This window comes from Macaca fascicularis, chromosome 20 (genome assembly GCF_037993035.2).
Source record: "Macaca fascicularis isolate 582-1 chromosome 20, T2T-MFA8v1.1".
Lineage (NCBI taxonomy): Eukaryota > Metazoa > Chordata > Mammalia > Primates > Cercopithecidae > Macaca > Macaca fascicularis.
This window is the reverse complement of record NC_088394.1, coordinates 10,113,092-10,185,180: the sequence shown is the minus strand read 5'-3', so window position 1 is coordinate 10,185,180 and position 72,089 is coordinate 10,113,092. Positions and strand designations below refer to the sequence as shown.

General features: G+C 43.9%; 2 long non-coding RNA genes across 5 annotated transcripts in view; both read right to left on the bottom strand.

Moving 5' to 3' along the window:
- The window catches only part of LOC123570539 (uncharacterized), an 18,223-nt gene extending 9,565 nt beyond the window's left edge, over window positions 1-8,658 (bottom strand). Inside the window, exon 1 of the long non-coding RNA XR_006694804.3 lies at window positions 8,577-8,658. This is a non-coding gene — a long non-coding RNA (uncharacterized lncRNA). The remainder of the gene's footprint in view (window positions 1-8,576) is intronic.
- A 42,591-nt stretch (window positions 8,659-51,249) lies between these two features.
- Window positions 51,250-71,085, bottom strand: LOC123570524 (uncharacterized). 4 transcript variants are annotated; one of them, XR_010583708.1, is made up of 4 exons: window positions 70,306-70,402; window positions 69,446-69,561; window positions 66,183-66,354; window positions 61,241-62,129 (listed from the first exon to the last, which is right to left on the bottom strand). It is a non-coding gene; the product is annotated as an uncharacterized lncRNA (long non-coding RNA). The 4 variants fall into 4 exon arrangements; XR_010583710.1 differs by having other exon boundaries at window positions 69,446-69,567; window positions 70,306-70,396; XR_012429218.1 differs by lacking the exon at window positions 61,241-62,129 and adding an exon at window positions 51,250-54,951 and having other exon boundaries at window positions 69,446-71,085.
- Window positions 71,086-72,089: the final 1,004 nt, after the last annotated feature.

The window sequence follows — 72,089 nt, the reverse complement described above, 5'->3', positions numbered from 1 at the left end:
CTTCCCCAGGAGATTTGCACCTCTCTGCCTTCCCACAGTACTCTGCAAACACCTTAGCACTAAATATTGGCATGAATTTTGCACTGTCACTTTCTGCACATGGCAAGAGTCATGTCTTCAGCATCTTAGCATTTCTGCTGGCACATAGTAGGCTCTCAGAAAGCATACAAAGGCTAAAGATGTCAGTTACCATTTGCTCAGCTCCTGTTATGGGCCAGCACAGATTATCTTCACTCCACCAACCTATTGAGGCAAGAACTTTGCAGATGAGAAAACCGAGGCTCAGAGAGGCTAGCCCTTTGCCCAGGATCTCAGAGCTGCCTAGCGATGCATCCAGGATTAAAACCCAGAGAAAAACAAAATGAATTTTCCCAAAATATTTTTAGAGCTTTTGTCTGATTTATCCCTCCCACCACTTTATAGGTAGCTGGTGATCAAATGAGAGAAATGTATGCAGAAAACATTTGCAATAATAAGTCTCGGCAAATGCAATGGGTGACCATTGCCCTTAACAACCCGAGCCTCCTTCCTACAGACCCAGAAGCCAGAATCCAAATTCCCCAGGCCTTTTTCTTTTTAAATGTCTTCAAGCCCTGCCAGGTTCTATGCTTGCCCCTTATAACAAGGTGCTTTGACATTTCAGCAGCCACTCCTTCCTCTCTTCCCCCACGCCACCTGCAGACAGGCAAAGGGAACCAGAGGGAGGCATCTCTCAGGATGGGTGCTGTTTGTCTAACACTTTAATTTATTGTCCTGCTACTGCCGCTTCATTTGGTATTCAATGTGATCACATCCATCCAGATAATGAATTTTCTGGTAATAACGTGGATGCCACATGCACTTACACTCAGCATTGTGCAGGGTTTTGCCAGCAGAGCTGCAACATGGCTAGCTCAGGAACTCTGCCAATTTTAAAACTTTCTTCTTTTTTTTTTTTTAGACAGGTTCTTGCTCTGTCATCCAGGCTGGAGCACAGTGGGGCAATCTCGGCTCACTGCAACCTCCACCTCCTAGGCTCAAGTGATCCTCCCATCTCAGCCTCCTGAGTATCTAGGACTACAGGCACCTACCTCCATGCTCGGCTAAATTTTTGTATTTTTGGTAGAGACGGGGTTTCGCCATGTTCGCCAGGCTTCTGCCAACTTTAAAAGAAGGTTTTCCTTTCCCCACCCCCACCTTTTTCAGATGGTTCAGGTATTTCTGCTGAATGGCACCTCTTTTGCCTCTCTGACTCATAACTATTTTTATGTTTGTCTTTGAACAAGGTCTCAATGCCCACCTGTTGGTTCACAAAGAAGGTTTTTTTGATGCCTCCTTCTGAAACAGGGCCTTCCAGTAGAACTGTCAGTGGTGACGGAAAGTTCTACAGCTGCAAGGTGCAAGATGGTAGCCACGTACAGTTATTGAGCACTTAAAATATGGCTAATGTGACTAAGGAACTTTTACGACATATTTTATTCTCATTAGTTTGAATTTAAATAGCCACATGTGGCTATCATAGGGGACAGCATAGTTTTAAAAACTAAAACTAGACTAGATCAGAGCTTCTCGAACTTAATGTTTATGCTCATTACCAAGGGATCTTGTTAAAATGCAGATTCCCACTTAGAGGTGGAGTGGAGCCTGGGATTCCACATTTCTAACAAGCTCCTGAGTGATGCTGCTAGTCCTTGGACCACCCTTTGAGAAGTAAATGATCAGGGTGGTGGTTACATTATCATTTGCATAATTCATTAAATTGAACACAGAAGGTTCTGGGACTTTCCTATTTTATGTAGTACCTCAGTCTCTTGGAGGTTGCAGTATAATCTTCGAATCCTAAGTTTGGTGGTTCTCACCATTGGTTGCACATAGACTTAACAGAAAAATCTCAGTGTTAAGGCCGAGTGCAGTCGCCCACGCCTGTAATCCCAGCACTTTGGCAGTCCAAGGCGGGCAGATCACAAGGTCAGGAGATCGAGACCATCCTGGCTAACACGGTGAAACCCCGTCTCTACTAAAAAAAAATACAAAAAATTAGCCGGTCATGGTGGCGGTGCCTGTAGTCCCAGCTGCTAGGCAGGCTGAGGCAGGAGAATGGCGTGAACCCAGGAGTCAGAGCTTGCAGTGAGCCAAGATCACACCACTATACTCCAGCCTGGGTGACAGAGCGAGACTCCATCTCAAAAAAAAAAAAAAAAAAAAAAATCTGTTTTTTTGTTAACGTGTTAACGAAAAATGTTAACATGTCCCAGGCATTTTTTACTGTAACCTCACAAATTATAGTTGTATATATTTATGCAAGTGCCAAGTGAGTTATGATTTCTGAATACAATGTGGAATAATTAAATCAAGCTAATTAACATATCTATCACTTCAAATGTTTATTATTTTCTGCAGTGAGGACATTTGAAATTTATTTTCTTAGCGATTTTAACATGCACTATACACTATTTTTAACTATATCCACCATGCTGCACAAAAGATCTCAAAAAAAGAAAACCCACAAACTTATTGCTGCTTTCTAGATAAGGCTTTTTCCAGAGGATGGAGGGTGAGGAGAATGGAAAGATGATGTTCCAGACATTTCATATGGCGTACTTCTACTCCAACATTATTTGTTGTTTATTTGGAATGCAAATTTAACTGGGCTTGTTGTAGCTGTTGCTATTTTGCTAAGTTGACCAACCTTAGTTGCACATTAAGAGCACCTGAGAAGTTTCTTTTTTGACTGTCAATGCCCAAGCCTCATTCTGTCTTAAAAATCCTAATTGTCCTGGGCATACCCATGTTGCATGCTTTGAAAGCTCTCCAGGTGACTGTAATTTGCCTCCAGGGCTGTGAAGCACCAGGCTAAGTCTGTGGACCTTAAACTTCAGCAAGCATTAGTCTCCCCTAGAGGGGTTGTTAAAACACAGATTGTAGGACCCCCACCCCAAGAGTTTCTGAATCAACTGACTTTCTTACAAGTTCCCAGGTGGTGTTGATGCTGAAAGTCCAGGCACCACTCTCTGAGAACATCTGGGTTCCTAGTCAGCAAGTCTTGAGCATGAAAAATTGCATTTTTAACGAATTCCCAGGTGACGTTGATGCTGGTGGTCCAGGCAGCACATTTGGGGAACCCCTGGGTTACTTTATGCTGACCCAGAGGTGAAATTAACCCAAACTAGAAGCAAGCCAGTGTCTAAGGCCTGGTTCGTTAGCAGGTGCACAAACAAAAATCCAATGAAATCTGAACTGCCTGCAAGTCAAGGGTGCGTTCCCCCCAAGGAGCTCACTCTGTTTCCTCTCTCTTGGTGGCGAGGGATGATGGGAAGCTTTTTTAGCATCAGTTGGACCTGGTCCCCACACTTACTAAACAGTGGACCTTGAGAAATGTGCACCCATCTCAGAGCCTCATTTGTAAAATGAGCACCCACTACTCTTATTTCACGAGAAGGTAAAACGAAACAGGTATGCCATGTGATCGAGTAGGCACTCAATGTGTGCTGTCACCAAGAGGAAAATGCAACACTTGGGCAACTCTGGCCAGAATACTGTGGACCACAGAATACTGTGGACCACAGAATACTGTGCACCATCCATCCTCATAAATCTACAACTGAAAGATAACAAGCTTGGCTAGACCTGAATTTTAATCGAGGCCAATAATGTGCCACCCTGGCAGCTATTAGCATCATCTGGGAAGACTTTTGCAAGGACCAGGGCCAGGCCCCACACGCAGGGATGCTGTGCCAGGTGTTCTGAGGCAAGGCACGGTCGTCAGGGTTTCCGAAGCTTCTCAGATGTTTCTTGTGGACAGAAAAAGCTGAAAATTGTTTGTGTGGGGCTGGCTTTAATCCCAGGCTTCTGGCAAACTGTGTGACCTCTCTGTGTCTTGGTTTCATCCCTGTTTCCACAGCATACAGACAAACCTTCTCTCTCTCACCAGACGATGAGAGATAATGTGCTGAGAGATCAGAAGGAGGCCTGGAGATCACCCAGTCCAGCCTCCCTTATTTCACAGGTGGTGAAGCTGAGACTCAGGGAGAATGAGCAATTGGTCCAAGCTCACTCAGCTAGGTGTGTAATTCACATGCCACAACTTGACCCAGCTGTGGTTCAAAATCTATCTACTTTTATTGAACAAACACTTCTCAGCTTAGTATGTTCCAGATACTGTTTGGTTTTAAATGCTTTACAAATACTAGATACCTAATCCTCATAATACTTCTAAGAGGTCGGTGGTATTGGTGTTCATATTCCCATTTTACAGACTAAGCAACTGAGGCCCAGAAAAATTAAGCAACTTGCCTGAGGCAATGGTGTATGGGAAGCACTGTGGTAACTCAGTCAGCAGAGCACTAAGGGAAGGGGTTATTTTGTAACCCAAATTTACCAGGACATATACCTTCTCATCCTTGCTGCCAAAGGACAGAGATTTTAGAAGACAATAATATTTTATCCCTTTCCCTTTCTCCATCAATAAAACAAACTATAAAGTGACTGAAAAACGCCCCTTAACTTTTATAAGAGATGCCACATCTCAGTAAACCAGCCTTCTCAACTCAGAGGCACTAAATGCTTTTTTAAGAAAAACCATGAACACTTTTTTGGTGCCAAGAAGGCTTTGCCAGTTAAGGAAATAAAAATTCATCAGCAGTGGCTGCTCAGTCGGTCAGTGTGATTAGGCAAAGCTCAGACCCCGGTCAAAATCTGCCCCAACCTTCTTTCTTCATCAGCCTCGGACTCTAGAAACCTGAAGGTCTCCTTGGCAAGTTTGGTTCCTGCTGAAAAGAGGAGAGGAGAGCTTGGTCCGAAGTTTTGTATCTTTTCTGAGACCCTAACTTGCTACTTGGAATTGAGAACTTTGATCCAAGGCACCATTATTCCCCCTAGGAATTCATCTTTGTAAAACTCAAATCTGTTCACATCACGTCTGCACTTAAAATTCCTCAGTGTCTCCCTCTTACCTTATTGACAATGGCAAATCTCTCAGCGGGGTCTGATCAGAGTCATTACTTTATCTACCCCCTGCTCAACCCATCTCCCAGGCTCCTTTTGTAACTGCCCAACGGATTCACTTTGCACACTGCCTAGACAGAACCCACTTACCAAGACAGGGGAATTGCAATAGAGAAAGAGTAATTCACACAGAGCCAGCTGTGCGGGAGACTGGAGTTTAATTATCATTACTCAAATCAGTCTCCCCAAGCATTCGGGGATCAGAGTTTTAAAGATAATTTGGCGGGTATGGGCTTGGGAAGTGAGGAGTGCTGATTGGTCAGGTTGGAGATGGAGTCATAGGGGGTTGAAGTGAGGTTTTCTTGCTGTTCCTGGGTGAGACGGCAGAACTGGTTGAGGCAGATTAGTGGTCTGCATGGTGTCAGCTGATCCATGGAGTGCAGCGTCTGCAAAACATCTCAAGCACTGATCTCAGGTTTTGCAATAGTGATGTTATCCCCAGGAGTAATTTGAGGAGGTTCAGACTCTTGGAGCCAGAGGCTGCATGACCCCTAAACTGTAATTTCTAATCTTGTAGCTAATTTGTTAGTCCTGCAAAGGCAGACTGGTCCCTGGGCAAGAAGAGGGTCTTTTGGGGAAAGGGTTATTATCAATTTTGATTCAGAGTCAAGCCATGAACTGAATTCCTTCCCAAAGTTAGTTAGGCCTATGCCCAGGAATGAACACTGTATTCAGTGGACAGCTGATCAAGGACTCAGAAGAATGCAACCTTTTGTCTCTTGTCTATCCGTGACCTGGAAGCCCCCTCCCCACCTGGAGTTGTTCCACCTTGGACTGAACCAATGTACATCTTACACATATGGATTCATATCTCATGTGTCCCTAAAATGTATAAAACCAAGCTGTGCCCTGACCACCTGGGGCACATGTCATCAGGGCCTCCCTGGGCTGTGTCCCGGCCACGTCCTTAACCTTGGCAAAATAAACGTTTCTAAATTGACTGAGATCTGTCTCAGATATTTTGAGTTCTCAGTCTTAGGCATGTGTCTTTAAACTTACTGGAACTCATTGTCTCCGTCTGTAAAATGGAAATAATAATTAAAAAATATATATTCCTCCAATGGTTGTGAGGATTCAATGAGGAAATGCGTGGGAACTGAATAGCTCATACCATGCACTCAGAAAAAGGGAGTTGCTATTATTGTTATGAGAATGATGACAATGATGACGAGATTCACAGGGAGTCTCTGACATTCACACCTTCAAGTTTTGAACAAGCTGCATTTTCATACATTGCGCGTTGATGCCCCTAAATCCAATGCATATGCTCAACTTTAATTTTTTCACGAGTTACCATTTTACGGTAGCTCTGTTTGCTCAGTGAGGAAGCTCCAGCACCTTCACTATCTCTGTTGATAAGATTTATTTAGCTATTTGATTATCTTCCACTCTTACACTATTTTATAAAAGGTAACTGAAAACAGAAAAGGAAAAAGCACTAATGTAATAATAAGGGATCAAATCTCAGCCGAGATTGAATTGAGTAAGCACGCCACAAATGGCCCACCTTTAAGTTCATTGAATTTAGGCCAGTTAATTGCGCCTTCAATTGTAAAAGGAAGAGGACAAAATGAGACCATAGACTGGTGCTGGAAATACTGCTTCCGAGTGTGTCTAATGGATAAACTGCAAAAAACATTATGCTAAGTGAAAGAAACCAGGCACAAAAACCCACATATGGCATGATTTCATTACATAAAATGTGCAGAAAAGGAAAATCCATGGAGACAGAAAATAGATTAGTAGTTGCCTCAGGCTGGGGTTAGGAAGGAGAGTGACTTCAAATGGGCACGAGGCTTCTTTCTGGGGAGGTGGAAATTACTTGAAATAAGATTGCAGTTATGGTTGCACAACTCTGTAAATATATTAATTATCACTGAGTTCTACACTTGAAATGGGTGCAGTCTGTGGTATGTGAATGATACTTCAGTAAAGGTTAAAAAAATGAGGGGGGGACAAAAAAAGCAAGGAGTAACTAAAATCTTAGCATATTTGTCGTTCTTCAGGCAGTGACCTACACGCGTGCACACACGCACATATGCACACACACGCACAGTCTGATCACATGTAAATCCACCGTCTGAATTTCCACACAATTACTATTTGCAAGTGTGGTATAGAAAAGTGTTTACATTATGTTGGGCTGTAAATTTCTGGAGGGCAAGAGTCTCCTTCTTCCTCTCTATCCCCTTAGCCCATTGCCAGCACTTAGTAAATGTTGCTGAACTGAAGAGAAATACAGTCCTTTCCTACTGAGAACTGCTGACAGAGAGGCTTCTACAAACCAAAGAATGGACCCTCGCCTCTGTAGAACTGCTGGTCCAATAAGTGGTGTGCCCAAATGTGGCTCTCTCATCCCATTTCAGATGGTTTGCTAAAAAAATTATAAATAAACAAATACAATAAAAAGCCAGCCTGTAGCAAGCAAATAAATTCTCAACAGCTCTCTTCAATCTGGCCTTTGCAGCTTGCTAGGCTGTTTCATGTCATGACCAAAGATACTGCCCTCCAGGTCTTTCCATCAATGGTGAGTTTGCCAACACGGGTTCCCGAGCCCGCCATCGAGTGTCTACGTGTTTGTTGTCCATGGCTCCTGTAACTGCCATGGGCTTCTGGGAGCCTATATAGTGCTAGGTTTGTCTTAGCACTGAGCACACAAGTTCCTCCTTACCAAGCCGAGCATCGCAAACCTTCTTGATGACCCTAACAAAAGCGTCCACAACCATTCAGTCTCCATTAAATGGTGACTGATAAGGAAGGGACCCGGCTTAATTCTCTGCACTGTGCATCATGAATTACAATCAGAACATGCTGCAAAGGGGCATATTTGCGTGCTAACAGGGGGCTTCCGGGCATGATTTTGCAGGAATTGCTCTCCCGGTGCTGCTGGAGTATTGTCTTTAAAAGATTTACTTGGAGGAGAACAGATTGGTATCAAGGAGCAGGCAGAATTTATAGGAAGGATTTACAGGCTTGAGCTGAATGTGAGGAATAAACCTTTAAACAAACAGATCTGCTCAGAGACAGAAGAATGCAGCGCAAGGACCCAGTGATATGTGTTCTGAAGGTAGTAACTGCACCCCTCACCAGCCAGGTGAGTGGGGCAGGTCAGTGCACAGGAGTGAGTCCCAGTCAGTACCCTCCTCTTTAGGATGGAAGCGACGTCACAGCCATCGCAGGCAGCTGTTATATTGACGCTTGGGTATCTCTTCGTTTCTTTGTTCAAAGTGGGGCAATGTGTTTAGCAACAAATGTCTACTCCTTTCCGAGGATCAGCAGGGGATTAAGAGCCCAGAGATTTATAAATGTCACGGCTCGCTATGCCTGGCAGCAAAAAGCCTGGAGCTGAGACGCTGAGTCCACAGACACAGCGGGAGTCTATCCCACACACGTGTGCAAGCAAGCACTCCCAGGGAAGACACTGGACTCAAACTCAGAATCCCTCCAGACTGAAAATTTCGCAATTAAGTAGCTTATTTGAAGTAAATAAAGATAATAAAGGCTAACATCAATTATGATTCTCAGCCCTGAGCACCTACTAAGCATTATATGGTTTATCTCATGCATTCAACAAATATTTTTAAAAGGCTTACCGTGTGCCAGGCACTGTCTAGGGGATACAGCAGCAAAACCAGCAGGTCAATATCCTTGCCTGCTTGAAGATTACATTCTACTGGTATATTACAGGGAGGGAGGAAAGAGGTGAAGGGAGCAGAGAAATAAATTACATAACTGTGCTTTAATATAAAGTACATAGAGTATAAGCATGTAAAATATGTCAGGTTGCTACAAACACTCAGAGAAAATATATCAAGAGAGAGGCATGGACAGCAAGGAGTGGGTAATTAAATAGGGTGGTCCAGAAAAGCCTTATTATACATACGCAAGTGAAGATCTATGGTGGGGGCAGATACCTTGGGGAAAAGGTTCCAGGCAGAGGGATTGTATATTTTCAGTTGTGCAACCGTAACCACATTAATTTTAGAACGTTTTCATCGCCCCAAAAGGAAACCTCATGCCCCCTGGCACTTCTCATTTCTCCCCCTCTCTCCTTCCACCACCTCTGGCTATCACTAATCTGTTTTCTGTCTTTCTGGTTGACTTTTGTATTTAAAGGATGATGCATACAGAAGAGATTACAGAAAGCGTGAGGTAAAACAAGGTGACCACTTACAAGGCTGTTGTCATGAATCAGGCAATCCTCAGTGAAATTTTATGAGAATTCTATTATTATGCCCACTTTACAGATGAGGAAACTGAGGCTCTGAAATGTTGACTTGCCTAAAGTCTCATGGCTAGAGAGGAGCAGTGCCAGGAATTGAGACCCTGTCTGTCAACCTTGGGCAGAAAACCATTACTCATCCTGCCTTGAGGGATTTGTGTTCCTGGCTCCCCTCCCTCTCCCTAATAGGATTATACATTTCCCTCCTCAGTCATTGCTCTGCAGTACTCCCTGGTAAAGCAGGTGGAGGACTTTCTCTGCCTATTGAAGTGAGTTTGGACCTGTGGCTGACTTTGGCCTATAGGATGTTAGGCTTTAACAGTGTTCACATGGTTAGCATGCCCTCTTACGCTTCTGCTAGCACCATGAAATTCAAATCCCAGGTAGCACTGGCCCCAAAAGAAGAAGGTGACATGTACGGAAGACTTGGATCCAACCCTGGTCCGGGAAGCAGGTCCAGCTAATTCCAGCCTACATCCGCCAAACTCCAACCCACCTACAGACTCATGAATGAGAAAAATAACGTTTAAGGTATTAAGCCACCAAGATTTGGGCGTGGTTGTTACACATTGTTATTTTAGTAGACACTGACTAATCTACAAACAAACTACAAACAAACCTCAAATCTTTGCAGCCTCTTTTGGATAATAAAACAGGAAGCTAACTAGTGGTATTTTGGTTTCCAAAGCTGTTTTGGATCCACGTTCTCGTTGAGCCCGCACAGCAAACCTATAAACTGAATGGTTTCATTTTCCTTTTTATAGAGTGGAATCCTGAGGTTCAGAGATGCAAAGCCTCTCGCTTCAATTTGTAAAGGTCGAATGCACAATCCAGGTCTCTGCAAATCTTTCAACCTCAAGTCCAGCCCTCTACTATCTTTCAGCCTCCATCCTCTCTCCTGAAGTGTTCATTATTAGTATTTTATAATTGATTAACAAATGCACCGAAAGGAATCCAGCAGAAATATCTGATGGCTCAGAATTTAAATAGCTCCCACTAAGCTTGAACATTCAGTGTAAGAACCGTTCCCTCCCAGCCCCCACCGCTCCACAAGGGTTTTTCAGCACAGCTTTTATCAAGCTGCAGTTTGATTGCTGAGCTTCCACATCCATCTTCCCCACTGGACTAAGCTTTCAAAGAAAAAGGGCCAACCACTTTTCCTCTCCAGCACCCAGTGCTTTGCGCACGGTCTGGCCCAGGACAAGTATGATTTTTCAGCAGATTCATTTAAAGGTAGCAATTCGTTTTCCAATATTCAGTTCAACTCAATGTGCATTTGATCAAGCACTGGTTGTAAAATGGAGACACTGATACTCCAAAGAGGAGTGTTGGTAAGCACGCCATTTGATCCTGCAGTTTTTATCCTACTGACTTTGCACCAGAAGACATTTCACGCTACCCTGCCTTGGTTTAGCCATCAATATGCCAGCAGACTGTGTATGTACGTGTGTGTGCATATGTACATGAGTGTTTGTATGTGTTTATATCTGAATCTGTATGAATATATGCCGATGTATGGGCATATGTGTGCATACATTTGCATATGTGTGTATATATATATGGCTGTGTGGGTGCATATGTATCTCTGTGTGCATGCTGTCTATGTATGCATATTTATGGGTGTTTGTGTATATGTGTATGTGTGTGGCTGTGTGCATGTGTGTACATGTGCATAAGTGTCATCATGTGCATGTCTATGTGTGTGTATATGGGTGTATATGTGTAACTCCACGTGTATATGCATATGCATGGGTATGTCTGTGTGTTCGTGTGCATGTCTGTGTGTGCATATATGTGTGTGTATATGTGCAACTCTGCATGTATACGTATATCCATGCTTATGTCTGTGTGTTCATGTGCACGTCTATGTGTGCATATATGTGTGGTTTTTTCTTTTATTTTTAGTTGACACATAATAGTTATACATATTTATGGGATACAGAGTGATATTTCAATACATTTATACAATGGGTAATGATCAAATCAGAGTAGCATATCCATCACCTCAAACAGTTATCATTTCTTTGTGTTGTGAACATTCAAGATCCTCTCTTCTGGCTTTTTGAAAATATACACTAAGTTATTGTTAACCATATTCATCCTACAGTAATACAGAACCGTAGAAATTATTCCTCTCATTCAGCTGTAACTTTGTATCCACCAACCAGCCTCTCCCTATATCTTCTCTTCCTCTGCTCTTCCCAGCCTCTAACAACTACAATTCTACTCTCTATTTGGTGAGCACAAATACATTAACTCCTGCGTATGAATGTGACCCCATATATAGGGGTTTGCACCTGCAGGTGTATCTGTGACTATGCGTATGTTAGTGCATGTGCATATATGCCTCTGTGTATGTGCATGCTTGTGTGTATATGTGTGTGGCTGTGTGCATGCGTGTGTTTGTGTATACATGTGTGCCTGTGTGCATGCATGTGTGTTTGTGTATATCTGTGTGGCTGTGTGCATGCATGTGTGTTTGTGTATAAGTGTGTGGTTGTGTGCATGCATGTGTGTCTGTGTGTATGTGTGTGGCTGTGTGCATGCATGTGTGTGTATATGTGTGTGACTGTGTGCATGCATGTGTGTGTATATGTGTGTGTCTGTGTGCATGCACTTGTGTTTGTGTAGATGTGTGTGACTGCATGCATGTTTGTTTATGTATGTGTGTGTGGCTGTGTGCATGCATGTGTGTTTGTGTATATGTGTGTGGCTGTGTGCACACATGTGCAATGTGTGTCTCCATGTGCAAGTCTATGTGCATGTGTATGTGCTGTCTCCATCTTCTCTCTTCTCCTCCACTTTCTCTCCTGTCTCCATCAATCTGTTTCTCACAGTCTTCTTTTCAAATAGATAAACCATCAGTCTTTGATTAAATCATAAGTGAATATCATTCTTTCCACCTACAAATATTTGTGGAGTACTTTCTTTCTCTCTTTTTTTAACGGAGTTTCACTCTGTCACCCAGGCTGGAGTGCAGTGGTGTGACTTCACCTCACCGCAACCTCCGCCTCCTGGGTTCAAGTGATTCTCCTGCCTCAGCCTCTTGAGGAGCTGGGACTACAGGTGCCCACCACCATGCCCAGCTAATTTTTTGTATTTTTAGTAGAGACGGGATTTCACCATGTTGGCCAGGCTGGTCTCAAACTCCTGACCTCAAGTGATCCACCTGCCTCGACCTCCCAAAGTGCAAGGATTACAGGCGTGAGCCACCGTGCTTGGCCATATGGAGCACTTTCTATGTGCCATGCACTAAGTCTCAAGTATAAGGCAACAACAACAAAAAAAAGGACAGAAATCCTGCCTTTGCAGAGTTTTCATTCTGATGATTATTTCTACCACGTATTACTGGTATGGTAAAAGCGATTAGCAACTAACAAAACTAGTAGGGTTAAAATGACTAGAATGTGTAATGAGCTGAAATTGACAGGAAAAAAAAAAACAGGTATTGCTAATAACAAAATTTAAATCTACAAAATTTGATTCAGATGATTTTCACTTACTGGAAAGAATGGCCACAAAAGGATCAAACACACGAACAAGAAAACCTCTCCCAATAGCAGAAGTTAGAATCAGCAAAAAGTTGTTCTATAAAAAGAGACTGATGAGTCAAATGCCTGTTGTAGATTTAAACAGAAAATAATTGATCCCATGAAAATAATGTTACTACAAATAGTCTAATGGAAAAAAATGGAAATGATTTAGTCGAGCTGTATAAAAAATTAAACTCCGGATTAAAATGGCTTAATGAACTTCGCTCGGCAAAACAGGTTGTTCCAGAAAATTAATGTCACAAGAATTCTCGCATTGATGTTTGCATTAAAGATGTACATGAGGCTGAAACAATGGGGTAAAAGTTGAGGAAGGTACACAATAGTCTTCATCTGTGTCGTATAATGCATTGATAGACACAGCCCTCGGCTAGTCAGCGAGAATGTGAGAGCTTTTTGGAGCACTAGCAGCATCAGACTGGAGTGTGATGAGAGGCTGCTGGCTTACCCTCTCTGCCCCATGCTTTTTAAGCATTACTGTGTATCTAAGATACAATCTTGTTAAAATGCAGATTTTGATGCAGCAGGTCTGGTTCTCTCAGAAGATTCTTCATTTCTAACAAGCTCCCAGGTGATGCAGACGCTGCTGGTCTGCAGACCACACGTTGAGGTCGCTTCTGACACTTTGTGCTGGGACGACAGCTGCTCGGGGGCTGGAGCGCTCCTCACCACTCCCAGCCCTGGGCTCACCTGCCTGCTTTGCATGGTCTCTCCCTGGAAAGGTGGCTGGCGTGGTCTTGCATAATTTCAAAGATCTGCAATGCAACTCGATCACCAGGTCCCGAGCCCTTAATGAGCCAGCCCTTGGTGTGAGTGTCAATCCTGCCATTTACCTTGGTTTGATCCTCATTCTCCAATCAGAGAATGTTCAGGGATTTACTAAAATAATCCTCTTCGTGATTCCACAGGAAGAGAGCAAGCCTTAATCCAAGGGAAGGAATCACTAGGAGTAGAAGCAGTCCGGTGAGGTGAAACAAGTCTAGACTCTGAAAGCTGTGAGTTCTCCATTCAAATGCTGACTCTTCCACTTACAGGTCTTCGGAAAACCAGGTGTCCCTTTGGGCCTTAGTTTTCTCATCTGTGTAATGGAAATATAAAGGTGGAATGAGAAATTTCATATAAAACACACAGCAACTAACAGGTGTGATGTTCAGTACATATTGGTTTCCATCCGCACCAAAGATGAATTCAGGCCCCTGCAGCCTGTGAGGGTGAGTTGCTCCAGAGGTTTGGGTTTTCCTGGCACCCTCTACATTGCATTCATAGGCAGATGCCAATGACTGAATCACTAGTCTAGCTGGGATGGGTGTCCAGAGGTTGACACCGCAGAAACATGGAGCACAGGAACAGAACATTTTTTAAAATGGGACTCACTTCCTTCTTGCAAAAGGAAAACAATGCCAGCTTCGGCAGACATTAGAAGTCAGTTCCTGTCTCCAGATTAGAACTGACTGGTCCAGGGGCCTTGGGCTCACTACCAAATGGACCTTGGGGTCACTTTAAGAAAAGAAAAATAAGAGAGCAAGTCAACTGTTCCCGTTTTTCTGCTGCCAACAAATCTCAAATGAATTTCAAAGTACTTACAATTCAGAAGGGTGGGAGCCTTCAAGCTCCTGGCCATGGTCCTGAATCTGCAATTTTGGAACATCAGTTCCCAGGGGTGGACACAGACCACAGGTGCAGAAAAAAGACAGTGCTCACCTGTAACACCCTTGGTGAGAGGGTCTTCCATCACCCAGAGAAGGGAAAACCCATGGCACAAACTGGAACCCACTGGGTTCTGATGGGGATACGTGATTGTAGACAGGACAGTGGAGTCAGAACAATGCCTTTGAAGTTATACTGACCAGGGCCCAAACTCAACCCTGACACTTCCTGGCAGTGTGTCATTGCCTGAGCTGAGTCACTTTGCCTCTCTGAGTCTCTATTTCCACGTCCGTAAAATGGAGATAATAGCACCTACCACATAGGGTGTTGTGAGGATTGAATGAGTTATTATGCATAAAATGCTTTGCATAGGATCTAGTCTAGAGAAGAGTTGCCTTAGCCAGGTCTCCCACCATGGAATGTAATCCCTGAGGCAAGAGTTTGGGGCAGGCAGTTTGCTTGGGGAAGTGATCCCAGGGGACAGGAATGCAGGACAAGGACTGGTGGAACAGAGAAGAGAAATACATAAAGGATATGTCCTCGGTTGGTCACCACCATGAGCAGATAGGGTTCCATATCACCAGGATTTTCAGAGGTGCTATCTGCCCCAGAGCCATAAGAAGGGATCATTGATCCATTCCCACGGTAGAGGGCACTCTCCCACATGTTCGGACTTTCTCTACCTTAGTGTCAGGAGGATCATCACGGGCATCCTACAAGGCAGCCTCATAGAAGCCCTGGGGCAGAAAGCAAGAGGAGAGGTACTCTAAGGTTACACACGAACAAAGCAGAATGCTGCAGCAATGGCTGGAGAAGTTAATGAGCCAAAGAGGTAAGATGGAGAACATGTATTCAATACAGAATTCAAAAATGTTAGTGGACCAATGGAGGTGATGCTGATGATGATGGTGATGATTGAGGTGATAATGATGATGAGGATAGCGATGATGATGATGATGGAGATTATAATGACATGGCGATGGAGGTGATGATGATGATGAAGGTGATGATGGTGATGGAGGTAATGATGTTGATGAAGGTGGTAACAATAAAGGTGATGATGATGAAGATGGTGATGATGGAGGTTATGATGGTGGAGGTGATGATGGTGATGGAGGTGATGATGATGATGATGGAGGTGATTATGAGGATGGTGATGGAGGTGATGATGATGATGGTATGTCAAAGAGACCCCCTTATCTTCTTGTATTCCCTCTTATTCAACTGATCACCTGGTGAGGTTAGAAAATACCTTAGGATTCTAAAGGCCTGTGATATAATTACTCTCCTACTTACTTTGTGACCTAAGCCAACTCATCTCACTCTGTGGCTCCCTGGCATACCACAAAGCCCTGATGTTGTTCCTGTGTCTCTCTCCTTCCTTCCTTTTCATCCCCCAGTCTTGGTATCTGTAGGCCAGGACAGCCCACTGGTTGCCAGAAGCCAATTAAATCCCCATCCATGGATGCAATTTCCAGTTACCGGACTAGATACTATAGCTTCACTTATACACTTGATCTCACTATCTACTAACCTCCAGAAACTGCCCCATTTCCAAAACATATAAAGAGAAAAAGATTAATATGTATTCAGCTATGACCATATCCTATCTGTTTGATGCATTGAGCAAAACCATATTGGCAAATAGTAACAGATACGTTTTTAATCCTCTCCCTAATTTCCTATTGATCCTTCTGCCAGCCTGGGATGCCAGGACTTTCTTTGTTCTCTGCTTCAGGGAGAGAATGTTACATAAGAAATTCAGAAAGAGGAGGAGAATCAGTTCCACAATTTTGAGTTTCAAGACAAGCTTTTGAGACTTGCTTCTGTGTGGCAGAAACAGGAGTTTGAGAGAACAGTTTTCTGCATTTTGAAATCCTAGGTTTTGACCATCAGAAATCAAGACCCTATAAGACTCTAGGCATAGAAATTGTGCCATTAATAATAGATTCGGAAGAATTTATCATCAATCTGAGTGTATTTTTCTGCCTTCAAGGAGTCAGAGATTGCAAGGATTGAGTTCAGTTAGGGAGAAGAGCAAGGAAGATTATATGTTGCTATATCCCTGAGAAGAGATTTTGAACCCTGCCCTATTATTCTCCCAGGTCAAATCTCAGGAGAACACAACCGAAGGAAAGAGAATATGCTTGGGAAACTGAGAGCAGAGACCTGTTTCTTGTTCTCCAGCTGAAGGTTCAGGGGGAACGAGTCCTAAAATGACCCCCAACAATTCTTACCTCCTGAAGTTCACACCCTGTGTAAACCACTCTCCTGGTAGATGGGTTCATGGGTTGGAATTATTGACTTGTTTTTCATGAATAGAGTATGGCAGAAGCAGTGGGATTCACTTCCAAGATCAGATTACAAAAAGACCATTGCTTCTGTCTTGGGTCATCTCTCTTTTCTCTCTCTCTCTCTCTCTCTCTGTCTGTCTGTCTCTGTCTCTCTGCCCACCCCCCACCCCAGGAAAGCAAGCTGCCAGCTGCCCTATGGAGTGGTCATTGTTGCAGGGAATTGATGTCTTGACCTCTGCAGCAGGGATTTCTGCAACCCCAGCTGATGTCTTGATTACAGCTTCTTAGGAGTCCCTGAGCCAGAGACACTCAGCTAAGCTGCATGCAGATTCCTGACCTGTAGAAACTGGGATAATAAACGTTTGGGTTTTTTTTAAGTTGATCAGTCCAGGCAATATTTTATGCAGCAATAGATAACCAATGCAGAATGGAAGGTGTCCAGTATGGGCCCTGGGGTAGCCTTTGAGCCCCCATCCATCACAGGTTGGCTCTGGAAATGTCCATATCATTTCTTTTGGGATGAAATCAGCATACACATGTCAATGAGAACCAGAAAAGTGGAGAGGCTCAGCTGTCAATGTAAGAGTATGTGAAAGAGACTAAATTAAGATACAGAAAGGAAAAAGGGACCACTTATTGCATGGCCAATTTGTGATCTCAGATTTATTCTTGCCAAAAATCTCCTTCAAGACCCACGACAGCTCCATGAGCTCAGTTTTACCATCTCACCTCTTTTACTCTTAACTCTGCTCAGAGAGTTAAAGCACCTTCTCTCAGATAATGCAGCTAGAAAGTCGGGGAGCTGTGATTCCAACTGAGGTCACTTGGCTCTGAACTTGAGCTTGGAGCCATCCTTAAGGAAGAAGCTCACATCTGGCTTCCCCGGTTCTGATCCTCAGGGTTATCTGTGGATTCATTTTGGACCCACAATGTGTGGTACCAGCTTAGATGTAGCACTGAGACTCCAATCCTAGATCTTGTTTTCTGGGATCCTCAAATATTGTCCAGCTGACTTATTCATTTGTTATCCAAATGATCCTCTTTGTTCATAAAGAAGAAATAACCAACTCCCCAGACACCTAGAGATAAAGCAGTTGCCTGCTTAAAATGGTAATGGTCTATGAACTTATTAACAAGAGACAAGCCAAAATCATTTGGTCTCTCCCTCTCAGTTCTTTTATCACCCCCTTATCAGAAGCTGTCTTTTCTAATTTTAGCAGTTCACTAATGGTAAGTGGGACTAGGTTGCTAAGGAATTTTAGAGCTGCTTTCACTGCAGCATGAAAGAGCTTAGGGATTTTGAGTCCAATGGACAAGTGCCAATAGACAGCCACATGCCTCAGTCAGTCAGGATGAGCCAGGTTTTAGTCCAGTAACAAACAGCCCTCAAATCTCCGTAGTTTAACATAGGAAAATTTTATTTCTCAATTATACTACATGAGCCACTAGGTCAGCAGGGCATTCTGCTCCACATAGTCACTCAGACCTCCAGGCTGTAGGAGGCCCTACCAGCTTGTAGATCTGGATATGTGACCCCCTTATCTGCTACAGCTAGGAAAGAAAGAGAAAAGCATGCTCCATCTCTAAAGCACTTCAGCCCAGATGCAATATACATCATTTCAAGCCTAAATGAGTAGCATGGTTCCACTTAACTTCAAAGGATCTGGTAAACATGGCCTTCCACATGTACAGGAAAGAAAGGAGAACAGGTACTTGTGAGAGGTAGCAATGTCTACCACAGTGAGACCACCATTCCCACCAGAAATGAAACCCTCTCTCTTAAGATGGACATGGACATGCACAGGGAAGCATTGATAAAATCTGACATTGGCCTGAAGGACTTTCTTTTTCTTTTTTTCTCCATCAAGGAACAAAATAGCTCCAAGCCTCACGGAGCCCTGGAACACCTCCTCCATTAGTTCTAGGATAGAACCGTTCTTAGTTGTAATTGGCACTTTGTGAAGTCAAACACTGTTACACCTTAGAAGGACCCTCAGGATTATCAAGTCGGGTATTATTTGGGGCAATTGAGGATATGGAGATCCAGAGAGGAATGGGAAGTATCCAGAATTATACTTGCATTCATTTTCTTAAGAAACATTTTGGAGCACCTGTTACATTCCAGAGACCCAAATTTTAAAATAGGAACAGAGAAATAAAGAAGATAATGGCATTGTCCTCAAAAGGTCCAAGGAAACCCATTAGGGAGACTGACATGAAGGCAAATAAATAGGCAAATAAATGAAGAGCTGTGTGTGTGTGTGTGTGTGTGTGTGTGTGTCTGTGTGTCTGTCTGTGTGTGTGTGTGTGTGTGTGTGTGTGTCAGAGAGAGAAAGAGAGAGAGAGAGAGAGAAAGGTAAAACAGAAAGATTGATTCAATGTCCCATGAGGGAATAGAGAAACAGGAAGGAAGATGGCAAATCTGCCATCCCATCCAAATAAAGTTTAGAGGGGAGGTGATGCCAAGAGAATTTTTTCTCCTTCTAACTTTTAGTTTAGATTTGGGGGGTACATATCCATGCTTGTTACATGGGTAAATTGCCTATTGCTGGGCTTTGGTGCACAAATTATTTCTTTTCCCATGTAATAAGCATAGTACCCAATATATAATTTTTTTATCCTTACCCTCCTCCAACCTTCCACCCTCATGCAGGCTCTGGCACCTGTTGTTCCCTTCTTTGTATCCACATGTACTCAATATTTAGCTCCCACTTATTTTTTTTTTTATTATTATTATTATACTTTAAGTTCTAGGGTACATGTGCATAACGTGCAGGTTTGTTACATATGTATACTTGTGCCATGTTGCTGTGCTGCACCCATCAACTCGTCAGCACCCATCAACTCGTCATTTACATCAGGTATAACTCCCAGTGCAATCCCTCCTCCCTCCCCTCTCCCCATGATAGGCCCCGGTGTGTGATGTTCCCCTTCCCGAGTCCAAGTGATCTCATTGTTCAGTTCCCACCTATGAGTGAAAACATGCGGTGTTTGGTTTTCTGTTCTTGTGATAGTTTTTAGCTCCCACTTATAAATGAGAACATGTAGTATTTGTTCTTCTGTTCCTGCGTTAATTTGCTTAGGATAATGGCCTTCAGCTGCATCCATGTTGTGGCAAAGGACATGATTTTGTTCTTTTTTATGGCTGTGTAGTATTCCATTGTGTGTATATACCACATTTGCTTTGTCCAATCCAACACTGATGGGTGTCTAGGTTGATTCCATGTCTTTGCTATTGGGAATGGTGCCGTGATGAACATATGTGTGCATCTGTCTTTATGGTAGAACCATTTATATTCCTTTGGGTATATACCCAATAATGGGATCACTGTGTCAAATGGTAGTTCTGTTTTAAGTTCTTTGAGAAATCTCCAAACTGCTTTCAACACTGGGTGAACTAATTTACATTCTCACCAATAGTATATAAGCATAGCTTTTTGTCTGCAATCTCACCAGAATCTGTTTCTTTTTGACTTTTTAGTAATAGCCATTCATACTGGTGGGAGGTGGTATCTCATTATACTTTTGATTTGCATTTCTGTAATGATTAGTAATGCTGAGCATTTTTTCATATGCTTCTTGGCCACTTGTGTGTCTTCTTTGAGAAGTAGCTATTCATGTCCTTTGCCCATTTTTAATGGAGTTGTTAGTTTTTTGTTTGTTGATTTGTTTAAGTTTCTTATAGATTCTGGATATTATACCATTTTCAGATGCATAGTTTGTAAATATTTTCCCCATTCTGTAGGTTGTCTGTTTATTCTGTTGGTAGTTTCCTTTGCTGTGCAGAAGCTCTTTAGTTTAATTAAGTCCCAGCAAAGTGAAATTTTGAAGCAAGTAGGAGTTCACGAGGTTTGGGTGTAACAGGCATTCCAGGTCTGGGGGATAGCACGAGCAAAGGCAATTTTCAGATTCAGTTATTGCATCCAGGTCTCTGATATCAGATTTCACATTCCCTTCCCTACATCCCAGGACCTAACACAGTATCTGGCATATAATAGGTGTTCAACCAATGCATGCTGATCTGAGCAAATGTGTCTCCCTATGTCTCAAGGTTATCCAGAAGACACTGTTGACTGAAGCTTGTGTGATAGCCACATAAAGCGTCGACCCAGGGCTTCTTTATACTGCAAGGTGCTTCCTCAGGTGTTCCTGGCAGGTGGGGCCCAGAAGAAGGCAGGGGACACAAAGTGCTGGTATGGGTACTTCACAGCATTCCAGGGCCTCACCGCTGGAAAACTCCGCATTTCTAAACTTAGCACAGAGCACTGATGCATTTGCCTCCTGCATGAGAGATGATTAATCTACCCTCACCTCTGCTTATGTGTTAAGCCTTTTGTATCGGTGTTTGCTGAGTTAAACACAGAGTGTGTTGTGTAAATAGTACTGTAATGATGGCATAGACAGAGGGAAAATTCTAAATTCAATCACATTTAGTCTGGTTGGCCAGAAAAAGTGTCTCAGCTGCTGAAATTAAGGGAAAGGGAAATAGTGTTCATCACTGGTTTTTAAAACGTTTTTTTTTTTAATGATCCTTATTGGGGAAAAAACAGTAATGTTCTTGCTGCCAGGAGTATTCTAGAAAGCCTGCTTCACATTCCTCTTGACAGCAGAGAAAAGGCAGCAAGCACATCCTCTGGTTATTTAAAAGAAAAAGCAGTTCCCCTCCTGAGCCAAAGAGACCCAGCAAATGTGCTTACCTAAGCCTTCAGATGGAGACTAATCTCTGTTAAAGCAGGTATCAATTAACAGCAAATAATAAATGCTTATAACAAGGGGAAAGGTCGTTTATTGTTTAGAAGGAAAAGAAAACCCTTGTCCTTGCCGCTTAGTAAATTAGGATGTGTCTTAGGAGTTGAGTCCCATCTCTCCCTCTCCCATTGCAAGAACCCCTGGGAGGGATCCCTACAGCGATCTCCATGGCCCCTTTTGAATAGAGTCTGCCTATCTCTAATAGATAAATCAACACCAGAACTCACCCTGGTGTTCTACAGCACTGCGGGGCGAAAATGGTTAACTATAATTTATTGTATATTTTAGAAAGCAAGAAGAGAGGATTTTGAATGTTCACAACACAAAGAAATGGTTCATATTGGAGGTGGCAGATAGGCTAATTACCCTGATTTGTATCCTTATACATCGAATACACCTACGGAAATATCACTCTGTATCTGATGGATATGTACAATTATTAGGTGCCAACTAAAAATAAAAGGAAAAAATTACAAAGTAAAGACAATAAATACATTTTAAAAAATTGAAAATGAACAAAAATAAATCAGTTAAGGAAGTGTCTCTCTCATGCATCTCTCCACCTGTCCTCATCCTTGTGTCTCTGCCTTTGTAATTTCTAGACCAGGTCCTTTACTCAGAATACCTAATAGAGGTGAAGAGATGTTATTGCTTTAAAATAAAAAGATGGAGAGGAAGAAAGGGAAGGAGGAAGAGAGGGAAGTAGGAAGAGAGGGAAGCAGGAAGGGAAGGAAGCAGGAAGGGAGGGAAGAAGGGAAGAAGAAAGGGAGAAAGGGAGGAAGGAAGGGAGGGAGAGAGGAAGGGAGGGAAAGAGGAAGGGAGGGAAAGAGGAAGGGAAGGAGACAGAAAGGGAGGGAGGTAGCAAAGGAGCAAGGCAGGAAGGGAGGGAGAGTAGAAGGCAGGGAGGGAGGAAGTCAGGGTGGAAGGGAGGGAAGCAGGAAGGGAGGGAAGCAGGAAGAGAGGGAAGCAGGAAGGGAGGGAGGAAAAGAGGAAGGGAAGAAGAATGGGAGACAGGGAGGAAGTGAGGGAGGGAGTAAGAGAGAGAAGAAGGGAAGGAAGCAGGAAGGGAGGGAGGGAGAGAGGGAGGAAAGCAGGAAGGGAGGGAGGGAGAGAGGGAGGGAAGCAAGAAGGGAGGGAGGGAGAGAGGGAGGGAAACAGAAAGGGAGGAAAGGTGGAAGAAGGGAGGGAAGCAGGAAGGGAGGAAGAGAGGAAGGAGAGGGAGGGAGGGAAGAAGCGGGGTGGGGAAGGCAGACAGGAAGGGGGGGGAAGGGAGACAGGAAGAGGGAGGGAAGGAGAGGGGAGAGAAGGGCATGCTGTTTAACAGGCGTATATGCAGAGACTGTGCACACTGCTCTAATAAAAGAAGTGAATACATTAAGCATGAAGCAGAAGATTAAAACGCTGGTGGTTTCCACCTCCATCTTTCTCACCAGCCTGGGAGCCCCAGGGAATGTGAGGACAGGCTTCCTCTCTAGGTCTGCCTGGTTTCCTGCAGCTCACGTCTCCGTGTCATAGCACTTGTTGGCCTCTCTATCCAGGTGCCTTCCTTGCACTTTCCTTTGCTGCTGAGCTTTCAAATTCAGCTCAGGCATCACAGCCTCCTTCAGGAAATCTACTCTGCTCTTCCGGCTGGGGTGCATACCATCTTCTGTGTTCTCATCCCACACATTATGAGACATGACTTGTTTCCAGCTCAGTTTCCCTGTCCAGACGATGCACTCCCTGAGGGCAGGAATTCCATGAAGCTAATCTTCTTGTGCATTGCCCCTAACTAGGGGGAAATCCAAGGTGGATGCCTGATGAGTATTTACTGAATGAAGAAAAGCTGTCCTTTCCCCCAATTTTTAAATTTCCCTTCCTCTTTTCTCCCTCCTTTTCCTTCATTAAAATCAACCTATAATTAGCCTTTGTGGTGAAATCTGAATTTGAGATGCCTTTTTCTATATCATGGGGCTCCAGTCATTCAGAAAGCTGGAGGTCTTGTTTGCTTCACAGGCTTGGTTCATTCCACAAAATTCTCTTTATTCAGACTGATTTTAGCAACATCCTTATCGCCAGCCGGAATTCCGCTCCGGAGACTCCTCAAGCTCTGCAATTACTTTACAACGTTTTTTCTAATCAGCCTGGGGCCCACGAGGGCTCATAAATGACACTTGTCTTTGTGTTGCTACTTTTCATGAGTTTTCAGAATTAAGCCCCTCCTGGAGCTCCAGGCCCTCGTGGGGGAGAGATTACCTTCCATTCAGTGAGAGAATAAAGGTTAATCGGTAAGTGGGTCTTGTGAATTAAGAAAATACTCACGGGTGAGAAAGAAAACAGAATCCACAATACAGGCAGCACGTTTCTAGATTTACAAACTCCCACACTTGTGAGCCTCAGAGAAAAATAGAAACACCGGAAATTCTTTCTGATTGAGTCAGAGAAATTTAAATGTAGAGATTGTCATTAAATAAAGTTAAGGGAAGAAGTGAGTATCTGCTGTGTGCCTCATTGAACTGTGAACTTGTGGACATGATCGTATCTAGTTATGTTTGTCAGCCTCCAAAATGACCCCCAGGGATTCTTTCTTCCTGGTATTTATGCCCTTGTGTTGTCCACTTTCGTATTGAATAGGCTGACCTGTGAAACGAATAGGATATTTCAGAAATCATAGTGTGTGACTTCTGAGACTGGGGAGTAAGAGACACTATGGCTCTTCTCTTGAATCACTCACTCCAAAGGAATCCAGCCACCATGTTGTGAGGGCACTCAAGCAGCCCTATGGCCAGGACAGGTGGCAAGAAAGTGAAGTCTCCTGCCAACATCCAGGACAAATCTGAAGTGTATGAGTCATTTTGAAAGTGGGTTCTCCAACCTCAGTTACGCCTTCATATAACTGCAGTCCCCATTGAGATGAGACAGAGTTACTCAGCTAAGCGTCTCCCAGATTTCTTCCCCACAGAAGCAAAGAGAGTCCTGGTAGGTCTTAATTCCTTGAGCCTCTAGTGTCAGACCCTAAAGAGGTCTTGCTGTGGTTGGGCCCAAGATATTTCCTGGGATCCTTCAGGATTCAATGGCATTCGTTGGGTGGAAAGTGGTAGTAGTCAAATCAACATAAGTAAAATTTGGGAGTTACCAATTTACTTAACAATAAGTAGAGAAAAGGAGGTGACCTCAGGCATAACTGGGTCCAAAGAAAAGCAAGTTCGCATTTCCATGACTTGCTTTATCTGACAGCTTTCCAGTTCACCTATATTTGCATGTGGGCTTCATTCTCTTTTTCTACGGACAGGATTTTTCCAGGTAAGAAGCAGGCTGCAAGAACTGAATCCCCACGGGTCCAGCTCCAGGACCCCAGAGGCAAGCCCGTTCTCCAGCTCCACATCAAAAACTTCCAGGGAAAATTTTTAGGCCCGAATTGAAAACACACTCACCTAACCACTAATCCCTGTTTAGTGGGGACATGGCTTACTGTAATTGGCTGGGCTTGGGTCACCTGGCTCTCTGTGACAATGGAAGCAAGGTCTATGATTGACAGCCTCACCTGGGTCACTTGATGGGATGAGAAAGAGAAAAGAAGAAATAGGAGATGGCAATCAGATAACAGCAGGTATTAACTACTCCTTCCAAGAAATTCCTTTAAATTTTTTTTCTTGCTTAAGCACTCTTAAGTTGACTTTCTTCCTTGCAATCAAAGTACCTTAACTGTGTATGACCATAAAACGACAACAGAAGGAACCCTTGTGACTTCTGTATCTTGACTGTATCAGTGTCAATATCCTGGTGGTGATATTGTCCTTAGTACCACTAGAGGAAATAAGGTAAAGGATGTATAGTGTCTCTCTATATTAGCTCTTACAACTGGATGTGAATCTAAAATGCCCATCCAAAAAAGTTTAATTTTTAAAAACCAGAAAACAAAATTTTGACTAAAGTTGATCCTGCCATCCAAATTAAATCTCAGCAGAGGTTCACCACTCAATAAGCAATAGAATACCACTAACTAGTCATTCAGCCAGTATCTTCAGAAAAAACAAATCCATTTGCTGTTAATTCTTTTTTAAAAATGAAGCTCTGACACGCTCCTTGGATAGCAGCGTTGTTCACTTCCAAGTGGTGATAATTAGAAGGAAAAGTTTAAGAATGTCCTGAAGGCCACAGTTCACATACTATAAGACACACCAGAATGTGCTAATCATCTCAGAATCAGCACTAATTCTTCATACATTTCTAAGCACATCAAATATTAAAACACAATTAGGCAGTGTGTAAATGCCTAAAAGTTTCAGAATTAACTTTCCTTTTAACTGGGTCAAGGAAGCAACTAATAGAAGAAAGTTAAATGTTGGTCATGAAGGATCAATTAGTCCTTCTTAAATTGGGGGCAGGGATGAGTGACAATTTATCAGCATGGAAAGACTTTGAAACCAGAAAGTCCTGGATTCAAATCTCAACTTTCCTCTAGGCAAGTCACTTCTAAAATCTAATCTATAAAACAGAGATAATAATAATGACCTCCGTCACTGAGATGTTGCAAGCATATAAAGTAGTTAATCTATGGAAAGCACCTGGCACAGAGTAGGTCATCAATGACTGTTAGTTTCCTTCCCGCTGGGAAACAGCATGAAAAGACTTTGGGTGTGATTAATACGTTTTATGAGAATGTAAAAAATAGGATTGCACTCCCCATTTAATTAGAAAAAAAAGTAATATGTTCCTGTGGCAGATATTCAAGTATATGACATGAAATATTATGATGGCATTTTGGTCCTCTCCTCTTGAAAAGGGATGAAAGAGAATCTGCCACCTCAAAAAATTAAGAAACTGTAAATCCTTCCATATCCTTGCATAGCATGCAACTGCCCAGTAGGAAGGGTCTTAAATTAATGTCCTCTTAACAAATTAAATGGTTGACTGATGATGCAGATATATTTCTAACTGACTTATTTACAGGAAAGATATTCACAGGTAGGACTTTTACTTTGCTCAACCCAAAATTTTATTCAAAAAACTGCAACTGAAGCAATAGCACACCCATTTCATGGGAGCTGGATTCCAGTCTATCTACCTGAAATTAGTAAAGAAAAAAACAAAGGAAAATGAAGATGTCATCTACAAACCATTTTCAACTCCTTACAGATTTGTGCTACTAAAGCAGCAGGACAGAAATGGCTTAATGCAGAACCCATTTTCCCCTTCATCCTCACTAATAGAGCCCTACCTTTATTTAGATTTGTCTGGTTTAAACTACATTTCCCAGCCTCCCTTCTGAATGGATGCACCATGTGACACAGTCTAGCCAATAAGAAGTAAGCACAAGTTAGTGAGTGGATGTGTTAGTTATCTATTGCTGCATAACAAGTTATCCTCAAAACTTAGTTATCCTCAAAACTTAGCAGCATGAAACAACAAACATTTTTGATCTCATAATTTCTGTGGGTCAGGAATCAGGGTGGTTTCAGTTCAGTGTCTCTCATGAGGTTGCCATCAAGCTGTCATCTGTAGCTGTGATCATTTGAAAGCTAAGGTAGGGGAGGATCTGCTTCCAAAATAAATCATGGGGTTGTTGGCAGGACCCGGGTCCCCAGCGACTGTTGACCAAAGACCTCTCAGTTCCCCACCTATGCCATGGGCCTCTGCATAGGGTGAGAAAGACAGGTAAGTCGCCTTAAGGCCTAGAGTCAGAACTGGTATATGTCACTTTGTTCATGTCATTGGCCACCACAACTCACATGGCACTGCCTGAGGTCAAGGAATGGAGTATAAACTCCAGACCTGATGAGATCATGGCAAAGTATGGAAGGGGAGAGGAGGGATTAAAAATGTGAAATCAATAACTCAACCTACATACCCCCCTAAGCATGGACATAGAGATAAATAAGTCCCAAGTTTTGTCAAGCTTGCCTTTTAATTATCTTTTAAATCGCCCACTCTTTCTACTTCCACTGCTACCACCAGGGTCCAAGCCATTATCATCTCTTGCCAGGATTATAACAATTCCACCACATCCGTCATTGTCTCCCCTACAACCCATTCTCCATGCAGCAGCCAAACTGATCTTTAAAGAGACAAATCATGATCTTTTCATACCTTTGCGCAGCAACAACAAGAAAAATGCCTAATGGCATTTAGAAAACAGACTAAGTTCCTCTTTGAGATCCTGTGTGGTCTGACCTTGGCTCCTCCTTCACCCTCACCTGGTGCTGCCTCCAGACTCCATCTCTAGGCTTCACTTTTCCATTCCCCAAATGGCCCAAGCTCTCCTTGTTCCCATCACTCAGGGTGTTTCTTATGCCAGGAGAGCTCTTCCTTCCCTTTGCCTCTACTTCCTACCCAGCAACTTCTACTTCCCCATTTCCACTGACATTTGCTTTCTTTTTTCCACCAACATCAACTGTTAGAAAGTCATCTTGAGACAAGATGCTTTGGATGCCTAAACTATGCACAATTCCTAATATTTTACTCCTTCCATTAGTGCAGTTAGTGGTTCTGAGTTGCCTCTGTGAATCCCCCTTATCTGACCAACTTTAGATTCGTATGACCCTAACAGGGACTCAGACACCTCAATTAGCCAACTTGCAGTGCTCAAAGACAAGATGCAGAGTGTAGCTCCAGAAAGCCTGAGATGACAGGGAAACAGCCAGAGGTGCTGCTCACCACAGGGGTCATGGGTAAGGGATGGCTCTGGATAAAACAGGCTAAAGACATCCCTCTGTTTAATATCATGGGGAAGGGATTATTTTGATCTGAACAGACCTGAGAGAGCACCAAAACTTCCTTCTTTAAGATGAGACTGAGATGTCCCCATGCTCTAACCCCTGGTGGTGTTTGACTACACACAGAGGATAAAATTTACAGTGAACTAGCTTTGTCTTTGTATTGTCTAAATCACCTATAACTCTCGGGAAGCCACAATATCTAGTGCAAAGAGTTTCAGGGCTGTAACACACACACATAGATATGGGTATAAACCAAGAAAAGTGTGGATAGAGAAGAATGTGAGGGGCTGTGAAATCATATAACAAACAGGGAGACCTGATCCAGCCTAAAAAGTGAGAGAAGGCTTCCAGAAGGATGTGATTCCTAACCAAAATTAGAACACCAAGTAGGATGTAGAGGGTGAGTGGAGAATTTCACACAGAGGAGATGGATGGTGCAAAGTTTGAGATGGATGGTGCAAAGGTTGAGATGCTAGCAAGAGACATGCAACTGAAAAAACTCTACTCACACTTCCAACACCAAATGTAGGGGTTCCTTCAGCACCAACTAGTTCTCCAATTCTCTATATACCAACTGATTGTCCTACAATTTAATTCAGTTATAATGCTAACTGCCCAGAAATGGTGCAGAGCAGGGTTAAGGGCGCAGTCCCACAAGACTGTCCTACTTCAGATGTCAATCTTCAGCTCTAGGCCAGTCTTACAAACTGGCTATAAATCAGGAGTTCCCACTATCCCCTCCTCAGGTTCAATACTTTGCTAGAATGGCTCAAAGAACTGAGAAAAATACTTTACTTAATAATACAGGTTTATTTTTATAAGGGATACAAATGTACAGCCAGATGAAGAAGTATATAGGGCTAGGTCTGGAAGGGTCCTCAGCACAGGAGCTTCTATTTGTGTGAAGTTGGGATGCACCACTCCCCACCCCTGTATATGGACATGCTCACCAACCCAGAAGCTCTCTGAACCCCATTGTTTAGGGGTTTTATAGAGGTTCCATTACGTAGGCATGATTGATTAAATCACTGGCCATTAGTGATTGAACTCAGGCTGCAGCCCCTCTCCCATCCCTAGAGGTTCGGGGGTGGGGCTAACGATTCCAATTCTCTAACCACATCGTTGGTTCTTGTGACAATCAGCCTCTATCCTGAAGCTGTCTACAGGATTCCAGCCAAGACAATTGCATTAGCATACAAAAAGGCACTCACATCACTCTGGAGATTCCAGGCATCTTAGAAGCTCTTGTGTTAGGAACCAGGGACAAAGACCAAATATTGTAACAAAAGATGCTCCTATCATCAGTATCACTGAGGAAGTTACAATAGTTTTTTTGTTGTTGTTGTTTTGTGTTTTGTTTTTTTTTTGAGACGGAGTCTCGCTCTGTCGCCCAGACTGGAGTGCAGTGGCCAGATCTCAGCTCACTGCAAGCTCCGCCTCCTGGGTTTATGCCATTCTCCTGCCTCAGCCTCCCGAGTAGCTGGGACTACTGGCGCCCGCTACCTCACCAAAATACAATTTTATTGTATTTTTTAGTAGCGACGGGGTTTCACCGGGTTAGCCAGGATGGTCTCGATCTCCTGACCTCGTGATCTGCCCGTCTCGGCCTCCCAAAGTGCTGGGATTACAGGCTTGAGCCACCGCGCCCGGCCTACAAGAGTTTTAGAAGCTCTGTTCCAGAAACCAGAGGCAGAGACCAAATACATATTTCTTACTATGTCTCAACTGATTGCATATTTTAACCCATAAGCAATTTGGTAAGGCAGGTGCCTGGATGGAGAAGGGAAAATGCTGAAGGTGTCAGCTTGGGAGGAGCAGTGAGTGCCCGGGGAGTCTGGACTTTATTCAGGGTCGCATGAGAAGTGGATATTCCTGGCTGCACATCATTTATTTATTTGGAGACAGAGTCTAGCTCTGTCATCCAAGCTGGAGTGCAATGGCACAATCTCAGCTCACTGCAACCTCCACCTCACAGGTTTAAGCAATTCTCCTGCCTCAGCCTCTCTAGTAGCTAGAATTACAGATATGTGCCACCACACCTGGCTAATTTTTATATTTTTTAGTAGAGACGGGGTTTCATCACACTGGCCATGCTTGTCTCAAACTCCTGACCTCAAGTGATCTGCCTGCCTTGGCCTCCCAAAGTGCTGGGATTATAGGCATGAGCCACCACACCCAGCCTCCTGGCTGGATTTTAGAGAGCTCACTCTTGCTGCCGTTCACAGAAAGGATGAGAAGGGAGCAAGGCTGGCATTCCCTGTGGTACCCCAGAGCAGCCTGGTACCTCTCAGGATACAGACCAGAAACCCCAGAAGCAGGGCAGACACTGTGGCCCCTTCATGTGATGGCTTCTGTCAAAGTGTTGTGACTCCTGCTGTTGACTCTCTTGACCAAATTCTGCTTTTACCAAAAGAAAAGGCTGCCTGGTCCAGAGAAAAAGAACAAGATCAGCCCTGTCCCTCCTGGGAGAAAATAAAAGCTGGTGCTACTAATTGCTCTTTCCTGAGCTTCCCTCATCAAGAAAAGGAATGGTCAGCATCTCTCCTCAGCCGCTGTTAGTACTCAAACGAAAATGAGAAAAAGCCTGCCTGTCTCCCGTCACATCAAAGGGTAAAAGACTCTGCAAAACCTGTTGGGTATATCTGTCCCCTTCTGATATGGTCTGGCTCTGTGTCCCCACTCAAATCTCATCTTGAACTGTAGCTTCCACAATTCCCATGTTTTGTGGGAGGGACCCAGTGGGAGGTAACTGAATCATGAGGGCGGGCCTTTCCCATGCTGTTCTCGTGGTAGTGAATAAGTCTCACGAGATCTGATGGTTTTATAAAGGGGAGTTTCCCTGCGTAAGCTCTCTGTTATCTGCTGTCATGGAAGACGTGCCTTTCATCTTCCACCATGATTGTGAGACCTCTCCAGCAATGTGGAACTGTGAGTCCTTTAAACCTCTTTTTCTTTATAAATGACTCAGTCTCAGGCATGGCTTTTACCAGCAGCGTGAAAACAGACTAATATACCTTCTAATCCTCTGTACTCTCCTGTTACAGTCCCAGGCTGAGGGTCCCCCACCCCAGATGGTCCCAGACCTGAGGTGCTGTGCTGTTTCTTTTTCACTTGAACAGCATATTTGATGAGAAGACAGTGGGAGGAACATGATGGGAGCATAAGACACAGTGTGTGGGTTCCCATCCCAGCTCTGCCACTTAATTGCTGAGTGGCATTGGGCAAGTTACCCTCTGTTTACTCATTTATAAACTGGGAATAGTCATAGTATCAACCTTCTGGACTGTTCAGACTAAGTAAGTGATCTTTGTAAAGCGTTTGGGATGGGCCTGGCACTAAGTAAATGCTCAATAAATGTCAGCTGTTGGTAAGACTATAAGAAAGTGGAGGTGTAAGAGATTAGAGAGAGAAGGAGGGGCCAGGTGCTGTGGCTCACGTCTGTAATTCCAGCACTTCGAGAGGCCAAGGTGGGTGAATCAATTGAGGTCAGGAGTTCAAGACCAGCCTAGGCAACATGGTGAGACCCCCCCCATCTCTACAGAAAAAATACAGAAAATTAGCTGGGTTTGGTGGTGTGCACCTGTGATTACAGCTACTTGGGAGGCTGAGGTGGGAGGATCGCTTGATTGTGGGAGGTTGAGGTTGCAGGGAGCTGAGATTGTGCCATTGCACTCCAGCCTGGGTGACAATGAGACCCTGTCTCAAAAAAACAATAAAAAAGAGAAGGGGGATAAGGAGAGGGAGAGCGAGATGGGGAGCAAGGAAGAGAGAGAAATGAGAAAGCACCTACACTGGAATGGTGTATTTTCTTTTGAAGAAAAACAAATCTTCCAACATATTGGTTGATTACATTTTGATTTGATTCAGTGAGTGCTTTATGGAGTGTCTACTCAGTCTATAACTGTCGTTTAATTTATCCTTCTAAACAACACTCATGGGGTAGGTTTTATTATTTCCATCTTACCACATGAGCAAACTGGGACTCTGAGAACTAAGGCACCCTGGATCCCACAGCTCAGTTAAGAGTCAGGCAGGGAGTTAGACTATCTGTGTCCTCCAGGGCATGGATTGAGTCAACATGTGCTTGGCACCATGATGTTTAAAACAGAGGACTGACACCACAGATGGTTATAATCCCTCAGCATGTAAACAGGGATATCCTCTAGCCCACCATTTCATCAGCAGCATCCCTGAGCATCTCCTCTTGCCAATTACTGCCCTGCACTGTACTGGTTATCTGTCCTGCATCCTCTCCCAAATCCCATGCCCAGACCGTGAGCCTCTGGAGGGCAGAAAACCATGATTTTTTTTTCATCTTGTATCTGATTCAAGGTAGGGAATGAATCACCATTACAGACTTGAGTTGAAACAATTTCTTCAGAGTACAAGCAATGCCAACAACTGCATCCATTCAAGTCAGGAAATGTTTACCAGTTAACAATTGTGTGCCTGGCCCTGAGCAGAGACAGAGCAGCACATGGAAGACAAAGCAGACACAATGTCCCTCCTCAAGGAGCTTAGTGGTACAATGAAGGGGTAGGAGGCCCTGATTTCTAGCATCTGCCAGTTGCCCTGTAAATATTCCTATCATGAATCAGCCAGTGATTCTCCCATCACACAAAGTTGAGCTTGGGGTTGATATAGTAGAGTCACCGTCACCGTGCTGAATGAGAGGCTTGTCTAGAAAGAAGGGAGGTTATGCCCAAGGGGCATTGAGCTCTGAAAAACCAAGGAAAGGGGCTTTGAAAGGAGGTACCTGCAGAGTAGACAGCAGGCAGGGAGGGGGCTGGCAAGGCGTAAGGAGTGGACCTGAATTTATTGTGCCTCTCTCAGGGCTGAGACAAGGGTGAGGCGAGTGAGGCTTTGGATGCAAAACCTAAGGGAGTGCCCCCAAACTCAGCAGCCTCTTCAAGTTACCCAGCAGCAAAATGGAGTTAGGAAGATGGGCTGCTTCCAGCACACTACGGATTTGTTGGGGAGGTAGACAGATGCGAGCAAGTGAGGAAGCCAAATTAAATAATCACTGATTGGTTCTATGAAGGAAATAAACAGGGTGCTAGGACAGGGAGAGATGGGGAAGTTGCCGTTAAGCTAAGAGTCATGCATGCAACTCTTTACTTTTCAAAGAGGATTTTTCAGTACAAATTAAGCTCCAGTATTTACCATGGAGATTTACAGGAGCGGACAAATCCCTGCTCTATCCTCTTTCTTCGTGGGCACCCTCCTCACCAGGAAAGGGGGCTGTCATTGAGGGTCTGCTACCCATGAGTCTCTCTCCTGGAAAAGGGACAGTCTCTTCCCCCCCAGGACTTGGCAGCTGAGGAAGGTTAAACTGATTATACCCTCCGCTCCTGCCGTCTCCTGCTGCCCGCCTGATAACGTCTTCCTCCCTGATGGCCGCTGTCGTGGGGCGAGCAGTGAATCAAATCAATAGTGTCACCTATTAGGCTGATGTCAAACCCTAGAGGAGACGGTTTTTCTTCCTCCACTTTTAACAGGTATTATGTAGCCACTGGGTCCCAGAGAGACTCCTTATATTATATAATCGTATTTATTTACCAGCGTTGGGAAATGTCTCCCACTGGCTTTATTCTATTCAGGTCAATCCAAAATGAAGACTCAGAGAAACAATGGAAACCTTTGAATTCTTTTTATTCCACCGCGAGCATTAAAGGCATCCATGATTTCTCCTATGGATGAATGCCATCAAATGGTCTTGGTTTTCTTTCTGACTCCACCCCTTGCTTGCTGTATGGACTGTAAGGAATCCTTTTACTTCTGCATGCCTTTGTTTTCCTCATGTATAAAGTGGGGATAAGAAAGGCCAGATGTAATGGTTCACATCTGTAATTCCAGCACTTTGGGAGGCTGAGATGGGAGGATTGCTTGAGGCCGGGAGTTCGAGCCCAGCCTAGGCAACAGAAAAAAAAAAAAACCCATAAAAAAATTTAAAAATTAGCCAGATGTGGTGGTGCATGCCCTTACTCCCAGCTGCTCAAGAGGCTGAATTGGGAGGATTTCTTGAGTTCAGGAGTTAAAGTCTACAGTGAGCGATGATCACACCACTGCACTCCAGCCTGGGTGACAGAGCAAGACCGTGTCTCTAAAGGAAAAAAAAAAGAACTTTTTAAAAATGGAGATAATGAAATCCACCTTGTAGGGTTGTTGTGAAGATAAGGTGAATTGAGTTGATACATGCAAAGTCCCTCAAAGAATGCTGGCCATATTCGGCATTATTAATACTTTTCCATTCTTGTTTTTGATATCTTGAATACCTACTAAGTGCCAGGTTCTGAGCTAGGAGCTTTGGCCTATATGATCTCGCTTAAAATTGATAAGTTGCTCATCATGTTTTTTTGCATTAATTTTGATTTGTTAAAATAGTGCATTGAAACATTATTCATCTTGGTTGCTGAGTTTGAGGCACTCCCTTAAGTTTTGCATCCAAGGCTTCACTTGCCTCACCCTTGTCTCAGCCCTGAAAGAGGCACAATAAATTCAGGTTCACTCCTTGTGCCTCCCCAGCCCCCTCCCTGCCCACTGTCTACTTTGCAGTCACCTCCCTTCAAAGCCCCTTTCCCTAGTTTTTCAGAGCTCAATGCCCCTTGGGCATATTCTCCCTTCTTTCTAGACAAGCCTCTCATTCAGCACAGTGACGGTGACTCTACTATATTAACTTCAAGGTCAATTTTGTGTGATGGGAGAATCACTGGCTGATTGCAGAGGAGGGACAGAAGGCTGTAGCTGACACAAGCAGCCCAGAGGCTGGTGGCAAAGAGAACAACGGTGAAGTCACAGTTTCTGGGGACATTTCTGCAGCAGCAGACTTGATGGCCACATAAATCTGGGTGTAAGGAAGAAGGAGGGGTGGAAGGTGACTGGCGGGTTGCTGGTCCCGGTACCAGGGAGGATCAGTTCCATTCATGGCAGGGAGGAGGTGGGTGCCTGAGAGTTAGGGGGATCCCACTATGCCCTGGTCCTCCCTGGGGCTCTGATTTCTACCTGTGCTTCTCAGTGAAGCACAGCTAACTCCGTTCAGGGGAAAGATCATAGGCTTGGAGTCACAGAGGCCTGGGCGTAGAGATACAATTTTAATAATCACACTGAGTTCTAGTTTGAAAATAGAATTGACATTAAAATTAGAGGGAGCAGAAAACACTCATCCCTGGTTCTCTGCTGCCAGTTTGTTGCTAGGAGCTTCAAGAAAAGGTGGCTTTGCAGCAGCCATTCCTGCCTAACAGCTCTCCTTTGCTCCGGTAGACGTGGCCGTGGCACAGCACAGTTCTCCCTAAGTGAAGGCTGTGCAGAAGGCACAAGCACCTGTTTCCCTCTCGGGTTGCTATGATCTGAATGTTTATGCCCCCCAAAAATGCATACATTAAAACCTAATTCCCAATGTGATGGTACTAGAGGGTAGAGCCTCTGGAAAATGATTATGTCATGAGGGTGTTTCTGTCATGAATGGGATTAGTCCCTGCTCTAGTTTGGTTGTTTGTCTCTGCCAAACCTCATGTTCAGATTAGATCCCCATTGTTAGAGGTGGAACCTTGTGGAAGGTGTCTGGATTATGGGGGGCAGGTCTCTCATGAATGACTTGGTGCTGTCCTCACAATAATAAGTGAGTTCTGTCTCTATTAGTCCCTGCAAGAGCTGGTTATTTAAAAGAACCTAGTGCCTCCTCCCTCCCTCTCTTGCTTCCTCTGTTGCCTTGTGATCTCTTCATACATGGACTCCCATTCCCCTTCCACCATGAGTGGAAGCTGTCTGAGACCCTCACCAGAAGACAAGCAGATACAGGCATCATGCTTCTTGTACAGCCTGCAGAATTGTGAGCTGAATAAACCTCTTTTCTTTATAAATTATCCAGTCTCAGGTATTCCTTTAGCAATAGCCACACAAATGGACTAGAACAATATCATTATAGTGGGAACCCCAGAGAGCAAGCTAGCCCCCTTCTACTATGTGAGGACACAGCTGGAAGCTGCCACCTGTGAACCACAGAGTGTGCCCTCACCAGACCCTGCATGTGCCAGCATCTTGATCTTGGACTTCCTAGCCTCCAGAACCATGAGCAACAAATTTGTGTTGTGGATAAGCCACCTAGGGTATGGTATTTTTGTTATCACAGCCCGAATGGACTAAGACACGGGTATAGATGGTACGAGGCAGATAGTTATGGCTTACTTGGGACACCAGACTTCTTAGGATATAGGGAGATGATCATAGTCAACAGAGGGGGCTTCTTCATTCCTTGGTTTTTTTTCTTTCCTTCTCCATAGAATGTAGACTCCATAAGACAAAGACTTGGTCTGTTCTATCTGCTGCCATCTCCCCAGCCCCCATATGGCTATCTGGCAAGTGGCATTAAACAGAAGCTCAAATATTTTCTGAGCCAATGTGGGTTTTTTTGGTTTTTTTTTAATTTATTATTATTATTATGCTTTAAGTTCTAGGGTACATGTGCATAACGTGCAGGTTTGTTACATATGTACACTTGTGCCATGTTGGTGTGCTGCACCCATCAACTCGTCAGCACCCATCAACTCGTCATTTACATCAGGTATAACTCCCAATGCAATCCCTCCCCGCTCCCCCCTCCCCATGATAGGCCCCGGTGTGTGATGTTCCCCTTCCCGAGTCCAAGTGATCTCATTGTTCAGTTCCCACCTATGAGTGAGAACATGCGGTGTTTGGTTTTCTGTTCTTGTGATAGTTTGCTAAGAATGATGGTTTCCAGCTGCATCCATGACAAAGGACACAAACTCATCCTTTTTTATGGCTGCATAGTATTCCATGGTGTATATGTGCCACATTTTCTTAATCCAGTCTGTCACTGATGGACATTTGGGTTGATTCCAAGTCTTTGCTATTGTGAACAGTGCCGCAATAAACATACGTGTGCATGTGTCTTTAGAGCAGCATGATTTATAATCCTTTGGGCATATACCCAGTAATGGGATGGCTGGGTCATATGGTACATCTAGTTCTAGATCCTTGAGGAATCGCCATACTGTTTTCCATAATGGTTGAACTAGTTTACAATCCCACCAACAGTGTAAAAGTGTTCCTATTTCTCCACATCCTCTCCAGCACCTGTTGTTTCCTGACTTTTTAATGATTGCCATTTTAACTGGTGTGAGATGGTATCTCATTGTGGTTTTGATTTGCATTTCTCTGATGGCCAGTGATGATGAGCATTTTTTCATGTGTCTGTTGGCTGTATGAATGTCCTCTTTTGAGAAATGTCTGTTTATATCCTTTGCCCACTTTTTGATGGGGTTGTTTGTTTTTTTCTTGTAAATTTGTTTGAGTTCTTTGTAGGTTCTGGATATTAGCCCTTTGTCTGATGAGTAGATTGCAAAAATTTTCTCCCATTCTGTAGGTTGCCTGTTCACTCTGATGGTAGTTTCTTTTGCTGTGCAGAAGCTCTTTAGTTTAATGAGATCCCATTTGTCAATTTTGGCTTCTGTTGCAGTTGCTTTTGGTGTTTTAGACATGAAGTCCTTGCCCATGCCTATGTCCTGAATGGTACTACCTAGGTTTTCTTCTAGGGTTTTTATGGTATTAGGTCTAACATTTAAGTCTCTAATCCATCTTGAATTAATTTTCGTATAAGGAATAAGGAAAGGATCCAGTTTCAGCTTTCTATTTATGGCTAGCCAATTTTCCCAGCACCATTTATTAAATAGGGAATCCTTTCCCCATTTCTTGTTTCTCTCAGGTTTGTCAAAGATCAGATGGCTGTAGATGTGTGGTATTATTTCTGAGGACTGTGTTCTGTTCCATTGGTCTATATCTCTGTTTTGGCACCAGTACCATGCTGTTTTGGTTACTGTAGCCTTATAGTATAGTTTGAAGTCAGGTAGCGTGATGCCTCCAGCTTTGTTCTTTTGACTTAGGATTGTCTTGGCAATGCAGGCTCTTTTTTGGTTCCATATGAACTTTAAAGCAGTTTTTTCCAATTCTGTGAAGAAACTCACTGGTAGCTTGATGGGGATGGCATTGAATCTATAAATAACCTTGGGCAGTATGGCCATTTTCACGATATTGATTCTTCCTATCCATGAGCATGGTATGTTCTTCCATTTGTTTGTGTCCTCTTTTATTTCACTGAGCAGTGGTTTGTAGTTCTCCTTGAAGAGGTCCTTTATATCCCTTGTAAGTTGGATTCCTAGGTATTTTATTCTCTTTGAAGCAATTGTGAATGGAAGTTCATTCATGATTTGGCTGTCTGTTTGTCTGTTACTGGTGTATAAGAATACTTGTGATTTTTGCAGATTAATTTTGTATCCTGAGACTTTGCTGAAGTTTCTTATCAGCTTAAGGAGATTTGGGGCTGAGACATTGGGGTTTTCTAAATATACAATCATGTCATCTGCAAAGAGGGACAATTTGACTTCTTCTTTTCCTAACTGAATACCCTTGATTTCTTTCTCTTGCCTGATTGCCCTAGCCAGAACTTCCAACACTATGTTGAATAGGAGTGGTGAGAGAGGGCATCCCTGTCTTGTGCCAGTTTTCAAAGGGAATTTTTCCAGTTTTTGCCCATTCAGTATGATATTGGCTGTGGGTTTGTCTTAAATAGCTCTTATTATTTTTAGGTACGTTCCATCAATACCGAATTTATTGAGCGTTTTTAGCATGAAGGGCTGTTGAATTTTGTCAAAAGCCTTTTCTGCATCTATTGAGATAATCATGTGGTTCTTGTCTTTGGTTCTGTTTATATGCTGGATTACGTTTATTGATTTGCGAATGTTGAACCAGCCTTGCATCCCAGGGATGAAGCCCACTTGATCATGGTGGATAAGCTTTTTGATGTGCTGCTGAATCCGGTTTGCCAGTATTTTATTGAGGATTTTTGCATCGATGTTCATCAGGGATATTGGTCTAAAATTCTCTTTTTTTGTTGTGTCTCTGCCAGGCTTTGGTATCAGGATGATGTTGGCCTCATAAAATGAGTTAGGGAGGATTCCCTGTTTTTCTATTGATTGGAATAGTTTCAGAAGGAATGGTACCAGCTCCTCCTTGTACCTCTGGTAGAATTCAGCTGTGAATCCATCTGGTCCTGGACTTTTTTTGGTTGGTAGGCTATTAATTATTGCCTCAATTTCAGAGCCTGCTATTGGTCTATTCAAGAATTCAACTTCTTCCTGGTTTAGTTTTGGAAGAGTGTAAGTGTCCAGGAAATTATCCATTTCTTCTAAATTTTCTAGTTTATTTGCGTAGAGGTGTTTATAGTATTCTCTGATGGTAGTTTGTATTTCTGTGGGGTCGGTGGTGATATCCCCTTTATCATTTTTTATTGCTTCTATTTGATTCTTCTCTCTTTTCTTCTTTATTAGTCTTGCTAGCGGTCTGTCAATTTTGTTGATCTTTTCAAAAAACCAACTCCTGGATTCATTGATTTTTTGTCTCTATCTCCTTCAGTTTTGCTCTGATCTTAGTTATTTCTTGCCTTCTGCTAGCTTTTGAATGTATTTGCTCTTGCTTCTCTAGTTTTTTTAATTGTGATGTTAGAGTGTCAATTTTAGATCTTTCCAGCTTTCTCTTGTGGGCATTTAGTGCTATAAATTTCCCTCTACACACTGCTTTAAATGTGTCCCAGAGATTCTGGTATGTTGTATCTTTGTTCTCATTGGTTTCAAAGAACATCTTTATTTCTGCCTTCATTTCGTTATGTACCCAGTAGTCATTCAGGAGCAGGTTGTTCAGTTTCCATGTAGTTGAGTGGTTTTGATTGAGTTTCTTAGTCCTGAGTTCTAGTTTGATTGCACTGTGGTCTGAGAGAGAGTTTGTTATAATTTCTATTCTTGTACATTTGCTGAGGAGTGCTTTACTTCCAATTATGTGGTCAATTTTGGAATAAGTGTGATGTGGTGCTGAGAAGAATGTATATTCTGTTGATTTGGGGTGGAGAGTTCTATAGATGTCTACTAGGTCTGCTTGCTGCAGAGATGAGTTCAATTCCTGGATATCCTTGTTAACTTTCTGTCTCGTTGATCTGTCTAATGTTGACAGTGGAGTGTTGAAGTCTCCCATTATTATTGTATGGGAGTCTAAGTCTCTTTGTAAGTCTCTAAGGACTTGCTTTATGAATCTGGGTGCTCCTGTATTGGGTGCATATATATTTAGGATAGTTAGCTCTTCCTGTTGAATTGATCCCTTTACCATTATGTAATGGCCTTCTTTGTCTCTTTTGATCTTTGATGGTTTAAAGTCTGTTTTATCAGAGACTAGTATTGCAACCCCTGCTTTTTTTTGTTCTCCATTTGCTTGGTAGATCTTCCTCCATCCCTTTATTTTGAGCCTATGTATGTCTCTGCATGTGAGATGGGTCTCCTGAATACAGCAGACTGATGGGTCTTGACTCTTTATCCAGTTTGCCAGTCTGTGTCTTTTAATTGGAGCATTTAGTCCATTTACATTTAAGGTTAATATTGTTATGTGTGAACTTGATCCTGCCATTATGATATTAACTGGTTATTTTGCTTGTTAGTTGATGCAGTTTCTTCCTAGCCTCGATGGTCTTTACATTTTGGCATGTTTTTGCAATGGCTGGTACCGGTTGTTCCTTTCCATGTTTAGTGCTTCCTTCAGGGTCTCTTGTAAGGCAGGCCTGGTGGTGACAAAAATCTCTAAGCATTTGCTTATCTGTAAAGGATTTTATTTCTCCTTCACTTGTGAAACTTAGTTTGGCTGGATATGAAATTCTGGGTTGAAAATTCTTTTCTTTAAGAATGTTGAATATTGGCCCCCACTCTCTTCTGGCTTGTAGAGTTTCTCCCGAGAGATCTGCTGTTAGTCTGATGGGCTTCCCTTTGTGGGTAACCCGACTTTCTCTTTGGCTGCCCTTAAGATTTTTTCCTTCATTTCAACTTTGGTGAATCTGGAAATTATGTGTCTTGGAGTTGCTCTTCTCAAGGAGTATCTTTGTGGCATTCTCTGTATTTCCTGGGTTTGAATGTCGGCCTGCCCTACTAGGTTGGGGAAGTTCTCCTGGATGATATCCTGAAGAGTGTTTTCCAACTTGGTTCCATTTTCCCCCTCACTTTCAGGCACCCCAATCAGACGTAGATTTGGTCTTTTTACATAATTCCATACTTCTTGCAGGCTTTGTTCATTTCTTTTTCTTCTTTTTTCTTTTGGTTTCTCTTCTTGCTTCATTTCATTCATTTGATCCTCAATCGCTGATACTCTTTCTTCCAGTTGATCGAGTCAGTTACTGAAGCTTGTGCATTTGTCACATATTTCTCGTGTCATGGTTTTCATCTCTGTCATTTCGTTTATGACCTTCTCTGCATTAATTACTCTAGCTATCAATTCTTCCACTCTTTTTTCAAGATTTTTAGTTTCTTTGCGCTGGGTACGTAATTCCTCCTTTAGCTCTGAGAATTTTGATGGACTGAAGCCTTCTTCTCTCATCTCGTCAAAGTCATTCTCCGTCCAGCTTTGATCCGTTGCTGGCGATGAGCTGCGCTCCTTTGCAGGGGGAGATGCGCTCTTATTTTTTAAATTTCCAGCTTTTCTGCCCTGCTTTTTCCCCATCTTTGTGGTTTTATCTGCCTCTGGTCTTTGACGATGGTGACATACTGATGGGGTTTTGGTGTAGGTGTCCTTCCTGTTTGATAGTTTTCCTTCTAATAGTCAGGACCCTCAGCTGTAGGTCTGTTGGAGATTGCTTGAGGTCCACTCCAGACCCTGTTTGCCTGGGTGTCAGCAGCAGAGGCTGCAGAAGATAGAATATTTCTGAACAGCGAGTGTACCTGTCTGATTCTTACTTTGGAAGCTTCCTCTCAGGGGTGTACTCCACCCTGTGAGTTGTGGGGTGTCAGACTGCCCCTAGTGGGGGATGTCTCCCAGTTAGGCTACTCAGGGGTCAGGGACCTACTTGAGCAGGCAGTGTGTCCCTTCTCAGATCTCAACCTCTGTGTTGGGAGATCCACTGCTCTCTTCAACGCTGTCAGACAGAGTCGTTTGCGTCTGCAGAGGTTTCTACTGCTTTTTTGTTGTTGTTGTTGTTGTTGTTGTTGTTTAGCTGTGCCCTGTCCCCAGAGGTGGAGTGTACAGAGACAGGCAGGTTTCCTTGAGCTGCTGTGAGCTCCACCCAGTTCGAGCTTCCCAGTGGCTTTGTTTACCTACTTAAGCCTCAGCAATGGCGGGCGCCCCTCCCCTAGCCTCGCTGCTGCCTTGTGGTTAGATCGCAGACTGCTGTGCTAGCAATGAGGGAGGCTCCATGGGCGTCGGACCCTCCCGGCCAGGTGTGGGATATAATCTCCTGGTGTGCCCATTTGCTTAAAGTGCAGTATTGGGGTGGGAGTTACCCGATTTTCCAGGTGTTGTGTGTCTCAGTTCCCCTGGCTAGGAAAAGGGATACCCTTCCCCCTTGCGCTTCCCAGGTTGGGCGATGCCTCAACCTGCTTCAGCTCTCGCTGGTCGGGCTGCAGCAGCTGACCAGCACCGATTGTCTGGCACTCCCTAGTGAGATGAACCCAGTACCTCAGTTGAAAATGCAGAAATCACCGGTCTTCTGTGTCGCTCGTGCTGGGAGTTGGAGACTGGAGTTGTTCCTATTCGGCCATCTTGCTCCCCTGAGCCAATGTTTGAATGAATCCATTCAGCAATAAACAGAGAGTAACATAATTCAAGAAGGCCAGATTATGCAGGATTGCACAGGTGTAGTTTGAATGTACCCACTGCACACGTCTCTTCCCAGTCTCACCAAAAGGATGTTGCATGGGGAAAGGTATGGGAAGCAGGAGAGGATTTAGGAAATGATTGTGATTTTAAAATGTGTAGTCTTTGACTGGGCATGGTGGCTCATGCCTATAATCCCCGTATGTTGGGAGGCTGAGGCGGGTAGATCACCTGAGGTCAGGAGTTCAAGATCAGCCTGGCCAACATGGTGAAACTCTCTCTCTACTAAAAATACAAAAATTAGCCAGGTGTAGTGGCGGACGCCTGTGATCCCAGCTACTTGGGAGGCTGAGGCAGGGAGAACTGCTTGAATCCAAGAGGCAGAGGTTGCAGTGAGCCGAGATCACGCCACTGTACGCCAGCCTTGGTGACCGAGCAAGACTTTGTCTCAAAAAAAAAAAAAAGTGTAGTCTTTAGACAAGCCTCCCTCTCTGTCTCCTTCATTTGACCTCATCAAATGAAGATGAGGTCATTGGGGTGAGCTCTAATCTGATAGGACTGTGTCCCTAGGAAAAGGGAAATTTTGGACATAGACACAAACACCCAGTAATCACACCATGTGATGACAGAGGAAGAGACTGGAGTGACGCATCCTTAAGCCAAGGAACACCAAGGATTGCCTGTAACACGGAAACTAAGAGGAAGGCACGGGACCGATTCTCCCTATAGCCTTCAGAAAGAACATGGCCCTGCCAACCCCTTATTTTGAACTTCTGGCCTCCCAAGCTGTGAGCAAATACATTTCCAGTGATGCAAGCCAGCCAGTTTGTGGTCATTGTTATAGCAGCCCTGGGAAACAAATGACCTCACTGTTCAGACTTCTGTGTGAGCTACTCCCCAGCTGCTCCCAATGACCCACACAAATACTAGAACACAAACATTCAGTTCCCTGACTCCCCACTCCATCTCCCGCACAACCTTGAAACCAAATTCCTGACACCAAAGCTAATTTTACCTTTCAACCTGCATGCAGCTATTTTTATTCCAACCTCCAATCTCGGTTCTGTTGAGCTCCAATTAACAAGGTGGCTGAGGTCTTCCTGAAAGTCTTCACAGACCTGCATAATTCATCTCCTGTGTTCTCGAAGCCAGCATTAAACAAAGGAGGTCCAGCTCCAGACCAGACTCAAGTCTGGTGGTTCCCCAGGTGGGGCCGGGGACGATTTGCACCAGCAGCAGCTGGGGCACTGGTCAAAACTGGAGATCCCTAAGAGGATAGCCTGAACCAGAGTCTAAGGGGAGAGGTCAGGCACCTGCATTTTCAGCAGATGTACCAGGATATTCTGGTGTTTGCTAAAGCACTACCTTGTTAACTCTTTATCCACAGAGTTTTCCAGGCATGGGAGTCTGGGTTCCAGCCACAGCTAATGGACCTGTGGAAGACAGAATTCTCCCTATTTTATTTTTCCTCTTCCCAGTTGTCCTGGAGTGGGCACTGGGGTTGGCTGTTCTCAGGTGCCTCTTGGAATTTCTCAGCCTAGTTTACATGGGGAAGATAGAGGCATATTCAGATGAGGTAGCGGGTGAGAGTGGGTGAACTAAGGCAAGACATCCCCAGTTCCTTCCCAGCTTCCCTTCAAGAGGTAGGGTCTCTGACCCCAAAAGAATGCCTCTGCCCCATCCTTACAATCATCCCCTAAGACTGCTTTCCAGACCTGGCTGATTCTTTGATGAGATTTCTCAGCATTTGTTTTCATTTTTGTTTTTGTTTTGGTGTCATCTCAATGCTGCCAGTACTACCTGAGGCAGGAAAACCCACCCTACCCCTAAGTAAATCCATTCGTTTAGCAAATATTCAGTGAAAACCGAATATATGCTAGGGGCCTGGTTCACGCTCATAGTCCCAACACTTTGGGAGACCAAGGTGGAAGAATCGCTTGAGTCGGGGGGTTTGTGACCAGCTTTGGCAACATAGCAAGACGCTGTCTCTACAGAAAAAAGTTAAAATTAGCTGGATGTGGTTACTCATGCCTACAGTCCTAGCTACTTGGGAGGCTAAGGTGAGAAAATCACTTGAGCCCAGGAAGTTCAGGCTGCAGTGAGCCATGTTCACACCCCTACACTCTAGTCTGGGCAACAGAGCAAGACCCTGTCTCAAAAAAAAAAAAAAAAAAAGAAAAAAAGAAAAAAACATGCTAGAAGCTGTGCTAAATACGGAAGGGAACAAGACAGACCAAATCCCAGTTACAGGGCCTTTGCTTCAGCAGGAAAGAAAGATAGTAAAAATCCAATAGCATGACACGATATGGCTTGATTTCAGAGAGCGGTCAGGGCTGAGGGTGGTGGTGTGGGGTCATGGAAGTGCCAGTTGAGATAAGCTGGCCAGCAGGGTCCTCTGAGAAAGTGACAGACACCAGAGACCTGGATGAGTTGAGGGATGGGCCATGGGACTATCAGGTTGAAGAGAATTCCTGCACCAGGGAGTAGCTAATATGCAGCCCAGGTCATCAGGGTCCCGGGCATGTTTATAGACCAGCAAGGAGGCCAGTATGGCTGGTCTGGGAGGAGAAGATAGGGAGGCAGAGGAGGGGAAAGCTAGTGGGAGGTAGGGTCAGAGACAGGCAAGGCCAGACCATGTAGGGAAGTGCAATTGTCCAGGTCAGAGATCATCTCAGGCTAGGCTAGGGTGGAAGTCCCAGAGAGAGGCGGCAGAGTGGATGGATTCAGGATGAGTCTGGAGTTGGCAGGACGCAAGGATGGATTAGATGTGGGAGGAGGGAGAAGGAAAGAGGAAGCTATTTTAGTTCCTAGACGCTGACAGGATATTGCATAATATAAAAGAATCATTCATTTTTTTAGAAGTGGTAATGGTATTGCCATTGTGTATTTCTTAATTGTCCTCACCTTGTAGAGATACATGCCAGAATTTTAAAAAATGAAATGGCCAGGCATGGTGCCACCTGCCTGTAATCGCAGCTTCTGAGGAGGCCAAAGTAGGAGGATTGCTTGGGCCCAGGAGTGTGAGACCAGCATGGGCAACACAGTGAGACCCTGTCTCTAAAAAAATTTAAAAATTAGCTGGGTATGTTGGTGCACACTTGTAATCCCAGCTACTTTGGAGGCTGGGGCAGGAGGATTGCTTGGATCCAGGAATTTGAGGTTGCAGTTAGCTATGATCATGCCACTGCCTTCCAGCCAGGGTGGCAGATCAAGTTCCTGTCTCTTAAGAAAAATAAATAAAAAATAATAAAGTCATCTAATTACTTCACATTAATAAAACGCATGAGGGCTGGGCACAGTGCCTTGCACCTATAATAATCTCAGCACTTCAGGAGTTTGAGGCGGGAGGATTGCTTGAGTTTGAGACCAGCCTGGGTAACAAAATGAGACCCCCATCTCCACGAAAAATCAAAATTAGGCAGGCATGAGGATGTGTGCCTAGAGTCCTAGCTGCTCAGGAGACTGAGGTGGGAGGATCACTTGAACCCAGGAGGTCAAGGCTGCAGTGAACCATGATCATGTCACTCTACCCCAGCCTAGATGACAGTGAGATCTTGTCTCTAAATAACTGTAAGTAAAATGAAATGATGTAATTATGGGATTTATCCAAAATAGAATAGGAGGGAAAGCCTTCTGGGAGGTGGAAATGAAAAAAGAATTGGCCATATGTTGATCATTGTTGAGGGTGAGTGACGGATCCATGGGTTTTCATTGCACCATTCACTCCACGGTTGTATTAATCTATGGTTAAAATTCTCCTTAGCAAACATTATAAGGGGGTACCATTTCCAGGATGCAGAAGTCTGAGAAAGGGGAAGGTCTAGGACGACAGATGGAGAGCTTCCTATAGATGTCGAATCTGGACTGTACTGTTCACAAGAGCCAAGATGTGGAATCAACCTAGGTGTCCAACAATAGATGAATGAATAAAGTAGATGGGGTGCCTATACACAATGGAATACTACTGAGCCATATAAATGGAGAAAATCCTGTCATTCATGACAGCATGGATGGAACTGGAGGATATTACGCTAAGTGAAATAAGCCAGGCACAGAAAGTTAAATAGTACACATTCCCACTCAGATGTTAAAGCTAACAAGGTTGATGTCATAAAAGTAAAGAGTAGGGCAGAGGATACTAGAAGTTGGGAAGAGGAGGGAGAGAGGAGGACTAGGGAGAGATTTTATTAAAGGTTTAAAAATTCCATCTAGATGGGAACAGTAGGTCCTAGTGTTCTATGGCAGTGTGTGATGACTATAATGTAAGTTCTGAACAGCTGGAAGATGATATTGAACATTCCTAACACAAAGAAATGATAAATGCTTGAGATGACGGCTATATTAGTTCCCCTGATGGGATCATTTATATTATATACATATCAAAACATCACTGTGTGCCACAAAAATATGTACAGTTATAATGTGTCAACTTAAACAATTAATACAGAAAAATTAGCCAGGCATGGTGGTGCATGCCTGTAGTCTCAGCTACTTGGGGGGCTGAGGAAAGAGGATTGCTTGAGCCCAGGAGGTCAAGGCTGCAGTGAGCCAAGATCAAGCCACTGTACTCCAGCCTGGGTGACAAAGTGAGACCCTGTCTCAAAAAAAAAAGATAAAAAATTAAATTAAAATTGTAAGCTCCAGACTCTGGGTTCAGACCCAAGACGTCAGAGAGAGGGTTACACACCTCCCCTACTCTCATCGGAGGCTTCATTGTCACCTCCCTCTTCTAACCCCCTGCTCAGAGGTTTCATTATTTGCCACCTTCCTCACACACCCCACCCTAGAACCAGCTACATAATTTATGGGACCCAGTGCAAACTGAAAATGCAGGACCCTTTCTCAATTACTATAAATTTCAAGATGGCTTTGCAGAGCATTCAACCAAGCTGGGGCCTTTCTGAGCATGGGCATTTGTGCAACCGACCCAGCCCCATACCTGCAATGACACCAGTCCTGCCCCACCCTGCAAAGATTGGAGAAATCCTTCTCAGGTGCTCATCTAAGAAGCACTGGCATCTGTGGCCACCACGATTGAATGACTTCCTTTCTTCATCCAGTTATTCAGGAAGTGTTTTTGGTGTATCCGTTACGGGATATTATGCTGGGGAAGAGGGTTACAGCAGGGTCTCCCAATCTCAATACTGTTAACATTTGGAGTCACATCATCCTTTGCTGGTCCTGTGCTGTCCTGTACACTGTAGGGTATTTAGCAGCACCCCTGGCCCCATCCCACCAGATGCCAGGAGCACCTATCCCTGCAGAATATGTCCAGACATTGCCAAATACTCCCTGGCAGCAAAGTTGCCCTCTGCTGAGAACCACCGGACTACAGTGATACAAGGAAATTTGGAGGCACTCCTAGTAAGCTTTTCCTTTGTAGAACCTATCACATTCATATTTTTAATTACTTTTTACTTATTTGTTTAATGCTGGCTCCTCCAAATAGACTGCAGTTTTCATGAAACCAAAGACAACCTCCCATCTCTGTTTTGTTCTCAGTTGCATCTCTAGCCCCAGCACCGTACCCAAGACATGGTAGGAGCTCAACAAATACTTGTTGAAGGCATGAACGTTGGAGGAGACAGACAAATGGCAGACAGAAACAGTGGAGTGTCTCAACGTGGACAAAGAAAATACACAGTTGCGTGTACAAGGAAAGCATGCATCACAGAGGAGGAAGTGATTAACTATCAGCCAGAGAAGACTCCAGGAAGTCTACATGAAAGACTCAGCAAATATTTAGAGGAAAAATAGGGATCTGTCTGGTGAAATGATAGGGCTGTGCATTCAGACAGCAGCACCACCATCCACAAAGGCACCAAGAGAATACAAGGCTGCACTCAGGAACACAATGATTATAATGGTGCAAGTGAGTGAGCTGGAGAGGTAGGCATGGTCCATTCCGTGGGCCTGGATGCCCATTAAACCATTAAACAAATGGATTACAAGTAATTAAAAATATGAGTGTGATATGTTCTAGATGCTTTACCCAGTTGGCGCTGAGTATCCACTGAAGGGTTTGAAGCAGCCACCTGGGTTGGTGGGCTCTGTTTGTAGATAGCCATGTGCAGAATAGATTGAAGAAGACAATCTATAGAAAAGCAGGCATCATAGCAGGGGCACCTCTGCCTTTGCTCCCTCCTGGACCATGAGGTGTGGCACTGTCCTGGCATTAACCAATCTCCTGCAGTTACTCATCTGTGTTATCAACTGCCCTAGTCAGCTCAAGCTGCTATAATAAAACACCATGACTGTGTGGCTTAAACAACAGGCACTTACTGTGAAGGGCAGAAAGTCCAAGATCAGGGAGCCAGGAGGGCTGGGTTCTGATAAGGACTCTCTTCCTGGCTTGCAGACAGCCGCCTTCTTGCTGTGTCCTCACATGGTGGAGATAGAGGAAGAGTCTGTCTCTCTTCCTCTTACGAAAACACTAATCCCCCCCATGGCGGCCCCACACTAATGACCTCATCTAAACCTAATCACCTCCCATAGGCCCCACTTCCTGACAACATCACACTGGGGGTTAGGGCTTCAACATATTAATTTTGGGAGGACACAGACTTTCAGTCCATAACACCAGGTCTCCTGAAAGTCCCCAGGCCTGAACACCTGAAAGTGCCTTGTGAATTATTCGAAGCACTAATTTGGGACTGAGTGTCTTCTCGCATGTTTCCTCTTTGAAAATCAGAGCTGACAGTAACTCACGCACAGAGGTGCTATGGAGACAGCAAGGCTGGAGGGGGCCCTCTGCAGACAGACTGTGCCACGGGCCACACTCCAACTGTGTAGCTTCGAGCAAGTAACTTCACGGCTCTCAATTCATTCTCATCTAAAGATCAAGGGGAAGGATAGTACTTTCATTGTGAGATTGATGTGAAGGTTAAAATTAAGAGTTAACCTATAAAACATCCCTTAGCAGTGTCACTGTGACATAGTGTCAATAGCCAGACTGTTTGTGGGCCATTTATCTCCCACTCACCCCCTCTACAGCCATCAATCATACCAAATTAGAGAATGTATTTTGAAAACTTCATACCGAGTGCCAGAGCAGGGAGCATGATGGTCACCAGGTTAAAGGCTCAGGACTCGGGCTTTTTTTAAATTTTTTTTATTTTTTTTTTTTTAATTTAAGTTCTAGGGTACATGTGCATAACGTGCAGGTTTGTTACATATGTATACTTGTACCATGTTGGTGTGCTGCACCCATCAACTCGTCAGTACCCATCAACTCGTCATTTACATCAGGTATAACTCCCAATGCAATCCCTCCCCCCTCCTCCCTCCCCGTGATAGGCCCCGGTGTGTGATGTTCCCCTTCCCGAGTCCAAGTGATCTCATTGTTCAGTTCCCACCTATGAGTGAGAACATGCGGTGTTTGGTTTTCTGTTCTTGTGATAGTTTGCTGAGAATGATGGTTTCCAGCTGCATCCATGTCCCTACAAAGGACACAAACTCATCCTTTTTTATGGCTGCGTAGTATTCCATGGTGTATATGTGCTACATTTTTTTTTTTTTTTTTTGAGACGGAGTCTCGCTCTGTGGCCCAGGCTGGAGTGCAGTGGCTGGATCTCAGCTCACTGCAAGCTCCGCCTCCCGGGTTCACACCGTTCTCCTGCCTCAGCCTCCCAAGTAGCTGGGACTACAGGCGCCCGCCATGTCACCTGGCTAGTGCCACATTTTCTTAATCCATTCTGTCAGTGATGGACATTTGGGTTGATTCCAAGTCTTTGCTATTGTGAATAGTGCTGCAATAAACACATGTGTACATGTGTCTTTATAGCAGCATGATTTATAATCCTTTGGGTATATACCCAGTAATGGGATGGCTGGGTCATATGTTACTTCTAGTTCTAGATCCTTGAGGAATCACCATACTGTTTTCCATAATGGTTGAACTAGTTTACAGTCCCACCAACAGTGTAAAAGTGTTCCTATTTCTCCACATCCTCTCCAGCACCTGTTGTTTCCTGACTTTTTAATGATTGCCATTTTAACTGGTGTGAGATGGTATCTCATTGTGGTTTTGATTTGCATTTCTCTGATGGCCAGTGATGATGAGCATTTTTTCATATGTCTGTTGGCTGTATGAATGTCCTCTTTTGAGAAATGTCTATTCATATCCTTTGCCCACTTTTTGATGGGGTTGTTTGTTTTTTTCTTGTAAATTTGTTTGAGTTCTTTGTAGGTTCTGGATATTAGCCCTTTGTCTGATGAGTAGATTGCAGAAATTTTCTCCCATTCTGTAGGTTGCCTGTTCACTCTGATGGTAGTTTCTTTTGCTGTGCAGAAGCTCTTTAGTTTAATGAGATCCCATTTGTCAATTTTGGCTTCTGTTGCAGTTGCTTTTGGTGTTTTAGACATGAAGTCCTTGCCCATGCCTATGTCCTGAATGGTATTACCTAGGTTTTCCTGTGGGGTTTTTATGGTATTAGGTCTAACATTTAAGTCTCTAATCCATCTTGAATTAATTTTCGTATAAGGAGTAAGGAAAGGATCCAGTTTCAGCTTTCTACTTATGGCTAGCCAATTTTCCCAGCACCATTTATTAAATAGGGAATCCTTTCCCCATTTCTTGTTTCTCTCAGGTTTGTCAAAGATCAGATGGCTGTAGATGTGTGGTATTATTTCTGAGGACTGTGTTCTGTTCCATTGGTCTATATCTCTGTTTTGGTACCAGTACCATGCTGTTTTGGTTACTGTAGCCTTGTACCATAGTTTGAAGTCAGGTAGCGTGATGCCTCCAGCTTTGTTCTTTTGACTTAGAATTATCTTGGAGATGTTTTTTTTCTTTTTTCTTTTAACAGGGTCTCACTCCAGTTGATAAGGCTGGAGTGCAGTGGCACCATCTCAGCTTACTGTAGTTTTGCCCTCCTGGGCTCAGGCAAATCTCCCACCTCAGCCTCCTGTGTAGCAGGAACTACAGGCACATACCACCACACCTGGCTAACTTTCTGTAGTTTTAGTAGAGACAGGATTTCGCCATGTTGCCCAGGCTCGTCTTGAATTTCTGGACTCAGGAGTTCAAGTCCACCTGCCTCAGCCTGCCAAAGTGCTGGAATTACAGGTGTGAGCCACTGTGTCTGGCTTTATGCAATTTTAAATTGAGCCTTGACAGAAAGAGTACTCCATAGGGCAATGGCTCTTAACTGCGGGTGAGTGTTGCAGCCGAACATCTGGCAATGTGTGGAGGCATTTTTGGTTGTCACAGCTGAGTGGGTTCTACTGGCATCTAATAGATAGATTGTAGAGAAGCTGCTGAACATCCTGCAAAGCATGGAACAGTCCCCGACAACAAGGAATTGTCCAGCACAAAATGTCAATAGTGCTCAGATTGAGAAACCTGATCTAGACACTGCTAGATCTTGGTAGAATGAACATAAACTTTTTTGGAGTCAGGTAAACCTACATTTAAATTCCCATCATGCCACTTACTAGCTTGTGGCCTTAGACAAATCATTTAACATCTCCAAGATGACACCTTCCCAGAGTATGTTGCTCAGGATTAGAAGGAGTAAAACATCAGCACCTAGAAAAATGACCAGCACTTGGCCAATGTCCCAGACATTTGTGATTGCCTACCCAATAGCCATTCTTGACTGCCTTCCTGCTCCGGACACTGACATGAAAGATGTGATGTTGGTGCAGCAGCAGCAATTTTGGCTCCAAGAGGGAGAAGGCAAAAAAAGACTGAGAGGCTGACGCAGAGCCCAGAAGCCATGGAATCAACCCCTGGATCCAACTCCTCTTGAGTTCTGTTACATAAGAAATAATGTGTCATTAGTGAAGCTGCTTTTAAGATTTTTTAACAGCGCCCTTTTTAATTTTTTGTTATTTATTTATTTTTCTTTTTTTTTTTTTTGAGACGGAGTCTCACTTTGTCACCCAGGCTGGAGTGCAGTGGTGAGATCTCGGCTCACTGCAAGCTCCGCCTCCTGGGTTCACGCCATTCTCCTGCCTCAGCCTCCGAGTAGCTGGGACTACAGGCACGTACCACCACGCCTGGCTAATTTTTTATATTTTTAGTAGACACGGGGTTTCACCATGTTAGCCAGGATGGTCTCGATCTCCTGACCTCGTGATCCGCCCGCCTTGGCCTCCCAAAGTGCTGGGATTACAGGCGTGAGCCACCGTGCCTGGATTTATTTATTTTTCAATAGCTTTTGGGGTATAAGTGGTTTTTGGTTACATGAATGAATTATATAGTGATGAATTCTGAGATTTTAGTGCACTCATCACAAAAGCAGTATACATTGTACCTAACGTGTAGGTTTTTTCCATCCTTGCCCCCCCACCCTTGCACTTCTAAGTCTCTGAAGTCCATTATACCACTCTGTATGCCTTTGCGTACTCATAGTTCAACCTCCCCATTTTAGTGGGAACATGCAGTTTTTGGTTTTCTACTCCTGTGTTACTTCACTTAGAATAATGGCCTCCAGCTCCATCGAAGTCCCTGCAAAAGACATGATTTCATTCCTTTTAATGTCTGAGTCGTATTCCGTGGTGTATATATACCATGTTTTTCTTTAGCCACTCAGTCAATGGGCAATTGGGTTCGTTCCACATCTTGGCAATTGTGAATTATGACGCTATAAACACACATGTGCAAGTATCTTCTTCATACAATAACTTTGTTAAGCTGCTTTTAGTTGATAGTTATTGACACCTTCACTCATTCGAATCACTACCATACAAACTCAATAAACATTTGTAGATCAATAAATGGTTTTATATGTCTGGCCTATAGTAGGTGTTTTAAGCAGTGGTTGAGATATCCTGGCCAGGCAAGAAATAACTTTTTTTTTTTTTTTTTTTTTTTTTGAGACAGAGTTTCGCTCTTGTTGCCCATTCTGGAGTACAATGGCGCAGTCTTGGCTCACTGCAATCTCTGCCTCCTGGGTTCCAGTGATTCTCCTGCCTTAGCCTCCCAAGTAGCTGGGATTACAGGTGCCCGCCACCACACCCGGCTAATTTTTGTATTTTTAGGAGAAACGGGGTTTCACCGTGTTGGTCAGGCTGGTCTCGAACTCCTGACCTCAGGTGATCCGCCTGCCTTGGCCTCCTAAAGTGCTGGGATTACAGGCGTGAACCACCATTGCCAGGTCAAGAAAGAACTTTTGGTTGCCCACTGCCAGTTGCCCTTGGATGTTAGACACATTTCAGAATCCCTATGATCCAATAAGCGGGCAGAGAAAACAGTTTTAAGGAGACAGGGAACAGCAAGGAGAGGAGAGGTTGTCGGTCTGTGGTTTTCTATAAATGGATTCTTCTTCCTCACCCACATCTTACAAGCCACAGTCACCATTCTGTGTCTAAGAAGCAGTCTGTCATTTGGGGAGGAGGGATTACAACCCTCTCTTTCCTTGTAACAGCTGTGATAATGCAGCCCAACTGCCCGCTTAGGTGGCAATCTGTCATTGGAGGTCATGGAAGCCCTGCATGGAGCCACTTGTGAAGAAGTTGTCCGACAAGGAGACCTGGAAGAAAATGTGTGATAGCAAAGTGTCGGGTAGAGATGTGACGGCTGGCTTTGTTTCCCCCAGAGAGCTATTGTCATGGAAAGCTCTGCTCTGCCCTGAAACTAGATAACTTCATCAAGTCAGAACTGCTGGGGGAAGTGCTTTTGGCTTGAAGCAAGCTGAGAAAAGCTGGCAAAGAGGTGGGGGTGGTAAGGCGAGTGACCATGGGGATTTGACGGGGAGTTTCCTTTATAACAAACCTTGTTAAAGTGAGAGGCAGGGAGTACCATGGAATAAGGGTTGCCTAGGGGCCTGGCAATCATTTATCTCTGTTATTCTTACAACCTCCATTTGTCCAGTGCAATAGTTCATAGGTGCCAGACATTGAGATCAACACTTTACAGAAACCCTCTTATTGGTTTGCTGGAGTTTTGTAACAAGGTGGCTCCAACAACAGAAATTTATTCTCTCCCAGCTCTGGAGGCCAGAAGTTGAAAATCAAGGTGGCAGCAGGGGTGGTTCCTTCTGAAGGCAATGGGGGAGACTCCACTCTGTTCCAGGCCTCTCTGCTTGGCTTGTAGATTGCTGTCTTCTCCCTGCATCTCTTCACTTCCCTCTGTGAGTGTCTCTGTATCCAAACTTCCTCTTCTTATAAAAGCACCAGTCTTACTGATTAAAGCCCACCCGAATGGTGTCAACTTAACTTCATTACTTCTGTGAAAACAAGATCTCCAATAAGGTCACATTTCCAGGGGTTAGAACTTCAGCAGATGCATCTTGAGATGATACAATTCAACCCACAACACCCTCTTATTCAATACTTACAACACTGGTGAGAGGAGAGGCCTATAAGAATCATTTAATCCTAGCACTTTGGGAGGCCGAGGCGGGCGGATCACGAGGTCAGGCAATCTGTCATTCGAGGAGATCAATGTAACAATATAGATCAACATAACAATATAGATTTGTTATCTCACAACCCTGGAGGGTCAGGCATCCAAAATGAGACTCACTGGGCTAAAATCAAGCTGTTAGCAGGGTTGGGCTCTGTCTGAAGGCTCCAGCGAGGCTCTGTGTCATCACCTTTTCCGGCTTCTAGACGCTGCCTGAATTCCTTGACTCTCCTTCCATCTCCAAGGCCAGCAATGCAGGTGGAGTGCTTCTCACTCAGACCCGGACCCTCTTGCCTCCCCTCTCCGTTGTCAAGATCTCTTGATCACAGTGGGCCCTCCTGGATAGTCCAGGATTCTCTTCCCATCTCAGGATCTTTATCTTAACCACATCTACAAAGTCTCTTTGCCGTGTAAGGTAACACATTCACGGGTTCTGGGATCAGAAGTGATCATCTTTGGGGACATTATTCTGTCTACCACACAGATAAACGTTTTTCTTCGTGCCGCTCCCTAGGATGAGGTAGGAGAGCCGTCGTGGGGTCTCCTATTCATCTCAGACCTCTAAAGCACCTTAGGGAGGAAGATCTCACTGCAGCAGGCTGAGAACCCAGTGCAGCAAAAATCTGTTTATTACAGAATAACACTGTCTTCAGTAGAGAACAAAAGGGACATTATTGAAAAACCCCTTAACTAACCTGTACCTTTTGGAGTTACACATCATGAGGCTTTTTACACAATGCCTCATAAAATTACCTATGAATTAATTTGAGATCTATCTGGGAGAAGGCTGTAAATTGCCCTGAAGCAAGCGGTTATCTCTTTCGGTTGAAACTTGTCTTTCTAGTTTGCCCCAGTCCCCACCACTCCATATTGTCTCAGCCCTGGTTATGCATTTACATCAGCTGCTTGGCTCTCGAGCATTTGTGTTCATGACTCCTCACTTAAAATTATTCTGCAAGGATGCTGATGTGGAGTTGTGTTTAACCTTGAGATGTGACTTAGCTGTGTGATCCCAGCAAATCAGGAATCATCTCTGAGTCTCGGTTTCCTCGCTGGTGAGATGTGAACGCTGCTGTGGTGGGCAGTAAGGGGGAGGGAGGCAGGATTATGACAACTATGAGCGTTTACTCATTTACTATGAGTCAGACGAGTAAGACTGAATCTCCATGCTATTGTTTGCTACCTGCATTAATTCATTTTTATTTTCATATTTATATATTTATTTTTTATGTATTTTTAATTTCAGTAGGTTTTGGGGGGAATAGGCGTTGTCTGGTTACATAAATTTACATGAATAAGTTCTTTTATTTGAGATGGAATCTTACTCTTGTCGCTCAGGCTAGAGTACAATGGCATGATCTTGGCTCACTGCAACCTCCATCTCCTGGGTTCAAGTGATTTTCTTGCCTCAGCCTCCCCAGTAGCTGGGACTACAGGTGCCCACCAGCATGCCCAGCTAATCTTTGTACTTTTATTAAAGATGGAGTTTCACCACGTTGGCCAGGCTGGTCTCGAACTCCTGACCTCAGGTGATCTGCAAGCCTTGGCCTCCCATAGTGCTGGGATTACAGGCGTGAACTACCACACCCATCAAATGAGTTCTTTAGTGGTGATTTCTGAGATTATGGTGCACCCATCGCCCAAGCAGTGTACACTGTATCCAATGTGTAGTCTTTTATCCCTCACCACCCCTGACCCTTTACCCTGAGTTCTCGAAGTCCAATCTATCATTCTTATGCCTTGTTGTCCTTATAGCTTAGCTCCCACATATGAGTGAGAACACACGAAGTTTGGTTTTCCATTCCTGAGTTTCTTCACTTAGAATCATAGTCTCCACTTCCATCCAGGTTGCTGCAAATGCCGTTATTTCGTTTCTTTTTATGACTGAGTAGTACTCCTTGGTGTGTGTGTGTGTATATATATATATAATACATTTTCTTTATTTACTTGTTGATTGATGGGCACTTGGACTGGTTGTGTATTTTTGCCATTGCAAATTGTGCTACTATAAACAATGGAAATCAGTAAAGAGAATGTCTTTAAAAGGCACTGCGCAGGGTGTTAGAGAAACATCAGTGAACAAAAGGGATAAAATCCCTTCCCTCATGGGACTCACACTTCAGTGGGGTGTGTAGTGCCTGATGACATAATTGTAGCACCCATTGTATGCAGATGGGGAAGGAGGCTGGCATGATGTCAGGCCAGTGTCGCAGCCCCTCTGAGTCTGTTTCCTTTCCCTTCAATGACTTTGATAGACCTTTCTCTTAAATGACTTTTTTTTTTTTTGAGACAGAGTCTTGCTCTGTTGCCCAGGCTGCCAGGCTGGAGTTCAGTGGCAGGATCTCAGCTCACTGCAAGTTTCACCTCCTGGGTTCATGCCATTCTGCTGCCTCAGCCTCCTGAGTAGTTGGGACTACAGGTGCCCGCCACCACACCCGGCTCATTTTGTTTTGTATTTTTAGTGGAGACGGGGTTTCACTATGTTAGCCAGGATGGTCTCGATCTGGTTATGCTGGTGGGCGCCTGTAGTCCCAGCTAGTGGGAGGCTGAGGCAAGAAAATCACTTGAACCCAGGAGATGGAGGTTGCAGTGAGCCAAGATCATGCCATTGTACTCTAGCCTGAGCGACAAGAGTAAGATTCCATCTCAAAAAATAAAAGAACTTATTCATGTAAATTTATGTAACCAGACAACGCCTATTCCCCCCAAAACCTACTGAAATTAAAAATACATAAAAAATAAATATATAAATATGTAAATAAAAATGAATTAATGCAGGTAGCAAACAATAGCATGGAGATTCAGTCTTACTCGTCTGACTCATAGTAAATGAGTAAACGCTCATAGTTGTCATAATCCTGCCTCCCTCCCCCTTACTGCCCACCACAGCAGCGTTCACATCTCACCAGCGAGGAAACCGAGACTCAGAGATGATTCCTGATTTGCTGGGATCACACAGCTAAGTCACATCTCAAGGTTAAACACAACTCCATCATCAGCATCCTTGCAGAATAATTTTAAGTGAGGAGTCATGAACACAAATGCTCTTGAGAGCCAAGCAGCTGATGTAAATGCATAACCAGGGCTGAGACAATATGGAGTGGTGGGGACTGGGGCAAACTAGAAAGACAAGTTTCAACCGAAAGAGATAACCGCTTGCTTCAGGGCAATTTACAGCCTTCTCCCAGATAGATCTCAAATTAATTCATAGGTAATTTTATGAGGCATTGTGTAAAAAGCCTCATGATGTGTAACTCCAAAAGGTACAGGTTAGTTAAGGGGTTTTTCAATAATGTCCCTTTTGTTCTCTACTGAAGACAGTGTTATTCTGTAATAAACAGGTTTTTGCTGCACTGGGTTCTCAGCCTGCTGCAGTGAGATCTTCCTCCCTAAGGTGCTTTAGAGGTCTGAGATGAATAGGAGACCCCACGATGGCTCTCCTACCTCATCCTAGGGAGCGGCACGAAGAAAAACGTTTATCTGTGTGGTAGACAGAATAATGTCCCCAAAGATGATCACTTCTGATCCCCAGAACCCGTGAATGTGTTACCTTACACGGCAAAGAGACTTTGTAGATGTGGTTAAGATAAAGATCCTGAGATGGGAAGAGAATCCTGGACTATCCAGGAGGGCCCACTGTGATCAAGAGATCTTGACAACGGAGAGGGGAGGCAAGAGGGTCCGGGTCTGAGTGAGAAGCACTCCACCTGCATTGCTGGCCTTGGAGATGGAAGGAGAGTCAAGGAATTCAGGCAGCGTCTAGAAGCCAGAAAAGGTGATGACACAGAGGCTCGCTGGAGCCTTCAGACAGAGCCCAACCCTGCTAACAGCTTGATTTTAGCCCAGTGAGTCTCATTTTGGATGCCTGACCCTCCAGGGTTGTGAGACAACAAATCTATATTGTTTTAAGCCACTAGGATTGTGCTGACTTGTTACACCAGCAACAGGAAAGTGATACCGTCTGCAGCTGACATCCAGGGACATATCTGAGTCACTCTTTCTCCCTCTGCAATACCCAGCTATCAGTGATGATGTCCCAGGACCACATTTCTTGTCTCTAAATTCCCCAATTCAGTCCCCCACCCCCACCGCAGCCCCCAGATCCGCTCTTCCCACAGTCTTCCTCATCTGTTATTTCTCCTCCACCCAGTTATTCAGGCCAAAAGCCTTGCAGTCATTCACAACTCTTCCTTCTCTCTCTTTGGTAGCTCAGGTCCCACGTATCAGCAAGTCAATATCCAGAATCCAACCACATCTCTCCAACCCCCACCTCCACACCTGGTCCAGGCCATCATCACCTCTCACCTGGACACATCGTGGTAGCTCCTCACCCATCCTTCCCTTCCATGTGTATCTCTTATTTTACACATAAAAGACAGACTGTTAGATTATGTTCTGCTGCTGCCCAACCTTGCCAAGGACCTCACATCACACACCTCACCACAAGCACCCAGATCCTACTGGACGTGGCCCCTGTCCTCTCCTCCCACCTCACATGCCAACACCACCCCATTCTTCACCATGCTTTGTGGTCAAGGTTCCTCACTGCCTGCAAATGCACTAAGAGCAGGCTGACCTCAGGGCCTTGGCATCTGTTGCCTAAACATGCTTTTTTTTTTTTTTTTTTTTTTTTTTTAAAGAGATAGGGTATTGCTCTGTCACCCAGGCTGGAGTGCAGTGGTGCATGCACAGCTCATTGCAGCCATGACCTCCTGGCCCCCAGCGATCCTCAGCCTCCCAAAAGCACTGAACCTGCAGGTATGCACCACTGCGCCGACTCTTATTCACTCCCTCTAATCAGACCTCTTGCTATAAGTCACCTGCCCTAACCTCTGTATCTAAATCAGGTCTCTCCCACCCCATCCTCACCTCTAGTCTGCTTCCCTCTTCCTGTTTTACCTTCTATCCTGGCCCTTCTCTCTCCCTAACTTTGTAGCATATATTTCACATGTTTATCACATCTCCCCTTCCATTCTCTGCCAGAACGTAGTTATTACTACAAAGTAATAAGCTTGCAAACTTTCTCATAATAAAGTACAAGATGCTGAGACTCCAGAACAACCACGACTGAACCTCTTCCCCTGTTGTAACTTACATAAATTATGTCAGAGAACACAGTGTCTGAGCCTTCCTGCACCAGCCTCTCCTGGGGACTGTTTTGGTCCACCCTGTTTGCTCACGGATTAGATCAGCATTGTCACATGGAAGGTGGCCCTGCGCCCTCCTGGCTCCTTCTGCAGGATTGTCCAAGGGTTTTTGGCAACCACAACTCATCCCCAGCTATGCTGGAATATGAACACGAGGTTGCCAGATCTCTGGGTTCTTTTTTTTTTTTTTTTTTCAAAGAAGTTGTAGTCTGGATTTTTATGTGGAAGCTTCTATTTTTTAACACTGAGCCTACACTCTGCATAGCAACAGTCTGCTAGAGCTGCGAGCTGCTGCCCACTATGAAAAGGGCATGAACTCTTTATGTCACAACAAACCTCACCCAGAATATTTCAGTTATTTGCCTTACCTGTCTTGTCTGTGACAGCATTTGGCTCCTCAGCCCCTGACTTAAGGATTTTTCATGGATGTTAAGCTAAACACTAACTAGCAGTGTAAAGTGGAATTGCCAGAAAGCTAAAAATAAAAAATTTTTAAAGACTCATGTTACCTCAGGTTGCATCAGTAGAGGTGCCTTGTTCAAGGGAAAGGAGGTGATATGCCAAGCCTGGTTCCCACTGGTGAGATCACACACCTGCAGTCAAGGCCACCATTTCAAAAGAGAGAAAGACTATGGGAAATTGTTGGTAGGAGAGCAAACAGAAAGGTTGAGCAACTGTTTCCTTTTAGCTTAAAGGGAAAAAGACAGAGAGAGAAAGAGAGAGACTGTTCAGAATTTGAGCACTCTTTTCAAATGTCCAGAAGACAGTTAGGCAGAAGAGAGACAAGACATACTTTGTGAGGCCACTGGGGAGCACAATTAGATCCAGTAGGAGGGAGCTACAAGGAGGTAAAGTTTATCTTGGCATTTAAAAAGTGAATTTTCAGCTGGATGTGGTGGCTCACACCTGTAATCCCAACACTTTGGGAGGCCGAGGCAGGCAGATCACCTGAGGTCAAGAGTTCAAGACCAGCCTGGCCAACATGGTGAAACTCTCTCTCTACTAAAAATACAAAAATTAGCCGGGTGCAGTGGCGGACATCTGTGATCCCAGCTACTTGGGAGGCTGAGGCAGGGAGAACTGCTTGAATCCAAGAGGCAGAGGTTGCAGTGAGCCGAGATAGCGCCACTGCACTCCAGCCTGGGAGATAAGAGTTTTGAAACTCCGTTTCAAAAACAAACAAATAAATAAAAATACAAAACTACAAAGTGAATTTTCTCATTGCCAGAGCTGAACTGGAATGGAATGAGGAGTGACTTCCCTGTCACTGGCAGTATTCAAGTTGAGACAGGACACCACTTAATGGGCATATAGTAGAGGTGATTCCAGCATTGGACATAAGGTTGGGAGGAAGAGCAGGAAGGAAAGGAGAAAGAAAGGAATGGAGGGAGGATGACAGATGGATGGATTTATTGAGCACCTACTGTGGGCCTGGAGTTGTCTGTATCTAGATAATCATTCATTGCCCTTTCAACATTTACACTCTGGATCAGAGAATTGTCCTTCTAATTGCAATTATTTTACAATCTCAGGTGAAGGTGTGCTCCACATATCCCATCCAACACAGATGCTAATTAGACACAAATTCCAAAGGTGTTGCAGATGGAAGGTTTCTTTCTGAAAGGGCAATGGGAACCCACGCAGGAGGCAGATCCCAAAGGTCGCCCCTTCCTAGTTCCCCATTCCCACCTCTACCTCCCACAGCAGCAGCAGAAATTATTGCTTACTGGAAAATGGGGCTGGCGGAGACACTGCTGGGACGCGTGCTCCTCCGCTCTTCTCAATCCTGAGCTACGTTAATGGGGGAGAAATTGTCTTGTTTTGTAAGACGTGCTTGACAGCTGTTCATTGCCTGTCAGTGAGGACAAGTAATGAGAATTACTTAGCAGTTGAGTCTTAACTAAGAGAGCCTGCAGCATAACAAGAGGTCCCCAAGATTCATGGGGAAAAAATTGCATCTTGCTGAGCCTACGTGCATCTTACCCCACTCCCACTGGAGTCTTTGGCCTCAGATTAAGAATTAGAAAAAGGAGGACCACTGCAACTGGTCTCCCTGTCACTGATCTGCAGCCCGACAAGCCATTCTCCAAACAGCTGCCAATGGGATCCTTAAGAAATGAATATCAGACATCACTCCCTGCTCAAATCCTTCCAATGCTTTCCCATGACACTGAGGATTAAATCCAAACTCATTAACCCATATAAAAAGACCATGAGGGCTGAGTACAGTGGCTCACGCCTGTAATCCCAACACCTTGGGAGGCCAAGGCAGGTGGATCATCTGAGATCTGGAGTTCGAGACCAGCCTGGCCAATGTGGTGAAACCCCATCTCTACTAAAAATACAAAAATTAGCCAGATGTGGTGGCACATGCCTGTAATCCCAGCTACTCGGGAGGCTGAGGCAGGAGAATCACTTGAACCCCAGAGGCAGAGGTTGCAGTGAGCCGAGATCACACCACTGTACTCCAGCCTGGGTTACAGAGCAAGACTTCATCTCAAAATAAATAAATAGACCATAATGGCCACATCCTAAGCCTCTCTCCACCAGCTTACATGACATCTGTCTTAGTTGGGATTCTCCAAAAGCAGGCCCTAAGACAAGCATCTGGGAACAAGTAGTTTACTTGGAAGGTGATTCCAGGAAGCAAAGTGAGGGAGTGGGAGAGCGCAGGAGAGGAAAGCATAGGGCACGTGATACGGTTTGGCTGTGTCCCCACCCAAATCTCATCTTGAATTGTAGCTCCCACAATTCCCACATGTCACCAAAGGGACTCCGTGGGAAGTAACTGAATAGTGGGGGCAGGTCTTTCCCATACTGTTCTCTTGATAGTGAATAAGTCTCACGAGCTCTGACACTTTTATAAAGAGGAGTTCCCCTGCACAAGCTCTGTCTCTTGCCTGCTACCATGTAAGATGTGACTTTGCTCCTCCTTGCCTTCTGCCATAATTGTGAGGCCTCCCCAGCCATGTGGAACTGTGAGTCAATTAAACCTGTTTCCTTTATGGTTACCCAGTCTCGGGTATGTCTTTATCAGCAGTGTGAAAATGCAGGAATACAGCACGTTTATGAGCAGGTTCTGCTGTGGACAGTTGGGGCTCAGTCCTGCTGGAAACTGCAAGGGACTGTGTGGATCATGCATCAGAGTTGTCCCATCCAGGGCCACGGAAGCTGGGATATTTCCCACCATAGTCATTCTCTAACGCGGCTGTAATGAATTCCCTCCAGTGCCTTAAAACAATAGACATTCACTCTCAGTTCTGAAGGTCAGAAGTCCAAGATCAAGGTGTCGGCAGGGTCACGCTGCCTCCAAAGGCTCTAGGAAACATCTTTCCTTGCCTTTTCCTGGCTTCTGGTGGCTGCTGGCAATCTTTGGTGTTCTTTGGGTTCCAGCACTCCAGCTCTGCCTTGGTTGCTGCATGGCCTTCTTCGTGTGTGTCTCTGTGTCTTCATATGGCCTCCTTGTAGTGACAACAGTCATTAGGTTTAGAGCCTTCCCTAATATGGTATGACCTCGTCTTAACTAATTGCACCTACAAAGACTATTTCCAAATAAGATTGCACCCTGAGGTTCCTAGTGCCTCAGCGTTCTCCCATCCAGGGACAAGGAAGCTGGCTATTTCCCACCATAGTCATTCCCTAGGGCTGCTGTAATGTAGTCCCACCAAACGGACGGCTTAAAACAACAGCTATTCGCTCACAGCTCTGAAGGCCAGAAGTCCTAGATCAAGGTGTCGGCAGGGCCATGCTGCCTCTAAAGACTCTAGGAAAAAATCTTTCCTTGTTTCTGAGTTAGCATGGGGGATGCTATGCAACCCAGTTCAGCACCAGTTTCCTTCACCCTTTATTCAAGCAATGTTGTGTAGCGCAAAAGCCCACAGCCCAGTGACTGTCTACCTCATCCACTCACTCCAGCTGTACTGGCCTTTGACTCAGTGATGTCCGGCTTGCTCTCCTTCGCCCCTCACACAAGCTGGTACCTCTGTGTGCAACACTCCCTCCCAATGTCTACGCATCTAATTTCTACTATTTTTCAGATCTACACAGCTACAAGTAACAGAACTCTAACCCAAAGTAGCTTAGTGCCTCCAAAGCAGGAAACTCATTGGTTCATGTAACTAAAAGTCTTCAAGTAAGGCTGGGTTGGGGTTTAAAGTATGCCATCGCTGCTCTGTCTTGATCTGTGTGGTCCAGGCCTGGACTCATGTGGTTATGAGTGAAACCATTTGGAAACACAGCATCCTACCTACAGGATTCTGGTTTCTCTCAGGCCCTTGCCTACCCCTGAATCATCACTGTGGCCAGAGGATTACAGTATTGTGATTGGCCAGGTCTGGGTCACATGCCTACCTCTCAGACTAATGGGCAGACCTCATCCAATCCACATGGAATGGATTTATCCAAAAGAAACAGCGTTGTGTTATCAAAGAAATAAATAATAGTGGTGTCAACTAAAATGTCTCCACTCATATGGCATTTCTTCAGAGAGCCCTTCCCTGACCTCTCTTCCCACCCCAAATTAGCCCTATGACAGTCTCCTTCATGGATCTAATTATTTTCCCTCATAAAACTCATAATTTGTTTATTACGTGTGAAAAGTTGTCCCTTGGTATCCATCGGGGACTGGCTCCAGGATGCCCTACAAATACCAAAATCCTTACAAGCTTAAATTCCTTATATATTAATAAAATGGCATAGTATTTGCATATAATCTATGCGCATCCTCCTGTAGACTTTAAATCACCTCTATATTTCTTATAATAACTAATACAATGTACATGCTATGTAAATAGTTGTTATACTGCACTGTTTAGGGAATAATGGCAAGAAACAGTCTGTACATGTTCAGTGCTGACACTTCTTTTTCTGAGTATTTTCAATTCATTGTTGGTCGAATCCATAGCTAACTGTATTATTTTTTTCTTTTTTTTTTTTTTTTTTTTCCTCGAGACAGAGTCTCGCTCTGTCACCCAGGCTGGAGTGCAGTGGCGCCATCTCGGCTCACTGCAAGCTCCGCCACCTCCCAGGTTTACGCCATTCTCCTGCCTCAGCCTCCCAAGTAGCTGGGACTACAGGCGCCCGCCACCACACCCGGCTAATTTTTTATATTTTTAGTAGAGACAGGGTTTCACCGTGTTAGCTAGGATGGTCTGTATCTCCTGACCTCGTGATCCACTCGCCTTGGCCTCCCAAAGTGCTGGGATTACAGGCGTGAGCCACCACGCCCGGCTTGTATTATTTCTGTAATATCTGCCTTACCCACTAGACTCTGAGCTCCTTGAAAGCAGAGATGATGCCTGGTTTGTTCACATCTGGACTTCCCAGCCCTTGCTCACCCTTGCTTGCTTTGTCCACAGCAGGTACTCAATAAATACCATAGAATGACTTACAGAATTCAGTGATTATTCATTTCAATGAGTTGTGGTGCTGGGAGAAGCACCCAGGCATCCTGAGTCCCAGCACAGCACTTGGCACTGTGGTTCTCCTGACCCCGACTGTGGTCCTCATGACTGGAGTGATACTGGAGCCCAGCCTGGAATTGATAGTCAAAGCCCAACTTTGGATGATCTGTCGGCCATGATGTTTTCCCTCACAACACTTACCTGTCTCATCTTATTCCCCAGCCTAAGTCAGTCTGGCTTAGTGCAAAGGTCACAGCTCTTAGCAGCCAGAAGACGCAGGTTCAAATGGCACTTCTGTCACTTCATACTTCCATGGGCACAGGCAAGGCTCTGAAGCTCTCTGAGACTTCATTTCCACACTGCTTTTGAAAGGATATTTTCTTTGGCTTTACCTTTCATGACTATGCTATATTTTATAAATTATAATAAAACCACCTATAAACCATCCTGGAACATGGCGGGGCATAAATAAAATGTATCTGCAAAACAGAGATAATATTTACCACTCAGGACTGCAGGGAAGATTACAGATGAGGTAGGCAGTGCTCCTGGTAGTGAGTAGCTGCTGTTGTCATCATTATCATTTTGGGTGAGGCTGAATCTCAACACATACCTTGTAGGACATCAAGCAGGAAACCAATTTCTTTGAAAATAAATGTCACAGATATGAAAGGCCTACAAAAATAAATAAATAATCTCTGATCAGGACAAAATCGAGGGATATGGTCAGGCCGTGGGTGAGGCCCCATGGTAACCCAGTCTGACCCCTCAGAATGGTGGGGGAAATGGAGCTGAAGGTGAAACTTCATGGACACATCATTCTAGTTCTTCATGACCTAGCCAGAGAGATGACTGAACTAGAGGTGAGTAAGGTGAAACAGGAGGGCTAGACATTGCCAGCAACTGCACAAAAAGGTTAAGAATGAAAAAGCTTTGCTGTGAGCCACTATGAGCACAAAATATGATGGGGAAGAGGCCCACAATGCAGAGAATAAAATAAAATGAAACAGATACTTGCATTAGAGAGTTTGAAACAACAAAACAGATCAAAGCCGTGGAGTGGTCCAGACTCTTCAGTAATTGAAGTGGGTGGATTCAAAATTTATCATTGACAAAATATAATTAAAAACATGAGACCTATCCCCCAAAAAAGTGAGGAAGAGAGGAATGGGCTGTGAAGAAAAGGTACATTTCTTAAAATATCAATTGTGGCCAGGTGATGGTGCCTCACGCCTGTTCTCCCAGCCCTTTGGGAGGCTGAGGTGGGAAGATGGCTTGAGTTCTGGAGTTCAAGACCAGCCTGGGCAATATGGCAAGACTCCATCTCTACCAAAAGTACCAAAAAAAAAAAAAAAAAGTAGCAGGGCATGGTGGTCCTGCATATGTGGTCCCAGCTACTGGGGAGGCTCGGGTGGGAGGCTTGGAGGCTTGAACCTAGGGGGTGGGGGTGGAGGTTGTAGTGAGCTGAGATGGAGCCACTGCACTCCCCCTGGGTGACACAGTGAGACCCTGTCTCAAAAAAAAAAAAAAAAAAAAAAAAAAAATTTATATATATATATATTGCAGCCAGGCCCAGTGGCTCATGCCTGTAATCCCAACACTTCAGGAGGCCGAGGCGGGTGGATCACCTGAGGTCAAAAGTTCGAGACCAGCCTGGCCAACATGGCAAAAACCTGTCTCTACTAAAAATACAAAAATTAGCCAGGCACAGTGGTGGGTGCCTGTAATCCCAGCTACTCAGGAGGCTGAGGCAGGAGAATACCTTGAACCTAGGGGGTAGAGATTGCAGTGAGCCAAGATTGCACCACTGCACTCCAGCCTGGGTGCAGAGCAAGGCTCCATCTCAAAAAATAAAAAATAAAATAAAAGATTAATTACAAGAGTAATCAACCAAGGAAAAGATGAGTTCTCCATAACCACAAAGAAATGATGGGCATGAGAGATCTCTTAATATCAGAAACAGAACAATAAAGATTCAAAGAAAAGTTTATGTAGCAGCAAAGGAGTGAAAGATAAAATGTCACAGTGTTCAAAGCTACTTGTAAAACAATGTGACTGGAAATGAAGTCTGGGAGGTAAAAGAGAACTTTGATGGGACGAGAAACCTGCCAAAACTTTAAAATCTGTATGTGGGCAGGCATGAGGATTAGAATCTGTTGGAGCCAGAAGCCAGATCTAGTTCTCCCCCACACCAATTCTCCCACCCATTGGACATTTTCCAAGTAAGAAATGGTAGAGGAAGGTGGGGGCTTGGCTGAAAAGCAGAAGTAGATCTTGCAGTCTTGCAGTTCTTAAATCACAAATATCTGCTGGAGGGAGAGGCCCGGTCTCACCTTCAAGACATTAAAGCCACATGCAGGCCAAAACAAACGAAAACAGTAAACCAGCCCCAGTCAGTCCAACTTCTGACCAGACTGAAGAAAGTAACCCTTACGCTAGCTGCCTGAAAGAGAAATTTGAGCCATTTCTGAGGGAAAAAAATATTATCAACTTCAGTTTCTAGTTCTTATATGCAAATTCTGGCATATGATAAAAATAGCAGAATATGTTAAAAAGTAGGAGATTGTGAAATAAAAAAAAAATCAACAGAAAAACATGTGACTAAATACAGACCAAGAGATGACACAGCTGATTAGTGGACATGGATTTTGAAATAACTATCATAAAGTAAGTGAAAGAATCTGAAAGAAAATATTAATATGGGCGAAAATATGGAAAAAAATCCAAAAGAATAATGTGACCTCTAAAACTAGAATGAAATGGAAATTCTAGACCCAAAAAATACAATACCTGAAGTGGAAAATTAATTGAAAGGGCTTAACAGTAGACAGGACATAGTGAAAGAAAGAACTAGTGAATTTGAAGAGCGGTCAATAGAAATTATCCAAACTGAAGCAAAGAGAGAAAAGGAATTTTTATAGTAGAATGTTAGAGAGCCCTGGGTCAGGATCAAATGATCCAGCACAATTTGGAGTCTCAGAAGAGGAGCAGGGAAATGGGATAGAAAAAAATATTGGAAGAGTAAAATATTTTTAGTTGGTAGGAAACAAACTCAAAGATCCAAGAAGCTTAACCAACCCAAAGGAGGAAAAGTACAGTTAAAATCACATCTAAGTGTATCATCCTGCTGAAAACCAAAGAGAATGAGAAAAATCCTAAAAGCAGGGGCGGGGTAGACACCATACATTCAGGAAAATGGAGGCTACCCCTCAAGCAGTCCGCAAAATACTGTTTAGCACATTATATGAAGAGACTAACCAAGGCTAGATAAAGAATCATCCAAAAAGATTAGAGGGAACACTACTTGGTGATCACATAGGACCAGGAGGAATATCCATCACCCAGTAAGATAAAATTCGTAATGTCTGGCACACAAATTATATGCTCCCTATAAAAAATAGACTTTAAATATAAATGTACAAGAATGGAAAAAGATATACCATGCTAATACTCATCAAAAAAGAGCTGGAGTTACCATATTAATATCATATAATGTAGATCTCAGAGCAAGGCATATTACCAAGAAGGAAGAAGTTTATGTCATAAAGAGGTCAATTCATCAAGAGGACATAACAATACTAAAGTTTCATCACATAAAACAAAACTCAAGGCTGGGCACAGTGGCTCACATCTGTAATCCCTGCAATTTGGGAGGCCAAGGGAGGTGGATTGCTTGGGGTCCAGAGTTTGGGACCAGCCTGGCCAACATGGTGAAACCCCATCTCTACTAAAAATACGAAAATTAGCTGGGCATGGTGGCAGGTACCTGTAATCCCAACTACTCGGGTGGCTGAGGCAGGAGAATCACTTGAACGCAGGAGGCGGAAGTTGCAGTGAGCTGAGATTGTGTCACTGTACTCCAGTCTGGGTGACAGAGTGAGACTGCATCTCAAAAAAAAAACAAAAGCTCAAAATATATATAAAATAAAAACTGATAGAACATAGAACAGCCAGGAGAAATAGAAAATCCACAATTACAGTCAGAGATTATTTCAATAATTAATATAACAAGTAGACAAATTACCAGGCATGTAGAACACTTGAATAGTGCCATCAATCAACTTGACTTGACTGACATTTACAGAAAAACTGGTTAGCCGGATGCAAGAAAAATAAACTTTGATTCATACCTCACACCATATACAAAAAGCAACTTAAAATGAACCAAAGACCTAAGTGTAAAACCTTAAACTATACAATTTCCTGGAGAAAACACAAGATAAAATATTTGTAGCCTTGAGTTGGGCAAAGATTTTTTAGATATGATACTAAAAGCATCAGCCATAAAAGAAAAAACGAATTATACTTTGTCAAATTTTAAGATGTTGCCTTTTCAAAAGACACTGTTAAAAGACATTAAAACAGCCCGTCTCCTCTCCTTCCTCCCTCCCTCTAAAAAAAACTAAAAACAAAAGCCATAGACTGGGAGAAAATATTTGCAAAATAGGTATCTAATCAAGGACTTGTGCCCAGATTACGTAAGAAACTCTCAAATCCCAAAACTAAGAAAAAAACAACACGCTTTTTTAAATAAGCAAAACATTTGTATTAGTCCATTCTCAAACTGCTATGAAGAACTGCCTGAGACTGGGTAATGTATAAAGAAAAGAGGTTAAATTTACTCACAGTTCTGCATGGTTTGGGAGGCCTCAGGAAAGTTACAATCATAGTGGAAGGCACCTCTTCACAGGGCGGCAGGAAGGGTAACTGCTGAGTGAAGTGGGAGGAGCCACTTTTAAACCATCAGATCTCGTGAGACTCACTCACTATCGAGAGAACAGCATGGAGAAAACTGCCTCCATGATGCAATTACCTCCACCTGGTCTCTCCCTTGACAAGTAAGGATTATGGGGATTACAATTCAAGATGAGGTTTGGGTGGGAACACAAAGCCTAACCATATCAACATTTAAACAGACACCAATAAAGAAGATACCATAGATGCACATAAGCACATGAAAAGATGCTCAATATCATTACTCATTAGGGAAATGCAGATTAAAACCATGAGATACCACTATACTTCTAGTAGAATAGCTAACGTTAAAAAGCCTGACAATACCAAGGATTTGCAAGAAATGTAGAGAAACTGGGCCAGGCACAGTGGCTCATGCCTGTAATCCCAGCGCTTTGGGAGGCCAAGGTGGGCGGATCATGAGGTCAGGAGATGGAGAATATCCTGGCTAACACGGTTAAACCCTGTCTCTACTAAAAATACAAAAAAAAAAAAAAAAAAAATTAGCCAGGCATGGTGGCAGGCGCCTGTAGTTCCAGCTACTCGGGAGGCTGAGGCAGGAGAATGGCATGAACCTGGGAGGCAGAGCTTGCAGTGAGCCGAGATCACGCCACTGCACTCCAGCCTGGGCGACAGAGCAAGACCCCATCTCAAAAAAAAAAAAAAAAAAAAAAGAAATGTAGAGAAACTGAGACTTTCATACACCACTGTTAGGAGTTTAAAATGATACAACTTTGAAAAACAGTTTGTCAGTTTCTCTAAAAATCAATCACCAATGAGTCAGCCATTGCACACCTTGGTATTTAACCAAAACACATGAAGCACATCAATACAAAGCTTCCACACAAATATTAGTAGCAGTTTTATTTGTAATAACTCAAAATCATAAACAATGTAGATGTCACCAGCAGGTAAATGGATAAACAAATGCTGGTACATCCATACAATGGAATACTACTCAGCAATAAAAAGGAATCAATACATACTGCAGTATGGGTGAATCTCAAAATAATTATACTGAGTGAAAGAAGACAGAAAAAAATGGAATACTTACCCTCTGATTCCATTTATGTAAAACTCTAGAAAATTTAAAATAACCTAAAGTGACAGAAAATAAATTAGCAGTTGCCAGGAAAGAGGGGAACTGAGAAAATGAAACAGAGGAACTACCAGGGGTACAAGGGAGCCTTTGAGGGTGATGGATATATTCACTATCTTCATGCAGTTATGACTTTTGGTGTAAACACACAGCAAAATTTATCACATGATACACTTTAAATATATGTTTATTTTATGTAAATTATATCTCAATAAAGCAGTTTGACAAAAGCTCCCCACCCCCGCCACCAAAAAAAGTTATTGGACTTGTGCATTCTATGTACTAAAATTACATTTCAATAAAATACTGTTTTAAAAAGTCACACACAAAACCTCAAGCAGGCAAGGACTCAGAGGATAGCACCACTCCTGAGCTCATCTTGAAGAAAATATTGACAATGAAATGTGCTGAAATAAGAATGAATCAAAAGAACTCAAGACAGGCCAAGCCTGGGGAAAGCACTGAGTCATTTAAATATAAAACTGAGACTAAACAACTGTGAGAATTCTGGTTACAGAACCACGTCCCAATGCCATAACCTTGAAAATATAAACACACAGTTAAAACCACAGAGTTG